Genomic DNA, 72,089 nt, shown 5'->3' with positions numbered 1-72,089 from the left:
CTGATAGTGGAACTCTGAGAGTTGGAACCTTTATTTGGCCCAAATGGGTATCCAAAAATGAAAACACATGAAACAGAAACTAAGTCTAAGTACTTTTTTTTTGGGTGATACAAGATTGCCCTTATACCTCTGGATGCTCCTGCATCAATTAAGATGGAAAATAATGGAACCATTCCAATAGTGGGAAAATGATCTATTATGGTCTGCACAAAACAAGGTGAGAGGAAGGAAATACAGAATGTGTACTTTGTCCCTAGTATGAAGCACAATTTGATGAGTGTTGGACAACTCATTCAAAATGGATACAAAGTGTTGATAAAAAATGACAAATGTGTCATTCATGAGAAGGATGGGAGTAATAAATTATTTGCAGTAGTCCAAATGACAAAGAACCAGATGTTTCTTTTGAAGATAGAGACATGTTTCTCTTCTCAAGTTAGTTCTGCACCTCCCAAGCATGCATGTACACCAATACATTAGCAATCAGCTCTTAGGAGTGTGATTGATGACTCCTCCAAGCTTTGATATCTCAGGTATGGACATCTTGACTTTGCTGGTTTAAATTTTTTGTCCAAGAAAAGAATGGTAGATGGTTTGCCAAGCATAGTAGATTCATATGTGTGAGGTTTGTATTTTGGGTAAGCAACATAGGCTTCCCTTTAATTTTGGAAATTCTAGAAGGGCTAGAGCACCATTAGAATTGGTGCATTCTAATTTGGTAGGCCCTATGCAAACTACTTTTATTGGGGGGAGTACTTATTTTATGACATTCATAGATGATTTTAGTCTTAGGACATGGGTGTATTTTTTTGAAAAATAAATCTAAAGCATTTGATAAATTTGTTGAATTCAAAGCCTTGGCTAAAAAAGAATGTGGACTCTATGTAAAGGTCCTTTGATCAAATAGAGGAGGGGAGTATACCTCCAATATGTTTGTAAATTTTTGTAGAAAAAATGACATAAGAAAAGAGCTTACAACCAGTTATATTCCACAGCAAAATTGAGTGGCTAAGAGGAAAAATAGGACCATTGTTGAAATGGCTAGAAGCATGATGAAAGCAAAGGGAATCCCAACTGAATATTGGGGAGAGGTTGTAGCAACAATAGTATATTTGATCAATAGGTGTCCTACAAAGTTAGTTCATGACAAGATTCTTCTTGAGGCTTGGTCAAGGAATAGATGGATAGTTGAGCATTTGAGAGTGTTTAGATGTGTAGCATATGCATATGTGCTTAAGGAACAAAGGAAAAGTTGGATGGAAAAGGTGTGAAGTGCATCTTCACAGGGTATAGCTCGAAATCAAAGGCTTATAGATTATATGATCCATTTGACAAGAAGATCATCATTTCAAGAGATGTGGAGTTTCTTAAAAATCAATAATGGGATGGCTCAGTAGATGAATCTTGAAGAACTTCAAGTAAAGTGCCTACTATTGAAGAGGAATAAGATGACATTGGTGATCAGCAAGAAGATGGGGCAACAAACATAGATTATAGACAAAGGCAAAAAGACAAGCAACCCTTAACATGTTGAGCAACAACTCCAAGCACATCAAGGTAGCCCGAAGCTAGTATGCAAAATAGTAGCAACAAAAATACTGAGAGCACAGAACCCACTCTCACCTCCTTACTACCAAGAAAGACTAACAGTCTATGGGAGATATACCGAGAAGAAAGGTATGATGAAGATTATGATGAGAGTGTAAATTTTGCATTGTTTTCTCATAGTGATCCAATTTATTTTGAGGAAGTGACAAATGAAGAGAAATGGTGTAATGTCATGGATGAGAAAATAGATGCTATTGAAAAGAATGAGACATGGGAGTTAACAACTTCTCCTCCCAAGAAACAAGTAATTGGAATGAAATGGGTATACAAGATTGAGTACAATGCTGAAGAAAAGATAGGTAGGCATAATGAATGTTTAGTGGTTAAAGGGTACAAGCAACATTATGACAGAGATTATGATGAGACATATGTCTTGATTGTAAGAATGGAAATCATGCATGCTATCATAGCAATTGCAGCCCAACACAAATGGAAGGTCTATCAAATAGATGTGAAGTCCACCTTCCTAAATGGTGTATTAAAGGAAGAAGTTTATGTGGAGCAACCACTTGGTTATGAAGTTGCAGGTGAAGAGCACAAAGTGTATAGATTGAAGAGAGCTCTATATGGGCTCAAGTAAGCTCCACGGGCATGGAACAACAAGATTGACTCATATTTGATGAGCAATGGCTTTAGAAAAATCGATGGTGAACCCACACTTTACATCAAGATAGCAATTGGTAATGTGTTGATTGTTGTCTTGTATGTAGATGATTTAATATTCACTAGAAATGATAATTTCCTAATTTATGAGTTCAAAGAGGCTATGAAAAATGAATTTGAAATAATAGACCTAGGTCTCTTGAAGTATTTTCTAAGCATAGAATTAACAAAAATGCATGATGGTATCTTCATCTCTCAAGAAAAATATGCAAGGCAGATCTTAGAGAGATTCAAAATGCAAAACAGTAAGGCAACCCCAACACCAACAATAGTAGATCTAAAGTTGAGCAAGGAAGATTGCAGCAAAAGTGTGAATCCAACACTATACAAGAGTATGGTTGTAAGTTTGATGTATTTGACTACAACTCGCCTAGACATAATGCATGCAATAATTTTGATTTTTAGGTTTATTGAAACACCAAAGGATTCCCATTGGCAAGTGGGAAAGAGGATCCTAAGGTATGTGAATGGTACCAAGGGATTTGGAATTTTGTATATTATAGAAAATGATTTGGAGTTTTTGGGTTACATAGATAATGATTGGGCTAAAAGTTTAGATGATAGGAAGAGCACTTCTGGATACATGTTCCATATGGGAAGGGGTGCAATTTTATGGGAATCTAAGAAGCAACCTATTGTTTCTCAATCTACAATAGAGGCTGAATACATAGCAGAAAATGCAGCAAAATGCCAAGCTATTTGGTTAAGGAGAATCTTGACAAATTTGAATGAAAGGCAAGAGGATGGAACCACAATTTATTATGACAACATCTCTTTAATTGCATTGTCCAAGAATCTAGTCTTCCATGGGAGAAGCAAGCATATAGAGATTAGATATCACTTCATTAGAGAGTTGGTGGAGAATGGAGATATCAAAATAGAATTTTGCAAGTCTGAGTAGCAACTAGTAGACATTTTTACTAAGCCTTTAGGTATTGGAACTTTTGTACACCTAAGAGAAAGTCTTGTTGTAATTGATTTGGATTAGGAGTGATCCTTGTTTGATTTGGCTCGGGACAAAGGCGGAGTCTTGAAATATTTAATGTAGTAGGTTTTCCCTTGGAGCCAAACACCCACTTACCACCCTGACAACTTGCAACAATCAGAAACATTGAATGCGATAGGTGAGTTCAAATTTGAAAAGAGAGGGAAATTTTTTTTGGCAAGGAGACAAAAGGAATGAATCTGATCCATTCTTGTTAAATTGAAGAGTTGTAGAGCAAAGAAAAGCAAAGAAGAAAAGTTGATCAACAAATCAAGTTAGAGGTGAGAAGACAAAAGGAAGTTAGTTTTGTGTTTACAGTTGCACGTGTTTCCTCTTTGGTTATTTTGTAAGTATTATTTATTTGACCTGTGAAACAGTGATTGATCCAGACATTTTTGTATGCAGCCATTAGAGCTGTATGTTTTAAGTTTTATCAGTTTGAAGATTTTAGAGTTTTTTGGTTGAAGCTAAATGCTCCCAGATTTTGTAATAATTTTTTAATCTTATTTTAATAGAAAGAAAGAAAGCAAGCAAGCATACTAAAATGTGTTCTTCCTTACTTCTATTTATCATTGCATAGTATTTTTCATTTGAGAAGTTCATAGTTGAAAACTTCATCCTCGACCCTCTGTATTTTAATGGTGGAAAAAGTTCAGGTAGGAGGTCTGTAAAAGGGTCCCTCAATTTGTAAAAGCTGTGTTGTTTTTACCAAGTCCACCAAATCTCCCTCTCTTCCCTCACTGAGCTCACTCGGTTTCCTTTTGTTTATCAAGCTCACTCAACATTTTCACTACCAAGCATCACCCAACAGTATTGATAGAGCTCAATTGGCATACACTATTGTCGAGTTGCCCTAAGTGTTGAGCTTACTCGACTTATTCATGTGCCAATTTTACTCAACAAAGTCCTCCTATCACTCGGTGCCCTCTTGTGCTAAGAAAGTCTACCACTCGGCATTGGTTCTTGCCAAGCAAAATTTTAGGGTTTGTTATTTAATTTTTACATTATTAGCCTGAGTGCCATTATTTTGTAAGTGCATATTTCTAGTGTAAATCAATAGGATAATCAGATTGAAAACATTTCTCAACTCGTTACTCTCTTCCGCATGAAAAATCTAAGGTATTTTAGGAATTCATTTTTCATGAATATCCTCATTTTAGAAGCAATCTATAAAATTTTCAAGCATTTTAAGAATGATTTTTAAATAAAAATCCTCATTTGAGGGATCTATTGTTTTAAAAGATCTGCAAAGAGATTGAGTATCATTATCTAAATTTTAGTTTTGGTTTTTAAATCTTGCTTCTTAATTTTTAATTACTTGAAAATATAGGCCAAATTATATTTTTTTGGGTGTAAATAAGTATTTACTTATTACACTTACTTAAGTTTACTTAGGTTAGTGCATTATTTAATTATTTTGTATTATTTTATTTGTGAGACACTTAGGAGTTTGTGCACTCTTGTGAGTTGTCTTGATGACATCATAGGAGTCCACACCTCTTTTAAGCACATGTTGTCTACAACACATGAATCTTCTACACATATATGACACTTTGTCATTCTTATCCATTCATCTAGAATGTTGGATAAGGTGCTTAGTTATCTTATCTTCTGGTTGTTTCTAGAGACATTCTAGGTGCTTACTGAGAGGCCTTTATATACAGGCACTCCTAGTGTGTTGAATATCACATTCTGAACAGAGTAATGTATTCAGACATACTCTGATTAATTGATCATATCCATTTTTGGTCTACAGTTGTGCTTGTGTTTGAGTTCTTAGTTCCTGGGTGAATTTTTCCCTTAGGCAAATTCTTACATGGTATCAAAGAAACTTGGAGATTTTCTCATCACATAGTCATTCGAGTCCATCATCTTGCTTCATCATCATAGCCTGACTCTGGAGTATTGCAAAAATTGGGAGTGTCCAACATTAGATCTAACCTCACCATGGCATCCAAAATGTTGATTCGATGAAAATCAGCTACAAAGCTACCTACCCTAGGCCAAAGTTGATTGTGAGGCAATTTTTTTTTGGAAAACTGGCACTCGAAGGACCGATTTACAAAATTGGTATGATCATTTCAGATCTATACATTTAATTCTCAGATCTGCATTTTTTTTCATCTATATCTCTACTATTTTTTCGGATTTGCATTATTTTCCAAAAATTTTTTGGCCATAGGGCCATAGGAGATATTTTTTGTAGGTGAAGATTGAAGCTTCTTGGTGCAAATCTAATATTTGCATCACATTCAGAAGGTTCAAAAACCCTCAAATCAGATTTTGTTTCATCCAAATCAGACATCTGAGGCAAAATCTAGAGCCATTTGTTTGTTGGAGGCACGACAGTGATTCAGAAAAAATAACAGTAGCAATGATTTTCAAACAGTGATATCTTCCTCATACGGACTCTTTTTTGCAAGCAATTATTTTTTGTTTTGGGGTAGGATTTCATGATCTACACATTGGTATAGGTGGTTTGAGATCTTTGTTTTTGAATTTTTCTGCAACTCCAAAATCTTGAATTTTGCCACTTAAAATGCTTTGTATGGGCTCATCTAGACTCCAAATCAGGTTTCATTTTTTTTGAAAATGCTTTTTTTTTTGTCTACTTTCTAGATCTACAATCACATTAAAGGTTTTGTAGACAGAAATACTACTTTCAGAAATAGGCCCTAAATTGGCAAGTGGCTTTCAAGTGCCAACATCATCTTTTTCAAGGGGGGTTCTTTGATTCTTTGGGGGTTCATTGATTGATCTCATGGAGTCTTGTTAGATTTTTCAATTTGGTATTAGACCACAATTGACAACAAAGAACTATTACAAATGGAGGACTTTGATAATTGACCATCTAAGAGAACATCCAGGATTGCTTTCTTATCTCTATTCAATCTCACCACATTTTGATTGGACATATATTATCAAGATTAATCAATTTTTACTTAAAAGTATGAGTAGGGAATCTTTTGGTCCTCTTAGATTGGCACATTTTCCTTGTGATATTTGGTGGTCTATTTGGGAAGCATATGGAGATCCATGTGATCCTCCATCTCCAGTGGACTTTTTACATCTAGTCACTCCAACTATGGTTTCTTCAACCTCAAATGAGATCACACCTCCAGCTCATGTTGCTCCTACTAATCCTATTTCAGCCATAGATGCTTCAAAATTAGTGCAACAAGATACTTTATGTCTTCCTACTCTACCTTCATGTAAAGACTTCCTTTCAGACATTGCACAGTTGTTCATGGAGTCTCACATTGAAGATGTGGGAGATATTCTTGATGGAATTCATCTTCTTTTTGAGGTGAATACTTCATCCTTTTTCACAGTGACAGATTCATGTACTTCAACACTATAGGGTACTCATGGTCTTCTAGGTGATGATTTCTTGCCAAACATTTTAGTTCTGTTCTTGGAGTCACACATAGTAGATATGGGAGACTTTTATGATGATTTCTCGCTTCTCTTTACCGAGGAGTCTTCTAAAATTGTTGCGAGGGCCCACTCTCACCCTCAACTCCATGCTCTACATGATCAATCCTTCCAGATTGGTGTGATTTTGGATTCTTCTTTAGAGCATCTACAGAAGGTCTCTTCATTAGTTGAGAAGACTGTTGGTTTCCTGAGACAGGTTCTACCTCCTTCCTTGTTCGATCTGCTCTTCTCTTTAGCAGTTTTGGAGGAATTCATCATTAGTATTGATATAGGGATTTTTTAATAGGTTTTAGAGATACCAGTCATCATAGAGATTCCTTCTCCATCCAGGGGACACATCTCACAGGTACCCTTGCCAGTGTTTCTTCCAAAGAGGGGGAAAATCATTCAAAGGTCATGGATTAGCTTCTACATAGGATCATTTCTCACTGATCAACACACTACTTTTTGGGGGGGGGGGGACTACCTTGTCTCCTTCTCTTTTTTGGGGGGGACTTTTTCCTCATAGGAGGTTTTTTCCTTCTCCTTCTTTCTTGTATATACATGGATGTATGGGGGGGTCTTGATTACTCCATCCATCCATGCATCTCTCTTTATCTCTCTTTTTGGGAGAGGGTTTTTCCCATGAGGTTTTCCCTCTTTCCTCGCTTTATGAGAGATTTTCATTTTCATTATGTACATGGGTATCTAATATGGTCTATTAGTCGGGACCCATTATGCATCTTCATCCTAGTTTGTAAGCTTAAGGGCATTCCCCTAAGTTGCACTTAAGGGGGGGTGTTGGTGTAAATAAGTATTTACTTATTACACTTAAGTTTACTTAGGTTAATACATTATTTAATTATTTTCCATTATTTTTTTTGTGAGACACTTAGGAGTTTGTGCACTCTTGTGAGTTGTCTTGATGACATCACAGGGGTCTGCACCTCTTTTAAGCACATGTTGTCTACAACACAGGAATCTTCTACACACATATGACACTTTTTCATTCTTATCCATTCATCTAGAATGTTGGATAAGGTGCTTAGTTGTCTTATCTTCTGGTTGTTTCTAGAGACATTCTAGGTGCTTCCTGAGAGGCCTTTATATTTAGGCTCTCCTAGTGTGTTGAATATCACATTTTGAACAGAGCAATGTATTCAAACATACTCTGATTAATTGATCATATCCATTTTTGGTCTACAGTTGTGCTTATGTTTGAGTTCTTAGTTCCTCAATGAATTTTGCCCTTAGGCAAATTCTTACAATTCTTCATGAGAGTTTTGATTTCTTTGGAATGAATATAGCTCTTTTGCAATAATAATTTTTGGAACCTAAGAAGCTATTTGTGAAATTATATCATGCTTTGTTCATATCCACTTGATATTATGGAGCCTATGAAGTTGTTTGTGAAATTATATCATGCTTTGTTCATATTTATGATTGCTATGTTTTAAATAGTAGTTTAGAGAGAAATTTATTAAAGAAAGTAATTTATAATGAATTGACATTAATAAATTGTTGGAAAAAATTAGAAAAATGTTGGAAAAAATTAGAATATTTTTCTTTAATGATTTTGGGTATTGGTAGAAAGGTTTTAAATTCTTTCAACTCCATGAATGCTACCATTTCAATATTATTCTATTTGCAATTTTTCTCAACATATCTACTATAGCATTATATGTATTTGTTCTACCTCAAACCATTTTGACAATAGTTCCTTAAAGAATCATAACCCTATGTAAGTTATAAGTTAGAAACTAGATCTTCCACCCTACAATCAATCCAATCAGGGTTCTCCACAATCCTAAAACATCACAAGGAAATAAGTCTTCACTTTGATACCACTTGAAACAAGGTAGGAAAGCCAATAGGAACTCCCAAGCTACCATTGCTAGAGTTACACAAGGAAGCTAACACAAAATTGGAGAAACCAAAAGAAATTATATTAAATTCAATATAGATATGATGAGATCATTTCCTTAATACATGCCAGGCATAAATCCCACCTAGTTGTAGTTGTAAACATTCAAATTACATCTATGAGCCTAGAATCTTGGGATTATAGAGCCAAATTCATGTTATCCTTCTTGTATATAAATTCATTCTACCCAACCTAATTCTGGATCTCACATTATATAGCCAATAAGACTACAAGTCATCTTGTTAGCCAATTTATTACAAAACATAGCTCCTACCCCAAAGGAGAAGTAAAAAACATATAAATCTAGAAATCTAACATGTGTAGGAATAAAGATGGGTCTACACATGATCCAAGAAAAGATTCCCAAGGCTGCATAAAGCATTGATACCACATGTAGCTTTAAAGAATCCAAAAACTACATGTTACTCGATATATTAGGAAATAAGTACACCTAGATCAAAGAGAAAGATAACTCCCACATGATCATAGGACAAGGATCCATGATAGGTCTAGATAAAAAATCCAACTTCATGAAAATAAAGAATATGATCAAAAAAGGACATTCTAGAATCAATAAATAGAATCTTTTTGGTTAATGGAAGATTGCCAAAGTACCCAACATGTTGCTGCATCACACACCAACTAAGTTCATCCTATAGATTATTCAAATTAACTCTTCTATTTCCAAATATTATCCAAATATTTTATTAATACTCTCATGTCATACAATGAAGTTGAATGGCAATCTAGTCAAATGTCCCACTTTTTAGGTTTGTTTCTCTTAGGTAATCTAAAACACAATCATCCATCTCTATTTTTTATAAAATACATCCATCATTTCTGTACCAATTTACCATTAATAAATTCATTCCCATCCAATGAGTCTCTCCAAAATATTTACCTATCTCCATCTCCAACCATCCATGTTGGGTTTTCTATGACTACATTCCTATGTTCCATCATAAAATTCCACACAATTGAAACTCTACTAGGATTTACAATTATGAGTGTCCTATCTAATTCTTGATTGCCTAAATATTTTTTTCTTTCATTAATTTATGCCACAAATTCTTTGGATTTCTACTTAATTTCTATTAAATCTTTTCTTGTAAAGCAATACTCTCTTCCTTCATTTTCTAATTTACCATCACCTCCACTATTCTTGTCCAAATACAAATTCTCCCTATTAAGATTTTGGATTTTTCTATCATCTTTCACCCATTCCCATTAAAAGTGTTTAAAGAAACTTTCTAGTACTTTTAGTTACATAATTAAAAGTCTAAAAGGTGACATAGAATAAAGTGGAATATAGTAGAAATGAATTAATCAATAAGGAGAATTTTACCATGTAGAGACAACCACTTATGTTTCCAAGAATTTGTCATTTGTCTTCATCTAGACATTAGTTTCTCCCATGTGAGGTTCTAGAAGCCTCAAAATACATTATCACTCCAAGATATTTGGTAGAAAACACTCCAAATGAACACTAAATCATTCAAGAAATATTATTTATAATTATATCTTTTGTGTTGAAAAAGAAAATCTTTGGTTTTTGTCATTGATTTGTCACCCTACAACTCTAGCGTATATAATTCAAAGTAGCTTTGGTAATGATGACATATTTTAATAGTGACTTCACCAAATAATGTGGAGTCATGAACAAATTGATAGTGGATTAGTAGGATTCACTCTTCATTAACCAATTTAATCCCCTCTTCAAACCTTTACAACTTTGAACACATGAGTGAACGAACTTAATGAATCAACCATAATGTCAAATAGAAATGGAGAAATTGACTATCCTTCTCTAATTCCATTACTAACCTTGAATAAGTCTAGAATTTCTCCATTAACTACCATTAAAAAGTGTGAAGTGTTGATGCATACCCAACTTAGGATAATTCACTTTTTCAAACATAAATTTGTCTAGAAGACTTAGTATAATTTCCCATCTGACCTTGTCATGTGCCTTGTAAATACTCAATTTGATTGACATACTGACTTTCCTTCTGGTGCTCATGGATTTAATTATTTATGTGCCTAGGTTCTATACTATCTAATTTCTCTCTCTCTCTCTCTCTCTCTCTCTCTCTCTCTCTCTCTCTCTCTCTCTCTCTCTCTCTCTCTCTCTCTCTCTCTCTCTCTCTCTCTCTCTCTCTCTCTCTCTCTCTCTCTCGGGTTAGAATCTATTCTGTTAGATAGTGATATTAGATTTGGCATTAGGGTATGTGCAGAATCATGGTCAACCAAACTATCCTCTTAAGTGGCAATAAAAAATCAACAAATCAAAGTTATGTCAACTTGATGTGCAATTTTTTGCTTGAAATAAATTTTATATCAAAAAGTTGAGAGAAAAGAATCTCTAGGAAATTAAATTTAGTTTCTAAACTACTAGGCCTTATCTAAAAAAATAAAATAAAATAAAATTGATTAGTCAAAATTTTTAATTTTAATGCAATAGTACAAAATTTCAAGACAAAAAATAAGAAGTAGACGTATGTCTGAGCACCTTAATCAAAATCAAATGATAATATTTTTAAATAATATTATATATAGAAGAAGTAGACTCATGCCTAGATGTGAAAAATATTTTTAGGTATTTTTATTCTAAATAAATAAATAATTATTAATTTTCTACTTTAGTATTTTTGGAATTAAAAAACTCTCGTGTCTAACCACCTTAACTAATTCAAAACTTTGCAAAATTTAATTTTTCTTTTTTCCCCTTATGATAGAAGAAGCATATAATGTCATGCATCTTTTGGATTTCAAAAATGTTGTACCATTTGAAAGTTATATAGTTGTTTTTCAAGCAATATGTTAATCAAAACTTTATATGTAAATTCAATAGGAAATAAGTAATAATTACTTACTAAAATCATAATTTGACAAACCTTACATATATAGAAAGCTAAGAACATTCTTAAGAAACCCTTTTCATTTCATCAAATTTTGGTGAAAAAAAGTTGTCAGCTCTACATGTTTGAAGTAAAAAATACATAAGATAGGGCAAAAAAAACATTTTTGAGATATTTTTTAAGTTGACCATATGGGGTTGGTATCAAAATATATACTAGGCCCTATAAAGGTATTAATTGTTTTTGTTTAGTATCAAGATGGGTGAAAAAAAAGTTAGAATAGATTTTGAAATGCTTTGAGGCATTTTAGAACTACATATTTTCCAGATCATCACTTTCTGGCACACCATGATCCTACACATACCCATTACCCTCATTAGTCTATTTGTGATTTCCTTCACTAAAATCTTATGGAATATATTGCATAATATAGTCATTATGTAATCATTAAGTTATATACAATTAGACTTATTTGGTATTACGACTCATATTTTATTATTTTATTATTTAAAAAAATTTCCTTTAACTAAAAAATCTTCTATTAATTTGTAAATTTTTAAATTAAAAAAAATTCCAAATAAAATATGATAGTGAATTCGTCTTGTCCATGTGACTTATCTAGATGGAGTCTAATTTTTTTTTTCTTAGTAAATGGTTCCAAAATAATCTCATTATCATATTATCTCATTTAACTAGGGGATATCATTAAAGATCTCCTCTTTCCAATGTAAGTAATAAGTGTTACCCAAATTGAAGAAACCTTTATATTATTCTTTCACAACCATCCCAAAGCTAATTATATCTTTATCTATGGATTCAATAGAATTAGTAATCACATTCATTTTATTTTTTCAACATCTTCCCTTTACTGATGAATGGAAGAACTTGGTGGTTTTGCCAACATCCTTTATCCAAAGTTCACTTTCTTTTTCCTTCTAACAGATTCCTCTTGCCAAGATCTTAGCCAACCTTTCTTTTTATTCCTTTTTCTTTATGAAACTAGTTTGATTTATTCCATCCTTGATGACCTTTTCATTAAGATCCTTCAACTCCCTCTCCAACATAATATTTTCCTCAAAGATGTTTTTAAACACTTCCTTGTTCTATGTTATAGGCTTGTCCCTTATTAATGCTAAGTATTTTATAAAATAAAAACTAATTGTTCCTATTAATCTTCCCTCATTACATTAATTGTCTACTAAAATTAGAAGAGTCATATCTTCCATTGTATATTTTGAAACTTATAATAGCTACTTCCTCATTAACCATCTTTCCCAACTTCAATTAGTACTAAAAAGTGATTAAAGAACCTTGCAAGGAAGTGTGTTTGCATTGATAGGGATGTTATCCAATATTCATTACAACCATGAGAAAACATGTCCTCTCTTCTATATTTATAAACCTCTCACATTTGTTAGTCTATCCGAACCACCATTTTTTTGATGTTTAATCAAATACATCAATTGTAACTGCAAAAGTTACTAAAATCCAACATATCTCTATAGATCTTCCCTCTACACCAATCTTTTTAGTCAAGTATAAGAGAGAATTACAATCCTCATCAATGATTTATTTTAGTTTATTTAAAGAGGGGATTTGAAGGATAAGTTCCTCCAAAAATTCATCCTTCTCAATAGTTTTTGTAGGCCCATAAACATTCTATAATATAAATTCAATTGAGGAATTTTTTCTCAAATCCAAAAATCCATCCTATTCCTTCCCTTGTTGATTGGTGATATTAATGTAGCTCTTGGATTCCATATGATGAAAATGCCATTTGAAGTACCTTCCACTTTTTCAAATATGGCTTACCATCCTTTGTCAGACACCACTCTAACAAAATCATTGAATTTTCTTTCATGTAGAAGGAAAACATTTCTTTCTAATTTAATTAGATGGTTCTAAATTATCCTTCATTTTTATGGGGCCTCCAAGCCTCTAACATTCTATGAGGTGATCCTTATTTTTTCCCAAGGGATCTATTCACTCTTTTGGTACTTTTTATTTTAATGAAGTTAGCCACATATAGGAAGCTCCCTCTTTAATTTGCGTTATTTTTTGCTCCTATTTTTATTATCATTTTCCAAAAAGTTCAGAGTTGATTGACTAATGTTCAAATATAATTTCTATACAAATTTTTAAATCTACTCATCAAAATTCTCAATCTCATAAAAATCCAATTCTATTTTTTTTTCAGATTTGTGCATCCTCTATTAAGTCCTATTTTAATTTTTTTTTTTTTTAAATCTTGGAAATATTTTATTCCACATATAATCCAAAAACATTCCTAGGGATCTCCCAATCTTCTGTGAAACTGCTTCATTCAAATATTCCATCGAAAAACCATTCATCCAAATCTAAACTAGATTTGTGTATGACTTTTTGATGTAGGGATTGAATAGGAATTTAATGATTTTTCGTGTTGTCTATTTTTTCTTAACCCAATGTGAAATTGTTTTTCTCTCAAATTTGGCTCTAATAAAATGAATAAGCTTGTCCTCAACATCTTCCTTTGTTAGTCTCTCTAATTCACATTGTGCTAGATGCCTTTTATTTGTTTGGATGTCTTTTCTTTTTTGTGCGGAGATTCATTCACCAATTTCAAGTGTTTTCATTTTTATTAGTATTTTAACTTATAAATTATAACTATAATTCCTTATGGGCTTATCTTAATATTTAAATAAAATTAAAGGACACACTCAGAAATCAAGTTTAATAATGATTATCTTTACCTATGAACTCTCTTAAAAAAATTATATACTCCAATATATAGTTTGAATATTATAAAATTCAAAAAATCTAAATTTAATATTTATTTTATTTTTCTTCTACTATTTAATCAGACATGGTATCATTTATATTATGTATTTTATCATTTTAGTAATGTGAGAAAACAAAGTAAGCTGGTTTTTTTTTTCCTTATTCAATTATAAATTAGCAATCGCACTTTAGTAAGGTGCTTCTAAGAGATATTGAATGTCAATTAGGAAAATAACATAGGTGTATTTATATAATACAATATCATAACTCAAATTGTAAACACAACCCAAGTCCTAATCATGACATAAACCTACACCATTGTCCCAACCCTAACCATAATAAAAGCCCCTAACTTTAACCATATATATGAACTCAATCTTAGCTTAACACTAACCTTCACTAGTACAAAAATAACAACATGTGACTAAAAAAACACTAAAAATTGTATATATAAGACTAAACTTAGTCACATGACTAATAGTAGTTAATATCTAGAGATTTGTAACACTACTAAATTTACTAGACTAAATGATTTCAGTCACTTATTTGATCACTAATTTCGATCTTTGATTTAGTCACAAATTTAGTAGTATATTTAATCACATATTTTGGAAAAAGAGGGGCAAAAATTTATTAAGACATAAAGGATTACAACAAAGAGACCTCAACAAGGAGCTCTGTCCTGACAACAAGTTCATCAAATTCTTGTACTAGCTCAAAGGGAAGCTGCCCCTATCCATAATATTCCATCTCGGAGCATGACCAAAAGCCCATTTGGCCAAATAATCAACAACTATGTTCTATTCATGAGGAATGTAAGTAAACCTAATGAACTCAAGAGAGGTACAAAATAGAAGAGTCTGATTAACAATAGTGGCCAACTGCCAACTAACCTCCTCAAGCTCCTATGAGGAAAGCAAGTTCACCACCACTTAGGAGTCAAATTCACAGATAATCTTGCACCATCCCCGAAAGCAACATTGTTCCACAACATATAAAATGGTCAGAGCCTCCATGAGATTGTTAGCGTAGTCACCCTTATGCACTAAGAAAAAAATATTTAATCACATATTTAGTGGTATATTTAGTAGTATATTCAGTAGCATATTCATAAGTATGTTTGATCACATATTTAATTGTATATTTAGTTACATAATTAGTAGTATATTTAATATCCTATTTAGTCACATATTTAATAGTATATTTTGTCATAATAGAGCACGGTGGAATCGAACCACCATCCTCTTGCTTGTGAACCAAGTTCACTTCCATTGAGCTAACATCCTTTAAAGAATAATCATGTATAATGTGTAATCATAAAATTGTAAGATACATTGTGAAAACTAGAAATTGCCCTAAGTGGTAGGAAGAAAAAGATCACTAATTTATATACCCAAACATTTTCATAATTCATTCCAATGTATCAAGATGACTCTTTTGAATGAATTTGGTTAACCTACAAAACTACCTATAAGATCAGCTAATGAGTCTCCAAACTGGTATATTGAAGTCTATAAATTATCATTTCCATGAGCTAAATGAACATTGCAAATTATTAGCACAACTTTAAGAAATGTAATTAATTATGTTGTGTTTTGTATACAACACAAGTTCTTATCTTGTTCTATAAAAGTGTTCCAAATAATAGTTTAACATGATTTGTACACTCATTTCTAAGTAAAAATAGTGATAATTAGTTTTTTGTAAAGACAAAAATAATTATTAAAGGATAATAATAGTAAAATAAGGGATGAATGCTGGGTAGAAGCAAGGAGTTGGGTCTCAATTCCGTGGAAATCTACAGATTGAGATCATGCTCTTTTAGAAAAGGGTACCCATTTTAGGCTCAGGCACCCGATCTTAAATTTAAAAAATGAGCACCCATTTTTTTAAAAAATGGGCACCCATATTTTAAAAAATTGAGTACCCATTTTTTATTTTCAAAAAATGGGTACCCATTTTTGAAAACATAAAAAAGTTGTATTTTTTAGAAACGGGTACCCATTTTTTACTTTTAAAAAATGGGTACGCGTTTCTAAAAATTTAAAATTTTGTTTTTTTTTGGGGGGGTGGGGGGATTTTATATGCCGATTTGACTTTTTCAAAACGGGTACCCGCTTTTTGAATTTCAAATAACAAGTGCCCATTTTTTACAACATTGGGTGAGATTTTTTTCTCCTACCTCAGATTTTTGTTTGGGATAGGCTTGGTGAGACCAAGCTTTTGCCTTGACCTCCCAAGATTTGGCTAAGACATTGAACTGCCAAATTCACACATTGCCATAATTTTTAGAGAGTCTTCCCAATCAAATTTTTTTATGAAATAAAAAATCATTAGAGCTCTCAATGTCTTGATTTCAGAAATATAAATTTTATATTGCTATGATTTTATTTACTATTTTTGTATTATTTTTTAATGAAAGGTGGTACCTAAATGTAAAATAATGAAGTTCACTAAAAACTTAATAACTTTTTGATTTTATAATTTTTCTTAAATTAATTTATATGTCATCAATCTATATACAATTCTTTTTAGGTTAAAAAAAAATGAAATTTTGATCAAATTATGGTGTCCGTATATGAGAGGTTTAAAAATTTACCTTTATAGCCAATTAATAATTAATAAAAAATAATTATTCAATAAAAAATTAAGGAAAATAATTATCATCAATCTTATGTGTATTAGGTAACTCCCTTTAAAAGAATTTATGAAAAATCATTTATTTGTGTCAAAATATGGTGTTCGTACACGAGTGTGGTATGGTCTTGAAATAGGCATTTTGAAAAAGTGGGTTTTAAAGATCCATGCCAAAAATAAAATCTATCACATGGGTACACAAATAAATTACATATTCAAAAACTAGATTCTAAACACTAAAATTTTTATTTCCAATTTTTTTTTTTAATATTCAATATCTAAATGCCTCAAGTTTTGACATCAATTGACACGAAATTTCAAAAAAAAGGAAAAACACTTCCACTTTTTGCCCAAAAGTGAGACCCAATTTCTTGCACTTACCCTGCTAGAATCTTCTAGGGAGGAATACAAATGGAAGAGAGTGCATGACAATAAGTCAAATTATAGGAATAAGCAGGTGATGCTTAAGCCTATAATCAACGATTTGAAGACACAACCAAGGATTTTGTAGAATACAAGTGACATCTTCATTGATAGATTGATTATGAAATGAATGCACATAAGATGAGAGTTGGAGTTGCACAAGATGCTGACTCCTGACATTTTGTATGTCCATAATGAGCATGATACAGTTTATGCTATAGTCAAGGACAATAAACCCATAGCTAGTCTCATTCTTATTAAGAAAACATAAGAAAGGAGCAGTAGAAGCATGTGTCTTATAGCTCATTTTATTAAATGAATAAAGAACACATTTTAAGCTAATGATGACTTAAGTGTTCAAGGACATTCATGTTTGGAAAGTTCAAAGTTGGGTATTGACATTGATGAATAAATACCTTATGATGTAAAGGAAATTTCTCTAAATTCCTTGAGAAATCCTCCATAATTAATTTGTGCAATTACATCATTCAAAACTCAAATTTTCAATCTAATAAGAGAGAATGATAAAATTAGTGTTAGAGCAGATGCTGAGTGACTAAGGTGCCAATGTGAGAATAATAGAGTAACAGATGTTGCATCTCTCGATGTGAGTTCATATTGTCAAAGTAGAAGTAATGGGACATATAATCAACCTTGTGAGAGATAGAAAGATCATTTGTAGTAGTTCACGGAATTTGAAGATGCATTGAATAAAGTTGGAGGGGCAAGAAATTAGGCCAGCGAGAAGTTAATAATGAGAATGTATGGTAGTGACAATGGAGATGTAGGTTATTCATACATTGTTGGAAACAACATTCAAATATCTAGAGGCTTGAGATAGTTTGATTAGAATAAAGGTCTTACAGTCAGCTTAACAATTTTCTATTCCAAACATGGTTGATCGGCAAGGCTCACAATAAATTCTTGGAACTTTTTGTTTTGATTTTAGACAACTAGTAGTCAAAAATATAACAAGTATTTCAATGCATGACAACATTTGTAAAAAGACACATGTTACACAATGTAAGAAGAGAATCAAAATAGTAAGATATACACTATAAGAATACTCATGATATCTCGTTCCATAATTGTAAACAATGTTCTTCTCACTGCTAAGAGTACTCATGATATCCCACTCCATGATATCCCATTCCGATTTTCTCTATTAGTTATAACTTTGACATTTTACAAAATCTAATTTTACTCTTTCCCTCTTGGTCTTAACATAAAGTATAATCTCGCTTAACTAATGTTATTTCTTATTTACAATGAGGATCATGTTTAGAAAAATAAAAGCCCTTACAAAACAAGAAACAAGAATCTTCATGACATATGAGAAGCTAAAACTCACTCTTTGTATCTTTTCTTGAAATGAGTAATTGTATTTCTTCCACGTATTTATCAGCCACTGAACCTACTTGCATCACTCAAAAGCCCATTTAAGGCATAGGACTAAATATTCCCGAGTTCTCCATAAGATCACCTAGCCCAGCCTGGTCCAAATATAATCTAGTTATGGTGAAATTTGAATTTAAATGTGTGTGTGTCATCAAATATAACACATAGTTAATGTTACTTTGTAGATAGCATACCTTCATGGTGAGTTATCATTTGTACTATCATCAACTTAGGTATATGTTTTTTCTGAACATGCTCTGACAACCCTTCAATCTTATCTTGTAGAGGAGAAAAATATTAGTTATACAAAGAGCATGACATGTGGATCCTCTTCACCTAGAAACAATCAAACAGAAGATAGCTCTAGTTAAAAAAAGATAGAACATAATATTCTTAGATGAATTAACAAAATTATTTTCTATTTAAGAATGCTAACTTTCATCTATTGTTCAACCCATGATTAAAAGTATATAGGAGAGGTGCTAAAGAAAGTATAATCTTGAATTAGCTAAACCATTTGCTTATATTTCCTTGTACTGCCTAAAAGTAAAGTCATAGGCACTAGTAATAGTCTATAGTTAATAACCTTGAATTCTAATATGTAAGACAATAAAATAGAAGCTGTAATTGAATGAGTTCCTAGCTAAAGAGTCTTAAAAAGAAATTATTTGAGAGAACATATGAGGTGCACCAAAAAATCTAAGATGAGTTATGATCATAGAGACACACACATAGTACAAGGCAGCCTAATAAAAATTGTCAGAGGCTCACATAATTGCAAGGATATGTGAATCTATAGAAGAATATGATTTAGATTTGGATTATAAAGCATGGTGTGGCCAAAGAATAAATGTAAAACTACTAAACTTAGAGCTGAAAGAAAATCTTTCTAAGAAAATATGGTAAGAAAATCTTTCTAAGTTCTCATGAGGGAAAAAGAAAACCATATCAAATTTTACAAAGCATTATGATGTCAATAGATGTAATCAATATTGTGGAACCAATTTAACTACATATTGCATGATACATTACAATAAGTTGATGGTAACAACAAGTTGGGCTCTAAAATATAGCCCAATTCAAGACAACCCAAAATACGCATGTAAATACAAATATGCTAGAATGAATACCCCTTTAATGTGAAAAAGAGCTTAAATTACACTTTTGCTGTAGCTAAAAATAAAATAGTTCTCACAACCATTTATCTTGAAATAACTTTGGTGATAAGTTTGGCTAAAGTGAGGCAATCAATACATACTTCAATAAATATGTCATCCTTATCATTTCACTTACTTTTTAAAAAGTAGTTAAAGAGATTTCGGAAGACTTAATTGTGGCATTGACTTCTATTAGTGTCGGGAATACATAGGCACAATGGATGAAAACTAATGGGGACAAGTAAAGTTCCCTGAGGCAGAACCTTTAGTTTTGTATTTGACTGCAAGCATATACTATATTTTGACTTTTCTCTAGATAATGAAAAAACCAGAGGTTCTCATAGTCCATATTTATAGTACACAAAGAGCCATACTCAATGGACTAGATGTTTTTAATGCACTTTCTCAACATAAAACACTTCAACTTGAAAAGTTGATAGTTTCTCGGGCATGCATGATTACTTCAATTTTCTAGAGAGTCTGGAGAAGTTATCCCTGAGTTTATGTGAGGACCTTAATAACATGAATGAATTAGGTGGCGACTAATTTTTCAAATTTCCAAGCCTTTCAAAAATTAATGTGGGCCACTATAGTGATTTGGAGGAGTTTCCCAAAGGGATATGTTCTTTGAATTCCATGAAAAAAAATCTTAGTCACAAACTGCCACAGGCTTGCAAATTTCCTGATGAGTTAGGGAATCTTAGCATGTTGGAAGTGCTAAGATTGTGTGCATGCATAGATTTGACAAAATTACCGCCTTCTATCCACAATCTTTAGAAACTAGAGTTTGTTGACATTTCATAGTTTGAAGAAGCTGGACATGGAGTGTTGTGAAGTCAACACTTTTGTAAAATACTATTCAAACTCCCATCTCTAAAACATGTGATTTGTGATAAGAAGACTGAGTAGAAGTTGATATGTGAAGCCAACTCCCTGGGTAACTTTACTCTTGAAGCTATTGAAAAAGCATTCAGTTTGGATGACCAAAATAGAATTTTCTTCAACTACACTCGATTTGTGTGGTTTCTAATTTATATAATACAAGATTATAAAACCCTTTCTAACCAATCTATTGATTCATAACTTAATTAATACTCCTTATGAAATAAAAGAGAATTGAATTTTTTTTGGCAATATCGAGAACTATGTTTTAATTGAGACTCAAAAAGGGAAGTGACATTACATCCCAGTAATTCTCTTTAGGTTTTCACATAGAGACAAAAACAAAGGCCAATATATCCTCAGCCTTAAATTGATTAGACATGGCAAATTGAAAACCTATAAAACATATAAAAACAAGGGTTGCATGTAGCACTAGTCCCTACTTTCCGGACAGTGAGAGGTGTCTATTAGTCGGATATAGAGCATTACAATTGATCAAGACTAACAATAGTTGGGTAAAGATCAGTTGTGACCTCTAGTCATGGATATGCTAGTGCTGGATCGACTTATGTCGACTTATGCTAAAAATGTGTTTGGTTATACTTCTGGTTGGGTAAAGATCAGTTGTAACCTCTAGTGATGGATATGCTAGTGTTGGATTGACTTATGCCGACTTATGCTAGAAGTGTGTTTCAACTTATGCTAGAAGTGTGTTTGGTTATACTTCTGGTTGAATTGGTTCACTGACTGGATCTACTGGATATACATCTTCTACTATTTCTTCGTATTAAATCTAGCTATAAGATGAATTAGTCTAGCTCTCCAAATGGTGCAAACTTAGTAGTCCTGCCTCTTCAAACCTTTAAGCCATGTCAGAGAACTTGCCTACCCAAATGTGACTTCACTCGATAACAATCACTAATGAAATAAACTCAACTAACTATTCATAAATAGACATGTAAAATCCAATTCATAAATCTTCACCGTACCCACTATACCAAATACATCTAATTCAGAAATGGACTCTCTCGCCTATTCTAACATTTTAATGTAGCACTAATTGCAACATTTCCCTTGGTTCAAGATGGTACCAAAATGCAAGGTGGATAACTTTTTTGAACAAAGAAATCATTAGATTTTAGATTAGCCTCAAGCATGTTTAGGAAAAATAATCAATGTCAAAATAAATGTTTACAACCATAAGACACAAACAAATATAAGCCAAATACGTTGTGATGGTATTACCAAATAATGTTTACACCAAAATGAGGGAGGATATGAGGGAGGATTTAATGAAAACTATATACAGAAACATATATTGTTTAACCTTAAACTGGGAGCAAGTCTCTGCAATGAAATACGTTCTGCAATGAAATTTGTACTGTTGTCTTGACAAAGTTTTTTTTGGAGATGTTCCAAGTTGTGCATGTAGTTGTCTTAAGGACAGTTTTTTTGTTGCGCTCAACTTTTAGAGATTTTCCGAACTACACATGTAGAAGTCTTTCCCCTACACATGAAGCTCACACAAATGAGGGTAAAAGTTCCAAATGATCAGACATACAAGGTCAAGAAAACTGAAAAGAAATATAAGATAAATTTTGCTCAATATAATTGTGGAAGCCTTAATTGTCCTCTAGAGATTCATTTCATCATGACCTGACAGCTAAGTAGTTCAATTATATGTCTCCATAATAAAGAGTGGGCCAATGTTGCCCAACATTATGTTCCCATACTTCTTTTCCTCAAATTAAGAAAACATTAGCTCTAGATTGGACTCCAAATTCTCCAATTAATGAAGCAAGAGACAACTGATACAACAAGTGGAGAAATTCATTATATACAGTAAATCAGAACAATTATAAAGCAAAGCAACAAAACTAAGGGCGGAGTTGAATTTTGAACATGCAAACTAGAAAATTCAATTCAAAATTCAATATGAATTAAAGCAACGAAACTAGAAAATCTAAGCCAATATTTCTGAGCGTTGTGTATGATTGTTTCCAAAATTCATGGAGAAGGAATCATGCAACATAAATGTAGACCCCATTATTTAAGAGGTGAAGCTGAAATGCATAATGGTAACACTAAACAAAATTCATACCTAACCTATGTATGACATTGTCCTCAACATAACCAATGTTCTTTTGGAGACGCTACGCTTCATGTTAATACCCTCTCTTAGTATGATTTGATTCAACAATGCACTTCAAATGTCCATAACAAAAACCACGTTCATAGTGAAATCACATGATCTCCAGGCACAAGATCTGTTATGCCCTCACCCACACTTTGTATTATATTGTTTGCACAAACCAAAACAATATAATTATCTTGGTAAAGATTATAAATTTAATAAACAAGAATTGAAAGTTGAAGATTTATCCTGCACCCTCGTGACCCAATATGCGAGGAAACGTGCTTTCCTCCTGCAAATTGAATTCAACTGTATACATTAACATACTACAATTGAATCAACAAAAGACATACAAAATATGAAAAATACAAATTAAATTACCCCTCCCATCAGTGTGGTAGAGTGAGGTGTGGGTAATATTGATATGCACTTACATTAATTTTGGAGGATCCACCCTCTTCAACATCTTGTATTACTAGTCGATTCTTAACCCCCATACTACTGCAGCTGAACAATCCAGAAAAAGAATAACAATAGGACTAATTTGTTAGAAAACTCATGAATCCTGAGCCATGAAAATTGACAAGATATACATATTTCAGAATGAAAATGGCATGAAAGATGATATTGTCTTACCTTTGCAATTGATGACTTTACCAGCAGTTTGTGCAAGAGATAGAGGAACTTTGCCATCTATACTCTGAAAACTCTTACTGAAAGAATTAATTTCTATTCCACTCTCTATCTCCATTCTCCCAACAAAAAAAGGAAGAGAGTTTTTTTTCCGCTTCTCTTCTAATTGCCCAACCTCAAAATCTTTTCTTTACCAATATTCGAAGCCCTTATACATAAAATCTTTAATCAAATATGTTAGAGGAAGATAAAGACTAGGGGAGAAAGAAGGATAATGTATGACGTCTTCTTCTCTTGTCTGATTGCAAGTACATGCAAATGACATGTTGAAGACACATGCAAATGGAAGGCACGTGTAAATGGAGGAATGCATTAAATATGTCAAGATAAATCATAGTTTAAATTAAATGTCTTACCGGCTGTGCAACTTCCAGGGTAGATATTTTTATGATTGAATTTTATGTCAACAAAAAATAAAAGACTACTCAGAAAATGTACCCCAACCAATGGTAATGCTAGGAAATTCAGAAAAAAAAAATGGTGGAAAATTAATTTTGACAATAAAAACAGAATTTGGTGGGATTGTTTTGATAGTTTCCTGACTCTTGAGACACTTTTTAATGTTAAAGTGATGCAAAAACCACCTATGGTGACAGGGACTAATAAAAGTTATCAAATGAACAAAAAATGAATTCTATTAGGATCTAACAATATTCAATCCTATCAATCTAGATATAATTACTTTGTTGGAGAATCCAAAATTTGGAGAAGCTTGAAATGACTCTCAATTGGCAGACAAATTTTAGAGAAGTAGCTTTCTCAGCCTCTACAAAAGATTGTTACATGCACATTCAAATGCTGAAATTAGTTTTGAGGGTTTCTAGTCTAATGTCTTAGCAAACATAATTTTATATCTAGATATATTATAGATTTAAGATATAATTTCTAACATTTATTTATATTCTCTCATTTTCTGAATTAAGTAGTTCCCAACTTTTCATAATTTACTGGTCCTTGAGTGAAATATAGATAAACAGGGAAACAAATGAATCTAGCTTGTTTCCTTATAAGAATGGAAGTCTGTCATTTTCATGTGAAATAAAATACTAAACAGAATTGAGTAGTCTTTCCTTGCAAAAATCTCTAACATAATTCCACTGCCAACATGACTGAAGACATTTCAAATATTTATCATGGACACAAAAATATGATAATTATCAGATCCCAAGGATTTCATGGGTGAGTTATTGACTCCATTTAAACCAATGAAAAGACCTTTGAGATCACCAAGATTAGTCTTGGGTGGAACATTTCCTGCAAGAGTATTTGTATTACCTATTACCACACATATATGCTACAACGTACTTCCTACCCCAGAGAAAATGATTTTCTGGTTTTGGTTTTCACATTAATCTAGCTACTTCCAAACTTTAACAAATAGATCATCTATAAAATGTCACAATTGTATGTTAGATTTTTTTTTGTTGGCTATTTCCACACTTCTTGATAATTAATTTAAGGGCCTTGGACCAATAAACTCTTAAAAATATAAATGCAAGCATGTATATAATTTTATTAATATAAAATTCCAAAATATTTTTTTTGAGTCCGTCACAAGAAGCTTTTCCTGATCTTACGGCTGCCTTCTATATTATGAGTTATCACAAGTATTGCTATTACTTAACATTTCTTTATAGAGGCTTCAAATAAAACATTCTGTCAAAAAATTGGTCCTAAATCTCAAAAAATAATGTTAGTTACAAAGGAAGAGATTGTAAATTGCCTATAATTGACCCTACAATTATGACCTTCTTTGAACTGGAATCACACTTTTTCATGTCTTCTATCAGCAACCGGGATAACAAAAAGTAACAAATATGCAGGTTTGTGCACACACTCGACTCATATTCCTCATGTGTGAACCTTGGTTCCTTAGCAGTGGGCAAATAAACTGCAACATTACAGACCAACATATATAGTGGCTTTCCAGACTGCCAAAAGCTATGAACAAACTGCCTTACACTTTCTAAAGAAGACAAATCCAAGTGAATGATTGAGTAATTCCCCCTAGGAATACAAAAAAGTATAGTAGCCCTCTCTGCGTTGAGGAAATCTCTACAAGCCATATTAATATGCCATTTCCCACTCTCTGAGAACTTTAATAGTAGAAAGCCCTAAACCAGAGGATGCACTAGTTATAATAACATTTCCCTTTCCTTCTGTCTTTTTACTATCGGGGGTTTCCTGAGTTACCACTGGTGTAGCCATAGTTTGTGCCCTAATCTTGAGGTTATGGGTATTCCTGTTCATATTTCTCTGTTGTACAATAATTAAAGATTAATCAGCTTATGCCTGTTAAACCTAAAAACATTGATCGATTATGCAATGATATCCAACTATTCTAAAGAAAATGCATCAAGTAGATTTTAGATGGCCTGAAAAATGTATCAAGATTCATGGAAAAGTGTGAACAGATGACAGAGACACTGGTGTAGAGAAATTTACAGGCCCCAATATTGACTGTATATTTTGTATGGCACATATATAAAACATGTCTATCATTATGATTCTTCTCTCATTGTTAGAGTGATCCAGTGCTGGGGGCAAATTAATCCATTCTCTGAGTGGTCTTTCTTTTTTTATTTCTTTTGGAAGGGTAATGCCGAGCCTAAAAGGCTTTGTTTTAAATGGTTGTTGTTGTTAAAGAAGTTAGCTGTGGGTCAAATTCTTTCTTCTATTGGTTTATCCCCAATGTCTTGCAGTTTGTGTAATGTGACTGAATCTTTTGAGCATTTATTTTTTGATTGTGTTTATGCCCGCAAGTTGTGGTCTATTTTTCTTGGTTCCTCTTGTGTTTGGAATTGTGCTGGTAGCATCTGCTGGAGTGAAATTCTTGCTGGCTATGTTGAGAAATTTGATTCTAAACTTAACACTTTTTGGTTTCCTCTTTCTACTGAGATTTTATGGACTCTTTGGAAGGACAGGAACAAAGAAATCTTTCAGGAAGAGAGAAGGGTACTTACTGAGTTTAAGTTTAAACTCACCCATTTTCATATTATGTCTCAGGTTGCTTTGGTACTTCATATTTCCAGGAGTGATTTCATGCTACTTATGTGAGAAGGCAGTTTTGGATAATGTGCATTCAGCAAACTATATTGCTGAATACCAGAGTTTCCTAGCTCCCTCTGAAGCAGCAGAGTTGAACAATGTATATAATGTGTTGCAAGGACTCAATGCAACCAGTCAGGAGGAGGCTACTGCTGATGTGATCCAGAATCCTAATGAAGTTTCCGGGGCTCATCCAGATCTTGACATCCAGAATGATGGCTGGAGCTAGTTTGTTCCATCAGCTTGATTTTTGTTTTGATAAATACATATAAAGATAAGTTGTAATCAATGTATGTAATGGTAAAAGCTGACAGTACTTCAATCTTTTAAGTTTTGTTTTCACCCACCCAAAGTTTTGTAATTGTATATGTAATTGGGGGTGTGATCTGATCTGTATTTTTTCTCAGACTCTCAGTTACAAATGTTTAAACTATCTTAATAGGAAAAAAAACATGTCTATCATTGGAAAATCTAGACTATTCTGGAGGAAAATCATTTGTTATGAATTCATAGCTATCTGTATGAGAACCAAATTCAAAGAAGTGGACTACCCCAGCCAGAATTATCATTAAAGATACATTAGTCTGCTTTCCTAGATGCCAATATCCACATAAATGTGTTGTCTGCAAAGAATCTTATGGCCTTATATCATTTTTTCATAATTTCAGGTCAATTTATCCTCAGTTTTTCAGAGAGCAGTTCTATTTTTGAGAGATGCGGTGTAACTTTAGAAGTCAAATTTGGCTAGCCAAGAGTTATATAAAAGTTTGATTAGCTCTGTGTAGCTCTCTAAACTAAAACATATTTAAAATTCAAATCACTGTTCAAATCAGGAAGAAAAATAACAACTGTCAAATAAAATGAAGAACCCAACTCGCCTCAAATAGCAGGTAGACTGAAGTATGGCTTCCCACGTTCCACCAGTGATACACCTAGAAATATAGAATCCCTGGCAGGACCAATATATTATCCCTGCCATCAATGAGTTTCATAGTTTGTCTTATGAAAAAAAAATTGGGTACAGGGAAAGCAATTTGAAATTTGCACTCATTTAAACAAAATTTAAAGTACTTCTATAAAGGAATTGTTTGAGATAGAGGTGATTTAATAGAAGATTGATGAGGATCTCCTGGAATAGAAGCCATTATACTGTACAAATAGTTGCCATTGACTCACCTGACCTAGATGATCAATGATAGTCGAGCCTGATCTTGCACCAAACCATACGGAAAAGAAGAGTGGCCTTTATGAGAGCGTGCATCAGAGTAAATCTTCTCGCCTGTGCAAACCCGCCTGTTAGATGAATTATCCATGTTCTTTTAGGTAGACATAAGGTTACAGAATCTCCAGATGTATGTCACAGAATCTCCAATGTTCTCATACATTCTGGAACAAATAGTCAAACTGAAGTTATAACGATCCAGTTTGAAGTATGAGTTAAAATGATCTTTTATGCCAGAAACAATACAATACATGTTGGGGAGGAAGCAATGTGGCTTTGGTTTAGGAAATTATAAATGGTTTTGTCTCCTCGGTTGGATAACGACAAGGAATGGTTAGCCTGTATCATTATCTGCCATCTAAATAATGACTAATTGTAATCTCAAAAGAGAGCGAAATAAAATTGTCACCATTTCCAGTTACATGCTCAGTAATCATAACTTAATTTGTAAATGTGCAGTTGCCATTAGATTAGAAAAAACTAAAGTGGTGTGATACTTCAAATTTAGTTTTAATACCTTTTCATCCTCATATAAATATAAGATGTAAAATCAAACAACAGACATGATTTTACAATCATTATCACGCACGAAGATTATATGCTTACACATTGGATATACAGCAAATAAACAATTTTTTGAAGTATTTATTAAAAGGATTGGGATAATATTTTCATGATCAGGCATATCAGATTGATGGAGTGATTTCAACATAATATGTAAGAATTCATTTTCCCTATTTTTTGAGGCGTTGAGTTAGAGCATTAGCAGGTCCTGACCTTTGTAAATTTCTATTAATGTATGGGCAATTCAAATATACAATTTAAATAAAGATAACTACATCTTGAATTAGGATATTAAAAGTATAGAAAAATATACATTTATTTCCAAATTATTATCCAGTTTGTCTCCCTACCATAAGAGTTGAATATCAATCTGGACTGATTCAAGACTACATATATATCTTATTTTTTATCTTCAAATAATTAAATTATTGATTACATCAATGCATATAGTTTTATAAATTAGTACATTAAAAACTTGCATAATTTTGACTATGTTTTTTTCATAAATAAGGCAGTAATTTTTACACTATATGATGTATTCTTTTGATTTAAAATATGAGGTTGAAGTATTCTTTTTTGTTTTCTATCCTTCCAAGGAATTAAGTTATTCATTGGTCACTATTGTTCTTTTAATATTTTCTTTTTTGGTTAACTACATTCACTACCATTTAATTTAAGGACATTGAAGTCCTAAACACATTTTATTTGAAGTATCTACATTCCAAAGTGATCAATAAAGATGTGAAATTAATATAATTTCAACATGTTTCATAATTTTACCTGAGTGATGCAAGTTAGATTTTTTTTTTGGATTTCTCGCCACTAGGAAAATTTTATTGCACTTATATCAAGATTATATTTTATACGTAATCTTGGGTTCAAGTGATTAGGTTCAGGATCAGTTGCACCTGAGAAAGAAGTGTAGAGGACTCATATCAAATTGATCAGTCCTATTAGGTTGGCCTTCAACCCAATTGAATCTTGACATTGAATTGGAAAGGCTCATAGGATTCCAATCTGTGGTTTTGGGAACCAAGACTATCTGTTAATAATTGGTAAATTTAGTTGGATAAACTATAGTGCAAATATATATGTGTGTGTGTGTGAGAGAGATATAATATATATATTAATATATTCTATATATGAGATATTTATTATATTAATTAAATTCTAATGAATAGACATGTCCCGTGAAGAGACATGTCTATCCATACTTCATCCTATATTAGAAAGATGGCTGCCATTTGGAAAGTACATACCAAATATTATTACATTTGCAGCAAATCTGAAAAACACTAACATAGTATTAGAGTCAGATTGCATATATAGATGAATAGTGTATGAGGGAATGAATATACATAACGTAGAAGAAGAAAATGTCTGATTGTGGCTTACAAATGGAGGATACTTTCAGACTTTATGTATAATGTCAAGCGAAACATAGAAGAATAAACTTTGTCTTGCATAGTATCTCCGTGTGGATACCTCCAAGCAAGCATCTAGAATATCAGTCACATCATCATTGTTATGAAGGGAACAACCCGAGTCTATTTTGAAAATAGAGAACATGAGGAGAAGTTCATTCTTAAGTAAAAGTAGCCGTGAATTTCAGCACCGTTTCATCGACTGTGTGGGAAATAGTCTTAATGAGAGCATGGCCTTGAGCACTCTTGAACATGCCGCTGCCTCCCACCACTGCAATCTCCCTCTTTGGTAATGTCATGTTATCTTTTCCTGCGAATTCAATGTTGTTGCCTCTATATTTAGACGCTTCAAATTTGGCTAAGAAATTGAGCAACATTGTATCGCGATCTTCCTCTCATGTAGGGTTGGGAAAGTGATAATGATATAATTCTCCTTTCTAGATCCTAAGGGAGATAACTGTGACTATGCTAGATAAATAAAATACTCAGGCCCTTCTGTTAAGGTGTCTTTAATCACGATCACATTATTCAACTGATAGAAAAGGCACCGATGGTAGTCCCTACAGTGATAACGACTTTCAAATATCGTAAATACAAAGTACAATGGTAAAAGAAAGGTTAAGCATATCGCCAGGGACTCACCACTAAGAAAGATTATTATGGCTATTGCCTTTGGGTAAGACAAGAAACAATTGAAGAAAAATGATATGGTAATCACCCCTAAGGTCATATCAATGTGATTAAATGGGAAATAGTACTAACCTATATTATAATCCCAACTTCTATGGCAAGAGTAATTTGTGATCTAAATGGAATGCCTAAAGAAACTGTAGGGGATGAATGGACTGGAGTGAGTTGTTGAAAGGAAGTTGGTCCATATGTCACTTTGCCACCGAATGTATATTTCCATCAAAAGGGAAACCAAATTGTAATCTATCCACCTTGCACCGATAGGATGCCCCCATGGATTAGGAGGTGGATGTGCTAGTAAGGTATGTTAAGAGATACAATGTACATATAATCCAAGAATTATAGCTGTTGATGGACCGGGTTCATATGTGTTGATAAATAAGTATATGACTCCCTAAAAGCATGGCAATGACTATCAAACAAGGTGTTTCTACATAGGTTGGAGAAATTCCAATTTCAACACATAAATAAAATAAATTATTATAGTTGAAGTCAAACTCATTGACCCATGTTTTAAGAGTAGTGATTTAACATGAATCCATCTCTCATGAGAATAAATGGAACACTTAGCACTCATTGGATCTAGGTGATGTTCACAGGGGCTTGAGCGCACTTAACTATGGAGTTTCCTCCATGGTTAAACCCAAAGATTGCAACCTCATTTGCAAAACCTTCACCAAGTGTTGTGCCTTATGTATCGTTCATTAGAAAGCCCCATAAAAATCAATTGATAAGTAGGAGATAATTTCCATAGAAAGTCAAATTATGATATTGCTATTAGGACTTAATTGTGTGATTTTGAGTCAAACTCATTGACCCATGTTTCATGAGTAGTGATTCAACATGAATCCATATCTCATGAGAATAAATGGAACACTTAACACTCATTGGATCTAGGTGATGTTCATAGGGGTGAAGCACCAGGACTTTCCAGGAGGTCACCCATCCCAGCCTACGAAGTTTCCTCCAGCTAAGAGGAGTGTTTGATGTTTGTAGCATTGATCAGATTTCATATGAGATATTTATTATATTAATTACATTCTAATGAATAGACATGTCCCGTGAAGAGACATGTCTATCCATACTTCATCATATATTAGAGAGATGGCTGCCATTTAGAAAGTACATACCAAATATTATGGTAGTGCTATTAAATTTGTAGTAGATCTAGAAAATACTAACACTATCATCCAAATTACATACGTTAAACACAATAATTAAAAAGAAAGTGTCTTCATTTATTACTTGATAAAATATTTTTTTAAATGACAAAAAAAAGTTACATAACAAGAATTTGTATAAAAAAGAGACAATACCCTAGCTCATAGATAAATTAAATCATTCTTTATTCATTTCCTAAACTGAAGTGTTCAAAACTCCTTTCTTTCCTCTACGTTGTCGACATACACAAGTTTCCATACATTGTTTAATAATTTTGTATATCACTTAGTCTAAATATAGATCTATATGGTCCTATATGATTTTATGAATAGCTTAGAGTAATAGCAAGATGGATCTTCAGAAGTAAGATGAATCACTTGTCTTCACACATTAGTTAACAAAACATACATATCAAATGTTCTTGAACTTGTGATTCCTTCAAGACACATATATCAAGTATTTCTTGTAGAACTTGTAATAATGATTTCAAAAAAAATTTCTTTATCAAACGTAACTCAAATTATAGAAATTCAAGTCGTGTATCTAATATGTAATGAAAAAAGAGACCAACACTATACTATAGATTACACCCATAACTAGAACAACACAAATCTGGTTGTATACCCAATCAGCCTGGTTTGTGGCTAGTCAAATGTAAAATATAGATTTTATCCCACACCTGCAACTCTCTTTACTCTCTTTACTGATGGTTGAACATGGCATTTCCTTTCTTGTTGGTAAAGCTAAGGAAATCCCTTTCCTATTGATCTACTAGGGAGTTATTTTGTTGTTAGTTGAGAAAGGACTTATTTTCTTGTTTGTAGGGACACACACCAAGGGTTATATGGTTATTGCCTTTTTTCTAAAGTGGTCATTTTCCCTCATTGTAGACACCCTAGTTGAAATCCCAAGAGGGACATCTTTGTGGAATTCTAAGTTGTAACTCTTGATCTTCTATTAGTTGTATTTGTGTCATTGTAATAAGTTGATTCTAAGTTGTGACTCTTGGTGTTCCAATTGTTGTTTCTAGTGTGATTTCTCGAAATGAGCTTGAATAAGTTGTAATTGTTGCTCTTAAGGAGCACTTGATATGTAAACAATCTTAATATAATAAAGTGGTCATTTGTCTATTGATTGACATTTATGCTGATCTGTAAGATATTTTACTAAATCCAAGGCAAAATTTCATTGCTCTACTCCTTGTGATTTCTTTAAGCTGCTTGTCAGAATACTAGTTTTGAATGTTCAGTTTGTAGTTGCAATAGAATATACTACTAGTTTGTGTCTTTTAAAGTAATATATAAATAACCATGCATGAAGGAAGCAAACACATTTACAACTAAACTAAAATAAAATGTTGCTATTCACTCTCATATTAGAACTAGGCAGTACATATTACATTTTTACTATAACCAAACAAGTTAGATGGCAAGGGAAATACCTTATTACCATATCATTTTGTGCAGTAGATGTTATCTTAAGTTTAGTCAGTAATATGTTTGTATAATTCAAGAGTATCAATTAAGAATAAGGGTCAATTTACACAAACATTCTCAAACCCAATAAACAATGGTCTAGTTTTTTCTCTAAATTTTATTAGTTTGGAAAGTAGTGGAACAAACTACATTTTCTTCAAAATGGTCAAGAAAATAGCTTTTAGGATGTCAAAAATAATATCACAAAAGAAATGCATGTAAAAATTCACAAGGAATGACTTCTCTTATAGCCTAAATATGGGTTTAACAAAACATATATACTCCAATATTTGATAATTGAAAAACCAATAGAAGTCAGACTAATATTTATGTAGTGAGATTTTTCATAACATGATAAAGATAAGCTTAGTGTTGAGCTAGCACATTCAAAAAATTGGCAATATAAAAATATATGCATACCTCTTGACTTTGATTAATAATTCCTATATAGCCAAATTGAAGAGGAATAATATTTCCAAGAAGAAAATTTTGAGCATCAGTTCCCCTATCCATAATATCCAGCTTCACAAAAATCTCATCTTGATATCATTGATATTCTAATAACTGTAAATACCATATGAAGAGCATCAAATTTTTTACATATTCTTAGGAGACACTAGACAAAAGGTAATTTGTTACACAATGAATCCAAAGTTTTTTTATGACTTTTTTGAAAGTATTACCTTTGTTATCACACCTATTGTTCAAGACCCTACAATAAAATGATCATTGTAAGTATTAAGTATTTCCATGAACCAACAAAAGATTATTACAATAATTCATCCAAAAAGGATCCACTATCAAAGATAAGGGATGCCATGTGAGAATGTCTATCCAAAGAACATACATAGCATACTTACCATCACAGTTAATCATTCTTGCCATCTAAAGTGCATGTGAATTTTCCAAATCAAAATTTGTAGGAAAAATAACTAGTATAATGCAAGTCTCATGCCTAATAGGATAGAATCATTGTTCTGATTCTAGCTTCAATATCATAAGGTTGACCTCCCACTAGGACGCTTTTTTTACTAGGTAAATCAACCAAGGTTATATTAAGGATATGTGGAGAATAGATTTTTAGCCTAATTTGCTTGTCATATACAACCTTGGACAACTTTGTCACAAGAAAAAGTATATTGAGAATAGTGGGCTAAAGAAAGAAGGCATCAAAAAATGAGATTAAATCCATTTATTTATCACTTGCCCAAAATCATGACCTTGAGTACGTGTGAAGTTGTTTTTGTCCATTTGGAGCATGAATTATGTATATCCTAATTCTCGTGTGTTACTTCTTCAACAATGTCATTTATTAGATCATATCCCACTTATCAGGAAAGATGATGAGCCATGAATGTTAGGATAAATATTGGTGTTGTCATTTTAGATAATTGAATAGAATTCTCTTGATTATGGTATAAGGATGGACATCAAGGAAAGTGGAAAATAACAACCTTGAAATCTGCCTCTAATATTTGAATGTAACTAAGAACCAAATTAGTAGATCTAGAGGGGGATTTAAGTGAGGGCACTTCTTGCATGATGGTAGTTAGGAAGGAAACATAAGGAAGCTCATAAAAGAATTCAAGTGCTAAACAATTTCCATTCTTGCATTCAAAGACAATTTTCAAGATGCGAGGACAACATGTGGTAGCTTTGTTAAAGTTTCAAGATGATCTTGCTTAAGTGTAAGGCTGTTAGATGAGTTTGAGGTTTTCCCATCTAGGAAATATTGAGACAACTAATGGTTAACACCTGACTTGGGAGGTATCTCATTATCCTCAGTCTGAGAGGAGCAACAATGAACAAAATGTTGTAACATATCATGACAGAGATGATAAACATTATTTGGATATTAAATAAAAATATGATGCTCCCAAATTCCATGGATAGAGGAAATTTGAACACGAAGATGCAATTATTTAGATGAGTCCAATAATATACACACCCTTACACACTTTGAAGGATTTGTGAGTGATCTGGAATCATGTTGGAGAAAGATCCCAACCTTAGTGGCTATTTTTTTAATTAGATGAAGCTCATGGTATTCCAAGAGAAAATGGGGAAGTTGTATCCATGTTGGGATGAACTAAGAATCAACATTTGAAACTTTAAAATTTTGTGTCAAAGCATTCTGAATGAGATTTTCTTGCTGATTTACCCATGCTTTATGTTTGAAAACCAAATCACTTCCTATTGCAATTTTAAATAGAACTATAAAGATCCTTGAGTTTTCATTTATGTAAAAAAATTGTGAAACCCTTCCATTTCCTCAAATAGGAGGTTACAAATATCATAAATGGAATAGTAGGCATCCTTAAATTTACACATGATAGAATTTTATTGCAGATTTTGACATTGAGAAATAAAAAATCAGAGACGAAAGTGACTATGGGTACCTAGGGGGAAGCACTATAAGTAGATATGGACCGTAAGTACCTGAAGGTGAGCACTATTTTGGCTTCTAGAACATCCTCTATTTTGGTGGTTATTGATGTCCAACATTTACATTTGTAGAGTGGAAGGATTTTGGAGAAAATGGTCTCTGTATGATTATCTTCTTTGGGTTCAGAGTATCTCCAATTTGAGAATCAACATTATGGAAAGGCCCAACTAAGGGTTTGTATTGATGGTAGGTTACCATCACTGGTTTGTCAAATGTCCATGAGAAGTCTCATACTCCCTCTTGTACTCACTTTGATCAAAGAAGTTCCTATTTAAAGTTTATCATGACTCATTATTTCGACATGTTTTTATTAGGACTTAGTATGTTGTTTGACTTTTTGACTAAGACTATAATTGACTATGTATGACTCGACTTGAGTTGAATATTTTATGGACTCTTATTAGACTTTTACTGTCAATGTTATTAGATGGGTAATTTAATTTATTTTGTTATTATAATAAGTCGTTATATGTTGATCTTATGAGCTTTCAACATGATGGTTAAAATTATGGTTGTTTTTACATGTTTATATTTGATGATGTATGAATGATGTTTATAAATTCGTATTTAAGATGTTATTTATTTGTCAAGATGATGACGTTATTAACTCAAAGGATGATGTTGAGTTTGTGAGTGTGCAGGTATTTAAAGTGAAAAAGTAGTTGAGGTAGAGGAGTTTAGCTCCTTGGCAGGGTTGGTCCGGAATTTAAATGGTGTAGTCGTACACACACTTAGTTATTTTATTTGAATATAAATCATTTGCTTTGAATTTTAATTTATCTAAATGGATTAAACGTTTAGTTTATGATTGTGTAGTGTAAACAAATAAATGAATAACTGAATGATTAAATATTACTTCTTTAGAAATATTATAAATTAGATTTTTAAAATAAATAATAGACTCTAAATTTATTTTGTCCTAAGTAACTACAAGCATGAATTTGAAATGATAAAAGTTAGCTGAAAAATTAAATGATAATTAATAGTTTTCCTATTATGATGGTGGTTATGAATTAGTAAAAAAATGAAAATTAAATGAACTGAGTATTAAAAACCTTGGGAAGCCAAGTGTAAGGGGGAAGTAATTGATTTGGCAGTTGAAATAGGCTGGTGGCAGATTTTATTTAATTTCCATCACATTATATTGCACAAGAGGTTTCTGAGACATCACTGCAAATTTAGGATCTTGTTCGATATTTGTGCATGGCAGTAGTAAATTTTTACTGTTATAACTAGATGTTAAGTTTATACTGGTAGACAAGAAATCTCCCGGTGAAATTCCAGTTGAATATATGTTGTTGCTGAATTTCATCGTTGGTCTCCTTAACTTTGGTATAGTGTACATAAATCTCTTTTAAACCATCAGTTTTCCCGTTACTGCTCATCACAACACAAGTATTTCAAATGCCCTTTATCAATACATTTTTGAGAGAATTTCTCAAACAAAATATTTTATTAAGCTTGGAGATATTTCTCTTGGGCTACCAATGTAAAATACATGTTTGGGTGTTGAATTTGCAAGCTGAGTTATATGATGTTGAATTCTGAGCTCTCATTCTAACCTAGAAAATAAGAAACATTTTTAAAAGCTGTAGGACCAGGCAGGATAAAAACTTACAATTTAGTGGCACTCCATTTTTTTTTAATTACATTTTATGGCAGCGAGATATAAAGAAAATTCTACTTAGATTGATTATGTAAACTGCTGGGTTTTGATATTTAGTGTGTTAGATTATCAAAATTGCTAGCCGAGCACCTATTTCCTTCTCCCTACTTACTATAATTTAAGAAAGAGAAAGATAATAATATGACCGTTTGTACCAAAATTGTAACATAATGTGTAAAGGCAAGCGTTTATTTCTATTATAAAGGTTTTAGAGTAATTTTTATATTATTTTATGAATTGTAGTATCCAACAAAGTAAATGAAAGTTGCTTGAATAGAATTATGATTTCTTTAGTAAATTTAAGAAAGGAACATAAGCTGCAGGTAAAGAATGTAAAAGAAAGGAACACAAGTCGCAGGCAGAGAATGTAAATTCTAGGACCAATCAAATCTTGTTGAGCAAGGTAGAAAGGTGGAATGTACAGTAGTTGCAAATCTAAAACTTATAGAAAATCTTACAAATGAAGAATCTTGAGACTCCATCTGCAACATTCTCTTTGTCTCAATCTGCTTACATTCCTTTGAAACAACTGAACAGGGCCATAATTGTTTAGAAAACCTACAACAAATAATTACTTATAATTTATTTAACTTATGTTCTGAATTCCTAATTTTACAATATGAAAGTTAACAGAGCTATAATTTTCTTTCTAGTGTGATAAATAAATTTTTAGGAGGTTAGGTAAAAGAAGCTCTTGGGAAGAATTCATGGTTTGATCTTTAAACGTTAAATTCTGATTTCTTGTAAATTGAAGATTTAGTAATAGATTTTTCATTGGAAGTTGATTTGTTTGTCTTGAAAGAATGAAATTATTACAATTAATGCGTGAAATTGTAATTATCATCTTTACAATGATTGAGTACTAAGGATGGGTGCTGAATGTGGAATCAAAGAGGATGATAATTTATGGGAAATGTAATGTTTTTTCTTAAAAATTTACCTACCACTCTTTACACTTAACTAGTTCATGATGCTTGGCCAAGTTCAGTAAAACACTTATGCATATGATTGAAATGCATTTGTTTATTTTAAATTATTTTTCCCTCTTCCTCATCCTTGTGTATATTCTACTAGACATATGTGTAAGTAGATTAGGCACAAAAGCTACACCAGATTTTTTTTTTTCTGATCTAATTGTGCCTTGTTGCTAGCCTTCTTGTGTCAGGGTCGAGTAGTTCTCCTTAACCAAAGAACCTCGGGGAGATAACCACTCCATGGTTGGGCGATAAAAGTGCCTGGACCACTCTTTCGTCTCATGATAGTGGATGGACATAGTTCTAATGGCTCAGAGACGAGATTACATGCATATGGATATTAAGGTTCGATGACATGTTCTTTTATATGTTTAATGTTATATATGATTTATATCATATGAAGTACTAAAGATACATTCATGTTCGACATGCAAGTCGGCATAGTTTTGACAAAAGATGTCATGTTCACCTGATTCATTTCTAGCACTTTTATTTTGCTTTGTATATGGAATCAATATGTGGTTGACTTTGTATTGTCAAGTATTTTTAGAGAAATTGAAAATATGTATTAATGATTGTGATTCCAACTATTCTTGACTAATTGTTGATATGTATAGATTTCCATCTAGAAATGGACATTGAATTATATAGTTATGTGAATTAAATTGACTTTTGACTTTTCAAATTCTATATATTTCTGCATCTTGAGGTTGTTTGCATATGTGGCAAATGTTGTGAATTTTTTTGGTCTTTACAATGTTGTTGAAATATTTATGTAAATCCTCTTATTTCTGAGATGCACTTCATAAATCCACTTTAAATCCTCTAGACTGCAATTGTCATGAGCCCTATTGGGACATCTGTAGTGTATAAAAATGATGATAAATTAGAAGATATGAGACATATTGAAACCCTGGAAACCCTAGGGTCTATCTTGCTATTTTTATTTGCATTGGAAATTGAAATGCTGCCCTAATTGAGGATTTGGGAGGAGTAGGTTGAGGGCCATCTCATTCCCACCTATGTAGCTCCTGCTGCGGGGAATCAATCAATTGATTTGTGTGAACTTTTTAAAAAAATTGAGAAAACATTGTTAAATCAAAACTAATACAAGTTCCAAGTGCCATTTAGTTAGCACATGTAATAGAATATTGATTTTTAAATAACAATAATAATAATAGAAGTAATAACTTTTCTAATCATTTTAGAAGTATTGTGTGTTTCTTTTAAAATCATATTTTAATTAATGAATGAAAATTATACAATTATAATTATCTATTTTAGTACAATTGTAAAAAATTAATCATAATTATTTAAACAATTATAGATTACAATTAGTTTAAATATTTATTGTAATCTTAATTTATATTTTAGTTTATTAATATATTTTTGAATTATATATTAGAAAAATAGATTTGGAAAAACTAACTAGAAACATAAATACTAATGTGATTTAAAAAGGACAAAATAAATAGAAAAAAACACAATTAATTATCAACCAATAACTTCTTTGCAACAATTTTCCTTAGCTCTCATAGAATTTCTAGTTGTATAAGTGTTCTATATCATTCCACATAACCTTTCTGCTTAATGTTATTTAATAACTTGTTAGAAATCTCTAGCTTGGTGATGTAATGATAAGATACAATCACAAGAATAAATCCATCTACCAATAATGATGTGATAATGCTGCCACCCATTCCAATAAGTACTACTCCAACTTAACTCAAAAACTACAATCATGAAATATGGGTCAATGATCTTGATTCAAAAACTATAAATTAAATGTTCTCTACATGTTGTTATGTATATTTTTATTAGTAATAAATTATCAATAATTTTTACCATATTTTTAACTATTTGTTATAAATTATTAAATCTTTTAATGATGAATATTAGATTAAAATTTTGAAAAAAACCAAATGAGTAATATAAATAAAAGAGAACTAAATTAAGAAAAAAATTATTAATCCACCAATTTATTAATATAGTCTTAGAGGAAAATTGAATAAGTTTGAATATTAAGAGCCAAAAATGGTGAATAAAATCTCCTAAGCCATTTAACAAAGCCTCCAAGGATCATGAAAGAGTTATCGAAAATAAAATCAACCTAATCAATTAATAAATAAACCTTTGAGAAGTGAAGAGAGGAAGTACAAATGAATAGAATTTATTAGAGACTAATTATCTTGTCACTTATTTAGTCATTTCGTTTGTGATTTTACTTGGTGAACAAATTAGTCATTTATTTAGTCACCTATAACTATAAATTACAAAAAAATAGTGGAATGTGATTAGTTTTAGTCACATGACTAAAATTTTTAGTGATGTGACTAAAATTTTTAGTCACATAGTCACAAATTTGCCAAAATGTACTAGTGCTTAATAGAAATTGTAACCCTAAGTATATACTATGCATGATGTAACCCATAATCTCAATTATAACTGTAACTATAAACCTTATTGAAATATATGCAATTTTTTTTTTTTGAAATACAAAAATATATTTGAAAATGAAATTCAAATTAAATATCTATTAAAAATATTGAATAAAACAAAAATTAAGGAAAATTAAACTCAAAACCAATAAATAAAAAATTTAGCTTGTATAACTTATTTAAGAGTCATCGTTAACAAGTTTGAGGCTAAATTTAAATAAGTGTTTGGACTATGGTCATATTCAACTAATAACTTTACTCCTCAACTTGAGTTATTATATTGGTACAATAATAGTAGAGGAATTGCATAAGATGTAGGTTTGATCTGAAGTATATTGGTCCCATCTATAGTTGCTTAGTGCTAGTTGTATTTAGAGATTTTGTATAGACCATTGATAATGATGATATAATACTATGGAGGTGGTGGAGTGGCTGATCTATTTAGATAAGACCATGGAAGAAAAAATCTATAAAAAGATATATAATGACTACACACACAAAGCCAATGCCACATCAACAATCTCCATAAAAAGTAGAAAAACTTGGGTATCAAGGTAATTTGAATATTAACTAGTCAACAATAATTTTCAATTATTGATTTTAGTGAAATAAAACTATGAAGATAAGAGGTAAAATGAAAAGCTATTTAAAATAAACCATAACCAGATACTAAAATACCAAGATGGTCTGAACAAGATGACCAAGCAAAACTATCTCTAGAACCTACTCAAGAAACATAAGGGCAAGAATATTGCAGGAGTGCTTTACCGCCCTACCATGAAGCTGCTAAGATTCCCTAGAATCCTTCCTAACATGAAAGATAGCTATCCAGACATCAAAGAAGACTAACCATGAAAAACTAAAAGAGGTAATGGAATTGTGTAACACATTGTCTACAATATAATCTAAAAGCTACCATCCATCCACAGTTAATTACATTTGAATAAGACAATGTCACTTTTACCACTTTCTATCAATTTTTTGAATCTACTCCATATCAACACATGGATAATTTAGTGGTGATTATTGAAATAAAATACATCATAGTGCAATCAATCCAGAATAGTATGCACATGATTATTAACATAGAATTAATGAAATGTGAATAACCATGTATTTTATTTTCCCTATCTAACACATAGGCCTTTCAATTTAACACAAGTTCTTTAATGGTCATCAATAACTATTATGGAAAGAATAAAGGAATAAACATGAATCACTTATGTTCTCAAGAAAAAATGTAATCAATTCAAAATGAATTTCCAAAACAAGAACCAACATTATATTTTCCTATAAAAAAACAACCAACAATGGTTATAATGGAATACAATAAGACATAATAGCTTCCTAGATCAGGGTTTCAAATTTTAACATAATGTCATCTCTAATCAATCAAGAGAAATAACAACTATTTCCACACATCTATGTAATCATCAACTTCACATTTTCATGTGTTTAAGTGCATATTTAATTATGTAAGGCAATCAAAATGAAAGAATTACAAAAAACACTCACACAGGCATGCCAAGCATTGGCTTAAGGAAATTTGGGGAAGATGATTGAAAGGTTTGCATGGCATTTCTGGATTTAGTAGTGACTGGACACAAGTAATAATACAATATCAAGACACAAACAATGATAGAGAGAAAGAAATGTAAGGTGAATTTTACATGCCAATCAAGAATTATTCCTTTTCAATGTCATGGAATTCTGTTAGGGCCCATTTGGTTGCCAAAATTAAAATGGAATTAGCATTTGGACTTCTTAATAATTTCTAATCCATTGTTTGGGTCTGCAAAATTGGGATTAAAATTGAAAAAAAATTAGGTTTTGGTATCCCCATTTACCCTCAAATCTAGGATTTGGTATTCCATCTAAATAGGTGGCTTTTCTCCAATTGTCATTTTAATTCCAATTTATCAAAACCATGGATTACATATGAATTAAAATGAAAAAAATTGTGATACTCTTTTTTGCCAATTTAAAATATTTTGGTAATTAGATAAAAAATAATTACAACATCATATATAACCATACTAATCTAAACCAAAAAACCAACATTACAAAATTACAAAAAAGATATTAGAGATGCACCTAATCTAGAACTATGCTAAGCTAGTTTTCCTGTAGTAAAAATAACAAAGATGTTGGTGTGAAGTGTTGTAATGTGGAGCCTAATAAGACTCAGATGTTTATTTGGCATAATTTCTCGCTAGATTATTTCTAGGGTACTATGGCAGCACCTTGGGTGTGCTCTCAATTGTAGTATAGGGTGGGGTCAAGGGGCAACGTCCCTATCAAAGCCAAAATGACCCTACTATTGTAAAGGGTGTTTATTGTTATTTTTCTATTGAATGACTTATTCTATCCCCAACTTTGTAAGTAGACAAAGCTTGTATAAAATGGCTTAGGATTAGAGAATTCATAATGTATGGTGATATTGTAGTTTCTTGCAATGGTATTGAGTTGCAAAGGATCGTAGATTATAATTACTAGATAATAGTAATATTAGACTTGTTGTTGGTGGACATAGCCTAGGGATTGTGTGAACCACATTAAATATTTGTATCTTGTGTTCTCTTCTATATGATATATATTTTTTTATTTACTATATTTTCATGTAACTTTTATTTTTGTCCATGGTTAATCCTATAAAATGGTATTCGAGCTAGACTATCATCATTCTTTTTAAAATTAGCTAGACTATGGCTCTTAGTATACATAGTTGCTATTGAGAAGGACTAGTTTCAGAGACATGAGATTCTATATAGATTGTAGGGTAGGACAAACCACTATGGAAGAGGGCAACATAGATGGACTTTCCCTTGGTAACATAGGAATGATAAAATCAAGAACATAGAATTATCGTATATATCTATCTATGGTGATATAAATAGTTTCTATGGATTGACTATTGGGATTTGGGGCCCTATACATCTATCTTATGGCTATCAGGATTTGCTCAATTTCTGAGCCTACTAATCTCGAATTCACCCCATCCTAACTGAGCAAGAGGGGGTATTACCTATAGTGATTAGTGAAGCTCCATGTACCTAACTGAATGCATATCTAGAAAAGGGGCACTGAAGCTTCCCATGCTAGATAGTTTAGGTTGGAAGCATATCTATAAAAGGGGCAGTCAAGCTCTCCATACCCTAACACACACAGACAGACACATATATAGTTAGTTAGTTAGTTAGTTAGAGGCATCTCCCTAAACGATCAACACTATCTAGGGTGGATAGGGAAACACCATCATATTTTTTAGCGATCCTCCACAAGAAGATCTCATGGCTGAGTTGGAATCTCATGATTGAGTGAGAGTGATGGCAGACGATGGTAAGATCAAGGTTGAGAGGTTTAATGGGAAGAAGCTTTAGTTATGAGAAATGAAAATGGAGGACTATCTTTATTAGAAGGATTTATGAAAGTCAACAGAAAGAAAAACCAAGAAATAAGGAACAATGATAGATGAGGACTAGGAGATTTTAGATAGAAAGGAACTTGAAAGTATTTGATTATGCTCGACACCATCAACAACATTTAACATTAAAAAAGTGAAGATGGTAGAAGAGTTGATGCAAACACTAGCAAAACTATATGAAAAGTCTTCTGCTTCAAACAAGGCATTTTTCATGAAGTGTTTAGTTAATATGAAGATGGAAGAAGGTGGATCTATTGTAGATTATTTAAATGAGTTTAATACTATTACTAGTTGGTTATCTTTTGTGAATATAAATTTTGATGAATAAATTAGGGCTCTTTTGATTTTGTGTTCTTTGCCTGAAAGTTGGAATGACTTGGTAATGACTATGAGTAATTATGTTTTTGGATCTAATACCCTAAAATTTGATGATGTGATTGATGTTGTTCTGAGTGAGAAAACTCATAGGAAAACATCAGATGGATCTACATCAAGAAGTGCTTTGAACACACAAAGAAGAGGGAGAACAATTGAGATAGAAAATAATTCTTGAAATTATGGGAAATCAAGAGGAAAATCAAAGAGAAAGATGTGTCAATCAAGAGGACCGAGAGATTGTTGGTATTGTGGGAAACCAAAGCATAAGAAGAAATATTGTTGGACTTGAAATAATAATAAAGGAGATAGACCAGAATGGAACAAGGAGGAAAATGTGGTAAGTAAAAAATTCAAAGAGGATGTTTTGCTTCTTTCTTTAGAAAGTGTTGATGATTCTTGGGTTTTACATTCTAGGACTTCATTTCATACTACACCCCATAGAGGTTATTTTATTGATTATGTCCAATAGGATTTTGTGCTTGTTTATTTGGAGCATATTGAACCCTTTTAGATTGTTGGAAAGGGAAAAGTTAAGATTAAGTTGTAGAATCAGAATCATTGGCTAGTATATGAGGTAAGACATGTTCCAAGGTTGAGTAGGAATTTAATTTCAGTAGAAAAACTTGGTGATGAGGATTGTGTAGTTACTTTTAATGATAAAAATTGGAAGGTTTCAGAAGGTTCTCTTATAGTAGAAAAAGGTGAGGTAGGCACCTAATATATTTGTATAGGTCATATTGTTCCTTCTACTTCAATTATTTGAGAGAAAAATGAATGGTGCTCAGTTAATTGGTGGTGGCAACAATATAGTTCTTCTAAGTGAGTTACGACACACATTTGCAGTGGCAAGGATATATTGAGAAGTGCAGATATCCAATCGCACAAGGTAGTACCTTAGTGCCCCTCGGGATGGTGTAATAACCCAATGGTCCGTTTAGAGTGCCCATGCAAATGTAGCCTAATGCTGTTCAATGTAGCCTAATGATATCCGTGCCCTAGGAACAATTGCTATAGTTGAGTAGGGAGAACAAATAATTGTAGATTCTGATACAATGCTATGGCACAATAGACTTGTGCACATAAGTGAGAAAGATATGAAATTATTTCATTCAAAGAAAGTCTTACTTGGTCTAAAATGTGTCAATATGGATCTCTATGAAAGTTGTGTATGGAAAACAAAAGAGAGTGAGTTTTGTGAAGAGTGGAAAGAAAACAAAAAATGAGAAATTAGAGCTTGTGCATATAGATGTATGGGGACTAGCTCAGGTATCTTTCATTAGTGGCTCTCATTATTATGTTATATTCATCGATGATGCAACTAAAAATGTATGGGTTTATTTTCCAAGAGAAAAATTTGATATATTTGTAACTTTTAAGAAATGAAAATGCTTGGTTGAGAATGAGATTGGTAAAAAGCTAAAAGATCTCAAATCTGATAATGGTGGTGAGTATTGTTGTAAAGAATTTGAAGATTATTGTTCCTATAATGGTATTTGTAGAAAAGAAATTGTTCTAAGGACTCCATATGAAAATGGAGTGGCTAAGTGCATGAACAACACAATAAGAGAGCATGCAAGGTGCATGAAGTTACATGTTGGGCTTCCCTTAAACATGTGGGTGGAGGCTATCAATACTACTATATATTTGATTAATAGAGGTCCCTCTACTCTTTTGAGTTGTGGTATTCGATAATAAACATGGACTAGTATGAAGGTGAGTTTGATGTTACACAAATGTCATATCATTATCAATCAGTATATGCCAAGCTTACTTGGGCAGTGAAGACAATTCTCAGTCTCTACTAAGCATTCCTGTGTTTGCCTAGTTTAGAAGGTAGTGTCTACTAAATTCACTCGGTCGTCAAAGAAAAAGTTGCAAAAAGTGAGTGTTAACTGAGCTCACTCGAATAACAAAGAAAAGTTGGATGGAACCAATGCTAACTGAGCTCACTTGATTGCCAAAGTATTTTCGTGAGTTTATAGTGTTAACTGAGCTTCCGTTGGTTAACACAAGAAGTTGTTATTGAGTTAGTTTCTACCGAGTTGAGTCAGCTAACAAAAGATTTTCATATTTTGGCATATTAAGCTTAATTGATTTATCTATTGATTCCAACCAACTAAGGTGATGAATATTGATTATTCTAAGTTGTATTTGAGCCGACTTGACAAAGTGGAAGATATAAGTATAAGGTCAAGTTGTGATTTCAAAGTATGAAAATGTAAGTGATGATGATGTGATTGAAGATCTAATGATGGGAAGAAGCAAATTTGAAGGATAAATAGAATATCCTTGTGGAGCAAAAAAGATATATTCGATTAGGAAGGATCAAGTATGAGCTAGAATAGAGATCTATAATCAGAAAATTAGTTGCATTCAAATTAGGTCATCTTATTGTTAGTCTCTAACCATTGTTGGCTTAACAACTATTTGCAAATTCTCTAACAAGGTGGCAATTCCATTGAATTGTTCTCAAGACCTCTAACAAGGCCACTCCTAACAGGGTGATTAAATCCTTTGATACGGTCACACATAATAGTGTGTTTTGCAGCATTTAATAGGGTTGGCTCCTCATAGGGTTCACTTCAAAAGAGTGAAAACTACTAACTAGTTGCAATTGGTGGTTTTTCCCAAATTGGATTTCCACATTAAATCTTAGTGTCAAATGTGTTCATGCTATTTTCTTTTATGTGTTTGTAACTAAGTTAAAGTAATAGAAATCATAGATAACATCTAAAAGTTTATGTGTTAATCACTTATTGAGCTAATCTAGTTATTACCAAGTTATAGCATTCTGTGTGCTTACTGAGCTTCATTAGTATTCAGTTATCTATTTGCATTTTTTACTGACATCTAAGGGATCTAGAATTTATTTTTGTAATAATTGATTCACCCCTCCCCTTTCAGTTACTCTTATATTTCCAACAATTAGTATCAAAGATTTTGGTGCTTACAGAGAAGGTTTCAAGGACCTAAGCTAAAGATCAAGATGTCTTACAAAAGAGAGATTCCCAAGCTAAACATAGACAATTTTGCAGCATGGCAAGGACTAATGAGGTTACATCTGGCTACTATTAGTGATTTAGGTTGCAAGTATCTTGATGCTAAATATAAAACTCCCACTAAAACATTATTAGTTGAAGACATTACTGAAAAGAAGAATCACAATATCATGATGATTGACATTGCATTTGCTCTCAGTTATGCTAAATTTGATGAGGTAAAGGATTGCAAAACTACTTTTGAAATGTGGAACAAACTAAAAGATATCTATGGAGAAGATGACAATGTAAGAAGAGCCAAATCAGAAAGCCTTAGAGGATAATTCAATCAAAAGAGAATGAGAAAAGATGAAAACATTGCAAAAAATGTGGAAAGGATCAAGGCTAGTGTAAGTGCAATCAAAGCATTCAGAAGAGACATTAAGGAGGAAATAGTTGTAAGTAAAGTGGTCGTAACTCTTTTTCCTATTTATGCAATCAGAGTGTCTACTATTCAAGAAAAGAGATGTGATCCAAATAAAAAAATAGGCTTGGATGCTCTAGTTGGAAGATTGATAGCTTTTGAATTAGATAACTATGATAACTATGTTCCTGCTTCAAAAAATATTGAATCTACAGTTAAAGCTAAGCTCACACTCAAAGAAAAGGGTAAAAAGTCAAAGTTTAGTCAATCAAGAAGTAAAGAAGATGGAACATCAGAAGAAAGTTCAGACAATGATCTTGAAGTTGTTGAAGCCTTGCTTGCAAGGAAGTAATCAAAGGCAGAGGAAAGTACAAAGGTAAAGTTCCTTTGATCTGATTTTCTTGTGAAGAAGTTGGTCACATTACTACTAGGTGTCCAAACAAGGAAATCAAGGATGAGAAAAAAAGTAACAAGCATAAAGGCAAGAAGGATTTGAAGAACTACAAGAAATCCAAAGACAAAGGTAAGAAATCTTGTTTTATAGCTAAAGATTTTGATAACAGTGAAGATGAAATGGTATATATTGGTGTGAAAGATGAATTTGATGATGAAGGAGATAAGATGCCACTTATCTCTCATGTTAGCAAAAATGATATATGGATTATTGAAAGTGGCTTCTCACATCATATGACTAGTGACAAAATAAAATTTGAGTATACAGAATATTATGATGGAGGTAGTGTAAGATTTGGAAACAATGAACCTAGTGACATAAAAGGAAAAGGATGTATCTTGTTGACTAAAGAACTTGTATTTGATAATGCTTATTGGGTTGAAGGACTAAAGAATAGTCTATTGAGTGTGGCACAATTAAACAACATTGGATTCAAGGTAGAATTCATGAATGGACAGGCTAAACTATTGGATGGGAAAGGAAACATGGTTGGATTTGGCAAGCAAACAAAAGGTAATCTATTTTATCTTGATCTTAGTGATTGTTCATGTTTTATTGTTTAACTAGAGGAAAGCTAGTTATGGAACAAAAGGTTATGTCATGTGAAATTTGATAATTTGGTCAAAATAAGAAAACATAGAAGAGTAAGAGGTATTCCTAGTTTGAAGAAACTTGATATGGGTCTATGCAAGAATTGCCAAATTGATAAGATGGGAAAGACTAGTTTCAATAGCAAAGACTATCAGTCAAAAGAAGTCTTGGAAATTGTTCATACAAACTTATGTGGACCTATTGGAATAGAAAGCTATAGTGGAGAAAAGTTTTTCATTCTTTTTGTTGATGACTATTCTAGAATGATGACAGTAATGTACATAAAAGAAAAATTAGAAGCCTTTCAAAAACTCAAGTGGTATTTGGAAAGAGTAGAAAAAGAAATTGTAAAAAGTTTGAAATGCTTAAGATTAGACAGAGGTGGTGAGTTCATCTCCCATGAATTCAATAATTTCTGCATTGAAAGAGGAATCGCAAGTATCAACCCCTGGTACACCACAATAGAATGGGATAGTTGAAAGAAGAAACAGATCTATCATGGATTTTGAAAGAACCCTGATGAGTGAAAATAATTTTTCTCTCAAATATTGGAAGGGAGCTATCAACAGTGTAGTTTATACCTTGAATAGAGTTTAGTTAAAGAAAGATTCAAACAAAATAACTATGGTATGGCTACAAACATAATGTAAGTTACTTGAAAGTATTTGGCAACAAATGTTATATATTTAAAGAATCTAGAAAAGACAAATTTGATGTAAAAGGTGATGAAGGCATATTTCTAAGATATTCCTATAGAAGTAAAGCATACAAATGTTTGAATTTGTCTATTCACAAAATTATAGAAAGTGCACATGTCATAATTGATGCATTTGGAGAAAAGAGTGAAGAAGAAAGCAAAAAAGAACCTAAAGATTACGAAAGATTTGTTTACAATGAACCTGATACTTTGCCAAATCCATTTGAGAGAAAAGAAGCTTCATCTCCCAAGTCCCTAGAAACTTCTATAGTTATTGAGTTGTAGACAATGTAAACCAAACTACAAGGACCCGAGTCACAATTAGAGGCTACTGAGCTAGTTCAAACCGAGCCCAATGGACCTAAGTCACAAATAGAAGGACCTAAGCTTGGAACTGAAATTCAAGAAGAAGATGGTGGAACTAATTCAAAGACCAAGGAGCCTGTGTTAGTAAGATATGTCAGAAGGTATCATACACTTGATTAGGTCATTGGAGACAAATCAAATGGAATAATGACAAGAAGCAAATTAAAAGGTACATGTTTACTTGCTGAATTTGAACCTAGAAGTGTTAAAGATGCTCTGGAAAATGAAAGTTGGATTGAAGCAAAGAATGAATAAATAGAACAAAAAGAAAAGAACAAAACTTGAACTCTTGTTCCTAGACCCAAGGATAAAACTGTAATTGGTACAAAGTGGGTATTTAGAAATAAGATGAATGAAGATGGAAAAAATATCAAGAAATGGAGAAAGATTAGTATGGAAAGGTTATTCTCAAGAAGAAGGTATTGAATATGGTGATACTTTTTTTCTTGTAGAAAGACTAGAAGGTGTCAAAACTTTACTAGCATATGCAACACAGAGAATTTAAAGTATATCAAATGGATGCCAAATTTATATTCTTGAATGGAATTTTTGATCAGGAAGTCTACATTGAGAAACAAGAAGGTTTTGTGGATCCTTGCAAAAGAGACATGGTTTGCAAACTACACAAAATCATTATATAGTCTCAAATAAGCCCCTAAAGCTTGGTATGAAAGACTACATAATTACTTGGTACAGATTGGTTTTCAAAGGACAAATGACAATAGTAGTCTATATATCAAAGAAGGACCAGTTAAAAAGATTGTGTTGGCAGAAATATTTGTTGATGATACTTTATTTATAGAAAATGATGACTTCTACAAAGCATTCTTAGAAGAAATGAGTAAAGAAATTGAGATTTCCATGTTTGGTGAAATAAAATTCTTTATTGGGTTGCATATACAATAGAACAAAGATAGTCTTTACATCACTCAATCTAAATATATCAAGGAGATACTAAAGAAATTTGGAATGAAAGATTCAAAACCTGTTGGAACCCCTATGTCTATTGGACATAAGCTCTCCAAAAAAGATGATTCCAAAGAAGTAGATAAGACCACATACAGATCAATGATTGAAAAATTGTAGTATGTAGTGCATACAAGGCCTAATATTGCATTAGTAGTTGGCATGGTGGCAAGATTCTCAACAAATCCCAAAGAAAATCACATGATGGCAATCAAGAGAATCATGAGGTATCTAAAAAGTACTGAAGGCTATGGTTTATGGTACAAGCTTGGAGGCAATTCGAACTTGAAAGTATTTAATGATCCTAATTGGGCAAGAAGTCTTGATGATAGAAAAAATTCTAGTGGTGGAGCATTCTTTCTTGGTAAAAGACTAGTATCTTGGACAAGCAAGAAGCAAAATTGTACATCTCAATCCATAGTAGAGGCAGAATATGTAGTAGCAACAGTCAACTGTTCTAACATTGTTTGGTTCAAACAATTGTTGGAAGCAATGAAGGTAGAAATCAAAGATCTTGTTGTCATATATTGTGATAACACTAGTGCAATCAACATATCAAAGAATCTAGTATTGCATTCTAAAATAGAATATATTGCTATAAAATATCATTTCTTAAGAGAGTTAGTCTAGAATAAAGAAGTCAGTTTGGAATATGTGAATACAAAAGAACAAATTGCAGACATATTCACCAAGCCATTACCTAAGGATGCATTTTTGTATCTAAGAGGTAAGCTAGGGGTCATTCCCCTATCTGAAATTCACTAAATGAAGTTTAGTGAATGCATTGACCATAACCTATTGAAGATTAATAAGTTGGTGCAAAATTGGCAAGGGCACATTGAAGATGAATTAGTACTTAAGGTACATTGATATTTATAGAATAATTTTCTTTGGCATGTGTTGTCAAAGACGGAGAAGTTTATTGTCATATCTTTGAGAAATTTTTGGAACTAGAACAAAGTAAGGAACTAGAAGGGGAGAAGTTTTCCAAAGAAGAAGTCTACTGAAAGAGGGAGAATGTTCTGAATGAACTTGGTAACAGTTGTTGTAGATAGAATCCAGTGAAAGGAAGAGCTCATACTGACAAAGGGAGTTCTCAAGTCTAAAACTCAAAATTTCATTGTGCTATGAGATGTGTTGTCATCAATGCCAAAGAGGGAGATTGTTGGATACAATTGATAAATTGTGTGTTGTCTTTGATGTTACACAAATGTATATCATTATTAGTCCATATATACTAAGCTCACTTGGGTAGTGAAGACAATTCTCAGTATCTCTAGAGCATTCCTGTGTTTGCCTAGTTTAGAAGGTAGTGTCTACCAAGTTCACTCAGGCATTGAAGGAAATGTTGCTAAAGGTGAGTTTTAACCAAGCTCAGTTAGGTAACAAAGGAAAGTTTGATGGAACCAGTGCTAATTGAGCTCACTTAATTACCAAAGGATTTTTTCAAGTTTACAATGTTAATCAAGCTTTTGTTGGTTAACACTGTTATTGAGTTAGTTTCTACTGAGTTGGGTTAGCTAATGAAGGATTTTTCTATTTTAACATATTAAGCTTAATTGATTTATCTATTGATTCCAGTTGACCAAGGTGATGAATATTGATTATACTAAGTTTTATTTTAGCCAACTTGACAAAGTAGAAGATATAAGTATAAGGTCAAGTTGTGATTTCAAAGAGTGAAAATGTAAGTGATGATGATGTGATTGGAGATCTAATGATGAGAAGAGGAAGTGAATCTAAAGGATAATATTTGATTAGGAAGGATCAAGTACAAGCCAGAACAAAGATCTATAATTAGCAATTCAGTTGCATTCAAATTAGGTCATCTCATTGTTACTCTCTAACCATTGTAACAATGATCAAAATCTCATAACAGAGTTGGCTTAACAACTATTTGTAAATCTTCTAATAAGGTGGCAATTCCATTGAATTTTTCTCAAGACCTCTAACAAGGCCACTCCTAATAGGGTGATTAAATCCTCTAATAGGGTCACACCTAACAGTGTCTTTTATAATCTTTAACAAAGTTGGATCCTAACAAGGCTCACTTTAGACTTGAGTGAAATATAGTAACTAGTTGCAATTGGTGATTTTTCCTAAATTGGGTTTCCATGTTAAATCCTAGTGTCAAATGTGTTCATGCTATTTTCTTTTATGTGTTTGAAACTAAGTTAAAGTAATGGAAATTATATATAACATCTAAAATTTTATGTGCTAATCATTTAGTGAGCTAATCCAGTTATTATCAAGTTATAGAATTCTATATATGTTTACCAAGCTTCAACAGTATTTAGTTATCTATTTGCATTTTGCACTCACATCTAAGGGATCTGAGATTTATTTTTGTAGTATCTAATTTACCCCTCCCCTATCAGTTACTCTTATATTTATAATATTTGTGAATACTACTATATATTTAATTAATAGAGGTCCCTCTACTCTTTTGAGTTGTGGTATTTGAGAAGAAACATGGATTGGTAAGAAGGTGAGTTATTCTTTTCTTAGAACCTTTGGTTTTGAAACATTTGCACATATAGATTTTGAATCTAGAACCAAGGTAGAAGCTAAGTGAAAGGAATGTATATTTGTTGGATATGACATTGATGAATTTTGTTATAGGCTTGGAGATTTTGAAAATTGTAAAATTGTAAGAAGAAAGGATGTCATATTCAATGAGAAAGTGTTGTATAAAGATCTGGTGTAGTGGCATGAGAAGAAAGAAAATGATTATGTAGTGTTGGATGATGCTCCAAAAGATGATATTCCAACAGCTCCTCATGTTTTGCATTAACCATAAAAATAAATACCACACACCCTAGTGTATGTTAGATAGTCTACAAGGTTAAGTAGACCTCTAGAAAGATTTCCTCCTTGTTTGTACTCTATTTTACTAACAGATGTTGGTGAACCTAAATTTTATGATGAAGCTATGTAATAAGGATAACTTTAAGAAACCCCCCTTTGGAAAAATATATAAAATCATGGTGAATCCAACATTATTTTTGGGGCAATTTTTTTATTTTTTTGTATTGATAATTATTTTTTCAAAATAAGAAAAAAATAAATTTCATTGGCAATTTTTTCTGTGATATGAAAATTTGGTAAAACCCCAGCGAATCTTTAATTATTTCATAAAATCATGAGAAAATATACAAATACATAGAAACCATAATATTTTATTATCCAAAAAAAAAATGCTTTTTAATAACTATTAGATAATCCTACGTCAATGATATAAATCCTATTTTGGGTTAAAATGATAAAGAACAACAAGTTTTAGTGAAAGTTTCTGAAATAATAACACTTGTCCACAATAAAATCTATTTTGGGCCAAAGATTATAAGGATAAAAATTTCCTTGGAAAGTCTTCAAAATAGAGACACTTTTCAAGTATATGTACTTTATATATAACTTGACTTAAATGTTACCATAGATTGGTGAATCTGAGCATCGAATAAGACATGCCTGAAAAATTGTAGGTAAAAATATTTGATTTTTCATGTGGAAAGATTAAATTACATTGGTGAAGTCATAACCAAAATAAAAATAGTTATGTATCATTATTGACAATTGGCCTAAGCATGAGAACCAATTTCCATAAAGTGTGGGTGACATGACCACCTCAAAAGTGCAATTTTTTCACCAAATTCAAGGTCCTCGGTGACTGAAATTTTTTATTTGACAAATATTCAGCATTAAAGTTATCCCTATTGTGCAAGTGGATACAAAGATTTAGCAGGAGTCTGCAATGAAAGAAGAAATGGACACTTTGCTGAAAAACCAAACTTGGGATTTAGATAAGTTGCTTGCAAGTAAAAGGGATTTAGAAAATAAATGGGTTTATAGGTTGAAAGAAGAGGATGTAGGTAATAAAAGAGTTAAAGCCAAGTTAGTGCTAAAAGGATTTGCACATAGAAAGGACATTAATTTTGATGAGCTCTATTCTCTCCTATTGTTAAAATTACTTCTATTCACACTATTTTAAGTATTGTGGTCACTAAAGATTTGCATTTGGAGCAGCTTGATGTTAAAAAAAAAATTCTTCATAGTGATTTGGATGAAGGTATATATATATATATATATATTTGATGTTAAAGGTAAGGAGAATCTAGTGTACAAATTGGAAAAAAGTTTATATGGCTTAAAGAAAACACCTCAGCAATGATATCTAAAATTTGACAATTTTATGCGTTAGCATGGATATAGCAGGTTTCATTTAGATCATTGTGTTTATTTTAAGAGGTTAGATGATGATAACTATACTATTATTTTATCTTTATATGTTGATGATATGCTTGTAGCTAAGTTTAACATAGATCATATTAAGGGGTTAAAAGACCAATTAGCACATTCATTTCCTATGAAGGATTTGGAGGCAGCAAAACAAATTCTTGGTATGAAAATTTGTAGAGATATAAAGAACAAAAAAATTAAATAATCTCTAGTTGATTATGTTGTGAAGGTGTTGCAACATTTCTCTATGGAGAATGCTAAAGCTATCAACACACCTTTACCTGGTCATTTGAAATTGACTAAGGAGATGTGTCTAAAGACAAAAGAAGAGGAGGATAAGATGTCTAGGGTACCTCATGCTTCAGCTATCGAAAGCTTAATGTATGCTATGGTATGTACTAGGTCAGATATTGCACATGTAGTGGGAGTTGTTAGTGGGTATATGAATCATCTAGGGCTTGAGCATTGGAATTTAGTTAAGTGGATTCTTAGATATTTGAGAGGAACATCTAGTAAGTGTTTATATTTTGGTGGCTCTACTATTGATTTATAGGGCTATGTTGACTTAGATTTGGTAGGAGACATTGATACCAAGTAGAGTACTATAGGTTTTGTAGTTACTATTGGTGGGGTAGCAGTGAGCTAGGTTTATCAGTTACAAAAATTGAATGCTTTATCCACTATAGAGGTAGAGTATGTTGGTTCTATATAGATAGTCAAGGAGATGATATGGCTTTAGTTCTTCATGGAAGAGTTGGGACACCTATATAGGGATGATTATTTGTTTACAGATAGCTAGACTATCATTCCTCTTGTGAAGAATTCTGCTCTCCATTAAATGATAAAACACATATAATTGCGGTACCATTTCATTCAGTCAATTTTGGATGATGGACAGTTAAAGTTGGAGAAGAAACATATAGATGATAATCTAGCATATATGTTTACTAAGGCAATAAAAAGGGAGAAACTAAACTCCTCTTTAGCTTCAGTTGGTCTTCTAGACTGAACATAATAAAAGAACAAAATAGTCTATGATGGTTTAATATTCCAGTGAGAGCTATAGGTTTAGTAGCACTATGATCAATCTCCAAGTGGGAAGTTATTATTGTGGAGTGTGATCAGTCTCGAAGTGGGATATTGTTGTGATGTGGAACCTTATAAGACTTAGATGTTTATTTAGTGTAATTTCTCCCCAAATTATTTCTATAGGGGTTTAGGGGCAGTGCCCCCAAGATGGGGTCAAGGGGCAACACCCTAGGTGTGCTCCCTATTGTAGTATAGGGTCTAGGGCTAGGGGGAAATGCCCTTGTGAAGATTTTTGGGGGTAGCAACCCCAAAGCCAAAAATGACCCTACTATTGTAAAGGATGTTGGCTACTATTTTTCTATCGAACAACTTATTCTAGCCCTAATTTTGTAAGTGGCATTTTTTTTTTTAATAAAATGGCTTAGGTTTAGGGATTTCATAATGTATGGTGATATTATATCTTCTTGTGGTGGTATTGAGCTATAAGGGATTGTAGATTTTAATCATTGGATAATAATAATATTAGACCTACTATTGGTAGACATAGCCCAAGGATTGGAGGAACCACGTTAAATCTTTGTGTCTTGTGTTCTCTTCTATTTATTATTTTCTAATATTGGTTACATTTGCATGTAACTGCTATTTCTATCCATGGTTAATCCTAACATGTAGTTGGAAGATTTTTTAATTTCATAGAAAATCCCCTTGATTTCTATGAGACAAACTATAACTTCTTTCATGGCTGGTCTAAATATGTTTCAATGGTAGGGCACTCAAATGCCAACTCTGCAATTGTAGCAACACTAACCTTCACCTCCTGATTTCTTCCAATTTTCAAATCTAGATTGACCAATTCATCCAAAACACCTCTTCTTATCTTGTCTATAACCATGTTAGCAATGCTCATTTTATCTCTATCGACTTCCTTTGGTCCAAACTCTCTCATGTCAATTTTCTTCCCTTCCTTTCTCTAATTCCTCACAACCCAAAATCTTTAATTCAGTCTTGGATGGTGGAATTAATTCCCTTGAAGATGAACACTCAATTATCTTCATTTCCACATCCCTAGATCTCCCAAATCTATTATTTTGCATCTAGGTATCTTGTATTTCTTTACTATGCTCCTCAGATTTAAACATCAATCATAGCAATCCACTATGAAAGATGATTGTAGATGGTAGAGATTAGCCAAGTACACAAATTGGGTGTTCCTAGATTTGATATTAGAACCTCCATTCATGCTAAACATGGCTTTGATCTTCCACTTCTGCATTCTTTTCCTGAATTGACTTGTGGTCTCATAATCATCAACTAGGAAAGTGCAAGATAATCCATGATGATAATTTTGAGAGCGTAGAGTTATTTTTTTCGTACCAAAATTTATAGGGAATGGTTCCATCACAAATGCCTTTTACATTGCAAAAAAAAGTAATTTTTAATTTACTAATATTAAAAGTTTTAATTTTTTAAATCTTAGACTTGCTGAAAGCTTTGGTAACCTTGCTGACTTAAAAGACTTAATCTTAACATCTTCTCCTAAAGTACAAGGACTTCCCCAAACCTTTTATGTAAGATATCTATCCTACTAAGCAAAGCCACATCATCGAAAGAAGAAGCCTTAGTTGACTATTCGACCATTCTAGTAATTAAACCATAATCAATAATAACAAGTAGTTATCCATGTCATTAACAAAACCAAGATAATCAATATTACTTATTAATTAAGTAATTATAATCTTAGTTCAATGATGTTGACCTACATTTCATACATCTATGACATAACAATGAAATTTATATGTTCAATTGGATAATATACAAATAGATGCATTAGTACATAATTTACATACTATCAAAAGGATTGATTACATTTATGACATCATATAAGATGATGATCCTAGATCGTCCATTCACAATCTAAAATGGGAGTATGGCCCTAGGGTTCTTTCTAATATAAATAACACCTTGACCCTTGCACGAGAAGCCTATTAACTTGGAACAAGAGAATCAAATTGATCCAATCTAGCTATGAAGCATACTACTTTTCATGTATGTCTACATAGCCTAATCATAGAATGTGATAGGAAAATAAAGCAATAATATATCTACACACATGCAGTAAAATGAACAGCTTTAACAAAAGCATTTCAAACTCTAGATTTAATTGATAGAAAGAAATGAAAACTTGAGAATAAAAAGAAACAAAGCATAGAATATCCATTTCTATCCCTCTCAAATAGCCACATAGCCACATTACTCCTAGTTATAAGAAAATCATGTATTGAGAGGCAATATAATTGAGATAGTTCAATTACCTTCAACACCCAACACACAATATCTCTCTTGCTAGCTGATTAAGACACTTCTAAAATATCACTCATTTATGAAAAAAACTCTAATAAGATTACATGGCTTGCTAAATCAACAATATGTTCTAATTACTATAGTTGTAGCATTAATTTAGAGAAATGTAAGAACTTATTGCATGATTCAATGCCTACATTCTGATCTACTCCACTAAGTATGGTATTTTTCCTAGCATCTTCTTGAGCATGACCAGCTAATTAAAAGAGTTGACCAAACATCTTAACTACTAGTATGGTTGGCAAGACTTGTTTGGCATGGCCATCGTATTGCATGTAGAATGACTCAGCATGAAAGCCAGAATTAACGAACATATTCTTTGATCATGGAATTTTTTATAAGTTTAAAATGTTGGTGATGTAGGCTTCCAACTGTCCTTTTATCTCCCCTACCTTTACCTACTCCAACTACTTTATTTATTGTTTTCTTCTCATTGAGAGTTCTAGATCTCTCATTTTGTAAACTATACTTCTAGATTATTAGGTTTAGGTTTAGGGCTTTTCCCAGAAGTTTGAGTCAGCTGTAATATTTTTTAGAAGTTTTAGATGTTTTGTCTTCTCAGCTAATGGTAGATTTCTCTAGAATATTCTATGCTTTCTTATCAAAAGAACTATGTACTCATTTGAGATCATGAGGAATGAAATATAATATAGTTTATTGTGTCACAACACATTGTGTTGTTCTATGTTTTTGTTATTTTTCTTCTGCACATTCATCAAATTGGTATCAGAGCTATAGAAAATTTGGGCATTGTTTTTATGGGCAGATATCATTGTGGGTAAAAGGAAAATGAGAGCAAAGCTGAAGATCTAAGGAAAATATCATAGTTGTTGTGTGAGGAAGGAAGAGAAAGGGTTTGTGGTTGTTACAAGTCAAAAAATTTTACTGTTAAATCATGATAGGAACCAGTGGAAGTATTTCATAGCCACAAATTCCAATTTTTAATGGCAAAAATTATGATTATTGGAGCATCAAAATGAAAAGAATTTTTTTTTTTTCTCAAGATGTTTAGGATTTAGTTGAAAGTGTGTTCCCTGAACCAACAAACTAGTAGGCATATCAAGCTCTTTCACAAGCTAAAAAAGATTTATTAAAGGAAAGTAGGAAAAGGATGCTAAGGCACTATTCTTTATTTAGCAGGTAGTGGATGAAGCAATATTTCCAAAGGTAGCTGCTGTCACAAGCTCAAAGCAAGCATGAGACAACTTGCAATCAACATACCAGGGCATAGGAAAGGTAAAAACTTCAAATTCAAAAAATATTAGAAGAGATTTTGAAAATTTACAAATGAAAGATTTAGATTCAATAGACTCATTCTTCACTCAAACAATGGGGATAGTAAATTAGATTAGATCATATGGAGAAACCCTTGGGGATCAACAAGTTGTAGAGAAAATACTTAGAAGTCTACCATATAAGTTTGATTCAAGAGTAGTAGCCATTGAAAAATCTAAGGATCTCTCCTTGCTATCAATAGATTAGTTAATGGGTTCTCTCTTATCACATGAATAAAGCTTGAATCATTTGGAAACTTCATCATTGGAGAATTCTTTCATGACTCAAATTTAATTTGGAAGAACAAGAGGAAGATCAAATTATAGTAGAGGCAGAGGATGTTTTAAACCAAGAGGAGGAAGAGAAAATCCACAGTTTGAGAGTAGAAGGCCAACATCAAGCTCATAAACCAGTTTCACATCAACAAGAGGAAAGGGGAGTAACCATCACCAAGGAGAAAGGTACGAAAAATCTAACATCCAATGTCATTATTACAATAAATTTGGGCATTTTGCATCTAAGTGTAGAAAAAGACAATATGACATGAATAGGAAAAAGGCACATTTTAGAAATGAAAGTTAGCCCAACACTAGTGAACAAAACACCATCTTGATAGCATGAAATGTTGCACAAGAGAGTTCTAAAGAAGTATGGTTCTTAGATAGTGGTTGTAGTAACCATATGAGTGAGTCTAAGGAGATATTCTCAACAATAGATGAATTAGTAAAATTAGAGGTTAAGTTGGGGAATGATCATCAAATTTCATTCATGGAAAAAGAGTCAATTGGCATAAGAACTAAGAAAGGTGAAAAAAAAGAAATCCTTGATGTATATTATGTTCCTAGATTGCAACAGCGTCTCATAAGAATTGGGTAACTAGTACAGAAGGGATATAGAATACATTTTGAAAATGGTGAATGTGTGATTCTAGATAAAAGACCAAGCAATAGGCTAATTGCAAAAGTTGAAATGACTCAAAATAGAATGTTCCCAGTTAAAATCCAAAGTGAATTATTCTTAGAGCCAAATGAATTGCAAAAAGTAACTAAATCTACATTCAAAGCTTTACACAAAAATGAATCTTGGCTATGGCATTTAAGGTTTGGTCATTTAAACTTTAAAGGGTTAGAACTCTTATATAAGAAACAAATGGTCTATGGGTTTCCATCAATAGAGCCACTTAAGAAAAATGTGAGAGTTGCATTTTGGCAAAGCAACATAGGGAAAAAAATTCAGTTGAAAAGTCTTATAGAGAAAAACATCCACTTGAGATAGTTCATTCAGATCTTTGTGGGCCAATGCAAACACCATCCTTAAGTGGAAAACTTTATTTCTTGACATTTATTGATGATTTCAGCAAAAAAGTTTGGGTTTATTTTGTGAAGTATAAATCAGATGTATTTGCTATCTTTAAAGAATTCAAGGAAAAAGTTGAAAAAAAAGTGGATACTCTATTAAAACATTAAGAACCGATCAAGGTGGAGAATACATATCAAATGATTTTTTTAATTTTTACAAAGAAAATGGCATATGGAAATAATTTACAGCAAGGTACACTCCATAACAAAATGAAGTAGTAGAAAGAAAAAATAGAACAATTATGGAGATGATAAGGAGTATGTTAAAGGAGAAACACTTGCCAAATGAGTATTGGGCTAAAGCTGTTGCATGTTCAACATACATAATAAATAGATGTCCAACAAAAGTAGTAATAAATAAAATACTAGAAGAAGCTTAGAGCAAAAGGAAGCACAATATAGAACATTTGAGAATATTTGGTTGTGTGGCATACTCATTGGTACCTCAAGAAGTGAGACAAAAATTGGATAGTAGAGGAGACAAATGCATATTTGTGGGATATAGTGAACAATCTAAGGCATATATGCTATACAATCCTATCACAAAGAAGTTAATAATAAGTCATGATATTGAGTTTGTAGAAGAAGAAGCATGGGATGGTAGCTTGGATAAGTCAACTACAGTTGTAGCTAGTGTTCCACAAGAAAATGAAGAAAATGAAACTCAAGATGTGCATTCTACAAGACAAAAAAATGTTCCTAAAACACCTACAAGGGCACGTGCCACTCAAACACTAGTACTCCGGCAAGCACTAACAATAGTGAATCATCTAATCCAACACTTGCTTCATTAAGATCAAGATCTATAAATACTTCAAGGAAGACAAAAAGTCTTAGAGACATATATGATGAATTACAAGAGGCTGAAAATGATGATTTATGCATTAATTTTGCACTCTTAGCACATGCTGATCCAATTTATTTTGAAGAAGCTATTAAAGATGACAAATGGATTTCAGCCATGGATGAAGAAATTTAGTCAATAGAAAAGAATGATACTTGGGACTTAGTAGATCTTCCTAAAGACAAGGATGTGATTGGAGTTAAGTGGGTATACAAATCAAAATAGAATGCTGATGGAAAAGTAGAGAAACACAAGGCAAGACTAGTAGCCAAAGGATTCACACAACAACCAAGTATAAACTACAATGAGACATTTCCACTCATGGCAAGATTAGACACTATTAGAATGATTTTATCCATAGTAGCCCAAAATAATTGGAAGGTTTATCAAATGGATGTGAAATAACCATTCTTGAATGACATTTTAGAAGAAGTTTATATAAAACAACCACTGGGATATGAAATTTTGGGAGAAGAACATAAGGTATACAAGCTGATAAGGCACTATATGGCTTGAAGCAAGCTCCTAGAACTTGGTACAGTAGAATAGACTCTTATTTTGTGAATAATGGTTTTAGTAAGTGTGGCTATGAACCAACTTTGTATGTCAAAGTGAGCAATGAAGGAGAAATATTGATAGTTTTCTTATATGTAGATCATTTGATATTCACTAGTAATATGTCAATTAACATTTTCAAGGGAGCCATGAAAAATGAATTTGATATGACTGATTTGGGACTCATGAGATATTTTCTTGGGATACAAGTAAATCAAAATGATCAAGGCATTTTCATTTGTCAAAGTAAGTATGCTATTGATTTTTTGAAAAGATTTAAAATGACAAATGTAAATTTAGCCCCTACACTAGTTGCATTGGGTATAAAACTTAGCAAGAATGATGTAAGTCCTAATGTAGACACAAATTTATTCAAAAGATTAGTTGGAAGCCTTTTATATTTGACAACTACAAGACCAGATATAATGCATGGAGTTAGTCTCTTTCTAGATTCATGGACAAACCAAAAGAAACTCATTAAAAATTTGGAAAAACGATTTTGAGGTATATAGCTAGAACAAAGAACTTTGGGATCTTATATGCGCATTCAAATAATTACAAGTTGATTGGCTATATAGATAATGAATGGGCAGGTAGTTTTGATGATAAAAGAAGCACTTTAGGAAATTTCTTTCACCTAGGATCAGGAGCTATTTCTTGGGCATCAAAGAAGCAACCAATTGTGACATTATCATCAACTAAAGAAAAATATGTTGCAACAACATTAGCAACTTTTCAAGCAACGTTGATGAGAAGAGTACTTTCAGACTTGAAGCATCCACAAGAAGAACCTACAAAAATATATTGTGATAATAATTCTGCAATTTCTTTATCAAAAAATATGTCTTTCATCAATGTATTAAACATATAGATACAAGATATCATTATATTCATGAATTAGTGAACAATGGTGACATATGTCTTAAGTTTTACAGGTCCAAAGAACAACTGGCAGACATTTTCACAAAGCCTCTTGCAAAGAATGTCTTTGAACATCTTCGAGAAAGTATTGGTATTACAAACATACATGGCAGTGAAGATTAAGGAGGAGTGTTGGTGATGTAGGTTTCCAACTGTCCTTTTAATCTCCCTTGCCTTCACCTACTCCAACTACTTTATTTATTGTTGTCTTCTCATCGAGAGTTCTAGATCTCTCATTTTGTAAACTATACTTCTAGATTATTAGGTTTAGGTTTAGGGTTTTTTCTAGAAGTTTGAGTCGACTGTAATATTTTTTCACAAGTTTGTAGATGTTTTGACGTCTTAGCTAATGATAGATTTCTCTAGAATATTGTATGCTTTCTTAGAAAAAGCACTATGTACTCATTTGAGATCATGAGGAATGAAATATAATATAGTTTATTATGCGGTAACACATTGTATTGTTTTGTATTTTTGTTATTTTTCTTCTGCACATCCATCATAAAAGAATCATATATTGTCATTCACCAATAATTACTCATGAACTGCACCATCAGTACATATATGTATGATTTCTCACAAATGAAACTTATTGCAATCCATCCAGATGCAATTCATCAAGCCCATTCACATCCCAAGAATCCTATGGATTACTATCTAATTGAGTCTTTCTTAAAAACAAAATGAATAGAACTATACAATTTATGAGGAATACATATAGAGTCATTGCAGTTTCTTTTAAGCCATCAATGCAGAGTAATACTCACAAAGTTTTCCTCAAGTGATCTAGATCTACCAATTCTTGATACATTTCCTTCATACATCCTTGGTAAAACTTTATAATGAAAAGTGAAACCTAGTGATGGAAGCTCGACATTCCTCCAAGTTTGTAACTATTCCTTTGAATAACACTAATCATTTTTCTTTTACAAGCTGTTTCTTCTAGCAGAGATATGTGTGGCAACTATGTACATGTAAAATCTTAAAATTTTGAATTCTCTATTTGGGTGCACCAAATTGGAATTGACAATAGGAATATAATGATAAAAATTAGAATAGAGCAAACAAGAGATAAAACCATAGAGAGGAGACACCATGGAGAAACCCAAAATGGGCTATACTGAACACAGGCCCAGTCTATTATATTTATAGAGAAATACATATTAAATGCCATTTACATTGTAGGAGGAGTTAGCTAGAATATTAATGAAAGGTGGTTGCAATGGATGGTGGAAGATTGAATGTGTGCATAAAATTATCTACGGTCTGTGTTGGGTAGCTGGTATGTGCCGACCATATCTGAGATAATTAATTTATTTCAACATCCCCCCAAATTAATTATGAAAAGATTTCAAGTATCCTCCCATAATCTAGAAATGATGGGTCCTGGCCTTAAGCCTTGTTAGATACCCATTTACAATCAAATGCTTTCACTCTTCTTGTTCTCCCCATCACAATCACTCTAGGTCTTTGTACAGATTACCCATAACTGATGCGACATCAAAGTGGCTTTAAGTTCGCCACAAACTTCTCAAACATCACACAAGTGGTTTTAAGATCACCACAAACTTCAAGCACTCAAGTGGTTTTGGATTTCCACAAACTAAGCACTCACTGGTTCTAATGACCACGAATCATCATTATGGGGAAACTATCATCACTCTGGGCCTTTCTCTTTTGTACCTACATCAAACTAATTATTAAGTCCATATAAAAAGAAATCCATCTACCAAGATACATGGGTACCCAGCTGCCGTACTCGCTAGTTATATAGGAATCCTTTTCACATACATGGTTCATCAATATGTCAAACCAAAAACCTTTGGGCTGTCGGGCACAACCAATAATGCACCCTATACATTCACATAGCCCAAGCCCATTAACAATCATCACTAATTCAATTTTCATCACTTGGGGGATATCAATGTAACAAAATTCTATTACATTGACTACTATCGAGAACATCATATCCTATAGAATTATACAAACAAATTCTCACTTTTAATCCCAACACTTTTCTTCAATTAGCACACACACAGACCTTTGCACCGTGGAAGAAAACTCTAGCATGCCATCACATTTCCTAATGAATGCTAACTCCTACAACTAACTTATAATACTCCACACATAAAAATGCATAATAAAGTGCTATTAATAATAATAAAATAAGCTTTCACCTTCAACTTTAGCTTCCTTCTTTTCATGGCTTCTCTCTTTCTCATAATAGTCTCTTGATTTATTCTTTTCACAATGCACTATTCTAAGACCACATTGCACCATCAAGGAACTACCATTCAAATGTTGTTCATGTTTCTTCACAACAACTCAATCAAATACTCTCACACTTTTTTTTTTCACAAGAAATATGTATATACACTCTGGCACTCCTACTTGCATAGAGATACTCCACAATCTACTAATGATCAATGGCAACCAACACTTCAAATCAGCACTCCATATTCTTCTTTCTCTCTAGAATTTTTAACACTTTTCTGATCTTTATTCAAATCAGCAACAATGCACAATTCTCCTTTGACTGCAATAAATAATTTGAGGCATGCCCTTGAAAACACACAAACTCCAAGCTTCTCACAACAACAATACTTTTCACTACTTATTAACAATCTTCCTAAGATAATTTCCTTACAACATTTTTTGCTCTTTAGCTCACTTAACAAATTAATATTTACCAATCTTCTATTCAGCTCTATAATGGGTAGCCTTCTCGCAACAATAGTCTTCTTTATGAACCATTAGCAATCCTCTACGCTTTTCCATCACAATCTTTCAGTCATAGCTCTTCAAACTTCTAGATTGGTAACCATTGTCTCTAATACCATGATAAAAATTAGAATAGAGCAAACAAGAGATAAAGCCACAGGGAGGAGATACCATGGAGAAACCCAAAATGGGCTATGCTGAACATAGGCCCAATCCAGGAACATTTCACCATCAAGGAACTACCTTTCAAATGTTGTTCATCTTTCTTCACAACAACTCAATCAAATACTTTCACACCTTTTTTTTCACAAGAAATATGTATATACACTCTGGCACTCCCGCTTGCACAGAGATACTTCACAATCCACTAATGATCAATGGCAACCAACACTTCAAATCAGCACTCCATATTCTTCTTGCTCTCTAGACTTTTTAACACTTTTCTGATCTTTATTCAAATCAGCAACAACGCACAACTCTCCTTTGACTGCAATAAATAATTTGAGGCATGCCCTTGAAATCACACAAACTCCAAGCTTCTCACAACAACAATACTTTTCACTACTTATCAACAATCTTCCTGAGACAATTTCCTTACAACACTTTTTTTCTCTTTAGCTCACTTAACAAATTAATATTTACCAATCTTCTATTCATCTCTATAATGGGTAGCCTTCTCGCAACAACAGTCTTCTTTATGAACCATTAGCAATCCTCTACACTTTTCCATCATAATCTTTCATTCATAGCTCTTCAGACTTCTGGATTGTTAACCATTGTCTCTGATACCATGATAAAAATTAGAATAGAACAAACAAGAGATAAAGCCATAGGGAGGAGATGCCCTGGAGAAACCCAAAATGGGCTATGCTAAACATAGGCCCAATCCATTATATTTATAGAGAAATATATATATTAAATGCCATTTACATTGTAGGAGGAGTTAGCTGGAATATTAATGAAAGGTGGTTGGAATGGACGGTGGAAGATTGAATGTGTGCATAAAATTATCTATGGTCTATGTTGGGTGGTTGTGTTGGAAGTATTAGGGTTTTGAGAGAGGGGGGGGTGGTGAATTAGAACACTATTAAATTATCCCAAAATCTGATTTCATTAAATTCAATTCACAATTTACAGCAGCAGAGTAATCAAATCACATTGAAATGTAAACATTCATTATAAATAGAATAATGCCAACTCACAAAATGAAGAGACACCAAATTTTGTGCCTAGTGGAAAACCCTCGAAAATCCTCATGATTTCATCATAGGGAGAAAAACCACTCCATGAACTTGTATCCTTTATTGAGTTCCAATTCTTTTACAATCAATAACTTCTACTGCTCAGGGTGTTTAACCCTTTCTCAATGCTGTTATTACAACCTCATATACATATAAAAATGTATATATGACATCTATACATGTACATAGGCTTATAATAAAACTTTCAACCTTTTCAGATCTCCTCAAATGTATATATGTCTTTTTATGCTTTATACACATATCCATATGAGGATTACAAATGATCTCTATAAATAGAGATAAAATTCAAATTTGATAAGTTACATGAACCTAACTGAACCAGTTAGGGTTGTTCAAAAAACTTCTTTTAAAATGTTGTTTAAGAAACTAACTTCAAAACAATTTTAGTTTCAGATTTGTTCCTATCTCAAAAACCTGATAGTCGTAATAAGTTTCCAAACCAGGAGCAAGAACATTTTGTGTTTGAGATCCTCAAGAACAATTTTGTAGAATGCCATTTTGGAACCAAATATTATACAACTGAAACTACTCGCCATCTTTTCCTTTGTATTATACAAAAATAGTACATATAGTATTCTAGGTTTAATACCCACAAAAATTTATTCAACCTTTAAGAGAAATTCTATAGTGACTGTTCATGCATATTGTCTTAAAAAAAAACTTCACTTTAGAATCTGTTACGAAGTTTTCCATATTTGCTTGCTTTGTCATTTTCATTTCTTCTTTTCAACCAGTAGTCTTCTTTTGAAGAAAAGTCATTTAGAGTTTCAAGAGAAATACTCTAATAGAAGTACCTTTTGATAAAGCCAACAATAACAAGTAAGAAGCAAAAACATTTTAACAATTAAATCTCTTTGTCCCTATTAAAAATTTGTATTACTTTGATTGAACAAATTGTCTTCCTTAAATATTTGAATAAACCCTTAAAAAAAATTCTTTTGAAATTTTTTGTTAAGAGATTTGTTTCCCGACTGTGCGTTTGCATTCGAACATACTGTCAAAAAACCTTATCGTGTTTAAAGAAGTACTCCACTATTTACTTCAATGTCTTTTTGCCAAACAAAAAATTGAATTGAAACATATTTTATGATCCAGTCCCCTTTTAAGAAAAATCTTTTTAAAAATAAACTTTGACCTAACTGAAACTTATGTTTTTGCCTTCAAGTCCGATTGCATTTTTTGAATCTCAAGATTTTCTCAAAGAAAACTGAGACAAGAATAACTATCTTTTTATTCCTTCTTATTTCCTTTCCAAAAAATGAATGTATTGCATTTGTGTTGTGCCATACCTAAAATTTTTCATCACTGTATTTACCTAAGAAACTTTATTCTTTTGCCTCTAAAAACATCATTCATTTGAAGATAACTATTTCTCTTTTAAGAGCGACCTTTCCCCCTTTTGAAATGAATCCATCTCTCGAGCATGCACAAAAAAGAATGCACATGAGTATGTATAAAATATCAAGACCTGTTTATGCATTTCAAACATAAGCAAATGTTTTGCAAACCTTTCTATGTAGAAAAATGAATCGCCTCCAAAAATTCCATACACATTGCATGAATTTTTGTAGAGAAATAATTATCATCACAACTTGCAGAGAATAATGGATCAAAAAACCAGTTTGTATTGTTTAGAATAATACCCACAACCCTAAGATTTTTTAATATCTATTTGAAATCCACCATACAAAGTTGGCATTTGGCAAAAACCTTTCATGTCATGCAGACCTTCCTTAAATGTTTGCGTACTGTCAATGACAACAAGTGCCACATTATTACAAACATTTCTTTTTCAAAAATTGCCTTTTAATATATGCCATGTTCACACATTTTAATACACATACCAAGCCTTTTATTTTGCCACCTTTCATTTTCATATTTTGCTACATTTTGCCACTTTTTAAAAAGTCATCGTGGTCAACAATCTCCCCCATTTTTGATGCAACATTTTTCACCATCTCATATATACAATGTGAGAGAACATAAAATCAACTTATATATACAAGATAATGAATAGTAGTACAATGCTGATTATCAGACAAAATCTAAGCCAACTAACTTGAATCAACCAAAAATTGATAACAAATTTGAATCAACCAAAAAAATGATAACCAATTTGTGAAACCAAACCTTTGAAACCAATATGTCAAATGCTGATTACTCCCCCAAAATTTTTGCGTCAAAAATTTGACCATCTACTTTTCATGAATTCTTTCTGTGAAAGGAGTAGAAACCTAACACAGAATAGTTGTTAGGAAGAGTTTTTATGTCAGCATTAATTGAGAGAAAACTCCCAATCATGTTCTTAACTATTCAAATAGTTCTCTTGGTAGTGCTTTTGTAAAAATATCTGCCACCTATCCTTGATTAGGCACATATATCAATTTGAATTCATTATTTTGAACTTTATCTCTTAAGAAATGAAGTTTGATGGCTACGTGTTTTGTACATGAGTGCATAACTAGATTTTTTCTTAATTGGATAGCACTCATGTTATCACACATTATTGAAATAGGTTTAGAAACCTGGATGCCCAAATCAGATAACTGATAATCCATCCAAATTAATCGAGTACAATATGTTGTAGCTACAACATATTCAGATTCACAAGTGGATAAAGTTACACAATCCTGTTTCTTACTATGCCAAGCAACTAAGCACTCACCAAGAAAGAAAGCTGCACCACTGGTGCTCTTTTTATCATCAGATCCACCCCAATCTGCATCAGTATAACCAATAAGAGTAAAATCATTGCTATGAGGATACCATAAACCATAATCAAGAGTGTCTTGAATGTATTTCAGTATTCTATGCACTACATTAAGATGCAATTGCTTTGGATCAGATTGAAATCTTGACACCATACATATGGCTTGCATTATATCAGGTCTAGATGCAGTTAGATATAGCAAACTTCCAATCATAGATCTGTAAAGAGTCTGATTAATAGAAGGTGAATCATTATTCTTCATTAGTTTATAGCCAATTCCCATAGGAGTGTTGACAGGTTTGCATTCAGCCATATTAAATTTTCTCAATATTTCTTTGGCATATTTAGTTTGAGATAGAAATAATCCATGTTCAAACTGTGAAACTTGCAAACCAAGAAAAAATGTAAGTACACCTAACATTGACATCTCAAACTCTAATTCCATGATTTTTGAGAAATGTTTTGCTGAATCATCATTAGTATACCCAAAAATGATGTCATCCACATAGATTTTGATAGCCAAAATGTCATCATTTATAACTTTGATATACAAAGTGATGTCCTCCTTTCCACGAGAAAAACCATTTGAAATTAAATGTTTATCCAACCTGGAGTACCAAGCCCTAGGAGCTTGTTTTAAGCCATACAAAGCCTTTTTCAGTTGGTAAACATAATCAAGTTTGTCAAAAGATTCAAAACCTTCTGGCTGTTCCATATATACCTCCTCTTCAAGATACCAATTCAAGAAGGAAGTTTTAACATCCATCTAGTAAACAATGAATTTCTTATGACTGGCATAAGCAAGAAAAATTCTAATTGATTCCATTCTTGCAACTAGTGCAAAGGTTTCACTAAAATCAATCCCTTCTTGTTGAGCATAGACTTTACAAACAAATCTAGCTTTATTTCTGACCACTTTACCTTCTTCATTCAGTTTATTACGAAATATCCACTTTCCACCTATGACATTTTTGTCACTAGGTCTAGGAACAAGTTCCCAAGTCTTATTTTTCTCTATTTGATTTATTTCTTCCTACATAGCATTTTGCCAATAGGATTTTGATAAGGCTTTAGAAACATTCTTTGGTCCAAAATCAGTTATCAAGTAGTAATGTTTAGCAATATTTTCTTGTTCTGCTATTTTGGCTTTTCTTCTTGTTAGAATTCCTTTCTCTACATCTCCAATAACTTGAGATTCAGGATGTCTCTTAGCTATTATTCTGGAAGAGGTTTTTATTTTTGAACCAGCACTAGTTATTTTAGGACTTGAGCAATTTTTTGGTTCAGTTTCATCAGCCAGTTCATTTTCATCAGCAAGTTCGTGTTTATCATTTTCAGTATGCTCAACATGCACAGTTTCTGATTTATGAAAATATGAATCTTCATGATCTTCTTGACCATTATAGCACACAAAATTTTTATCAAATATGACATTTATAGCTTCTACAATTTTGTTCAACCTTTTATTATAGCATTTATAAGCTTTGATGTGCATGGAATACCAAAGAAAGATCCCTTCATCAGACCTAGAGTTAAAATTTTCTAAAGAATCATCATTCTTTTTCATGAAACATTTGCAGTCAAAAAATCTTAAAATTCTTGACATTTTCTGGTTTTCCATTCCATAATTCATATGGAGTATAGGTAGTTCTAACTCTGATTTGTGCTCTGTTAAGAATGTAAACAACTGTATGAACAACTTCTTTCCAGAATTTATCAGGCAGTTTAGCTTGATTCAACATGGTTTTGGCCATTTCTTTTATTGTTCTATTCTTCCTTTCAACAACACCATTTTGTTGTGGTGTCCTAGCAGTAGAATATTGTCCTTTTTTATTCCATGTTTCTCACAATACTCAATAAATTCTTGAGAGATGAATTCTCCTCCCCTATCT

The 72,089-nt window shown here is 32.2% G+C and overlaps 1 protein-coding gene across 1 annotated transcript; it reads right to left on the bottom strand.

The window, feature by feature from the left end:
* Positions 1 to 20,483: 20,483 nt before the first annotated feature.
* Positions 20,484 to 27,732, bottom strand: LOC149543273 (protochlorophyllide reductase, chloroplastic-like). Its single transcript, XM_089795783.1, has 5 exons — positions 27,654 to 27,732; positions 27,465 to 27,543; positions 25,263 to 25,802; positions 24,715 to 24,814; positions 20,484 to 20,595 (listed from the first exon to the last, which is right to left on the bottom strand). The coding sequence occupies exons 3-5, from the start codon at positions 25,603 to 25,605 to the stop codon at positions 20,484 to 20,486; spliced, it is 555 nt and encodes a 184-aa protein (XP_089651909.1). The 5' UTR covers positions 25,606 to 25,802; positions 27,465 to 27,543; positions 27,654 to 27,732.
* Positions 27,733 to 72,089: the final 44,357 nt, after the last annotated feature.

This window comes from Cupressus sempervirens, chromosome 8 (assembly GCF_028749045.1).
Source record: "Cupressus sempervirens isolate cs-2001-9-10 chromosome 8, ASM2874904v1, whole genome shotgun sequence".
Taxonomy (NCBI): domain Eukaryota; kingdom Viridiplantae; phylum Streptophyta; class Pinopsida; order Cupressales; family Cupressaceae; genus Cupressus; species Cupressus sempervirens.
Note: the sequence above shows the minus strand (reverse complement) of the source record. Positions and strands in the feature narration are given on the sequence as shown.

Coding starts and splice junctions, on each gene's coding strand:
- LOC149543273 (XM_089795783.1), bottom strand. CDS start 25,605: ATGGCTTGTAGAGATTTCCTCAACGCAGAGAGGGCTACTATACTTTTT. Junction 24,815..25,262: donor AATTGTAGGGTCAATTATAG/GCAATTTACAAT, acceptor GTGTGGTAATAG/GTAATACAAATACTCTTGCA. Junction 20,596..24,714: donor GGAGTCAATAACTCACCCAT/GAAATCCTTGGG, acceptor CTAAAGATTGTG/GATAGAAGGCGGTAATTTTG.